General features: G+C 35.9%; 3 protein-coding genes and 2 long non-coding RNA genes across 16 annotated transcripts; 2 read left to right on the top strand and 3 right to left on the bottom strand.

Moving 5' to 3' along the window:
• The first annotated feature begins 2,072 nt into the window (after positions 1-2,072).
• LOC141689135 (uncharacterized) lies at positions 2,073-8,656 on the top strand. 7 transcript variants are annotated; one of them, XR_012562258.1, is made up of 6 exons: positions 2,074-2,413; positions 3,625-5,980; positions 6,525-6,605; positions 6,690-7,087; positions 7,831-8,028; positions 8,275-8,656. It is a non-coding gene; the product is annotated as an uncharacterized LOC141689135 (long non-coding RNA). The 7 variants fall into 7 exon arrangements; XR_012562259.1 differs by having other exon boundaries at positions 2,079-2,413; positions 3,625-3,844; positions 5,666-5,980; positions 6,690-8,028; XR_012562260.1 differs by having other exon boundaries at positions 2,079-2,413; positions 3,625-3,844; positions 5,680-5,980; positions 6,690-8,028.
• Positions 8,657-8,958: 302 nt separating this feature from the next.
• LOC141693744 (F-box/kelch-repeat protein At3g23880-like) lies at positions 8,959-10,430 on the bottom strand. The gene has a single exon (XM_074498905.1). The coding sequence runs from the start codon at positions 10,320-10,322 to the stop codon at positions 9,177-9,179; it is 1,146 nt and encodes a 381-aa protein (XP_074355006.1). The 5' UTR covers positions 10,323-10,430; the 3' UTR covers positions 8,959-9,176.
• A 9,899-nt stretch (positions 10,431-20,329) lies between these two features.
• Positions 20,330-21,647, bottom strand: LOC141691438 (uncharacterized). Its single transcript, XM_074496177.1, has 3 exons — positions 21,614-21,647; positions 20,785-21,509; positions 20,330-20,536 (listed from the first exon to the last, which is right to left on the bottom strand). Exons 1-3 carry the CDS (start codon positions 21,645-21,647, stop codon positions 20,330-20,332), a joined length of 966 nt encoding a protein of 321 aa, XP_074352278.1.
• A 500-nt stretch (positions 21,648-22,147) lies between these two features.
• LOC141691439 (uncharacterized) lies at positions 22,148-22,798 on the bottom strand. The gene has a single exon (XM_074496178.1). It carries the CDS (start codon positions 22,796-22,798, stop codon positions 22,148-22,150), a length of 651 nt encoding a protein of 216 aa, XP_074352279.1.
• A 40,529-nt stretch (positions 22,799-63,327) lies between these two features.
• Positions 63,328-72,047, top strand: LOC141692791 (uncharacterized). Of its 6 annotated transcripts, XR_012562914.1 has the most exons (7): positions 63,331-63,686; positions 65,143-65,362; positions 68,253-68,325; positions 68,908-69,448; positions 69,537-69,687; positions 71,274-71,510; positions 71,612-72,047. It is a non-coding gene; the product is annotated as an uncharacterized LOC141692791 (long non-coding RNA). The 6 variants fall into 6 exon arrangements; XR_012562911.1 differs by having other exon boundaries at positions 63,329-63,686; positions 68,210-68,325; positions 69,537-71,510; XR_012562910.1 differs by having other exon boundaries at positions 63,329-63,686; positions 69,537-71,510.
• Positions 72,048-72,089: the final 42 nt, after the last annotated feature.

Raw genomic sequence — 72,089 nt, forward strand, 5'->3', positions numbered from 1 at the left:
TGGGTTGGATGGTTGCGTAAGAGGCCGTGGCGGCGGTCCAGTGTGAGCTATGTGTTATACAGGATATAATACCTTGCTAGGCCGATATGTGCCTTGGGTACCTTTTTGTTTAGTTGGATATGCTTCGGCATACCGGTGTTGCTCCGCGGCTGATCACCGGCGGCAACACACCGTTGTTCGAGGATTCCAATCCCAAAATAAAATATATTGCAAATGTTATTTATTATCAAATGCATATCAGTTTTGATACTGTTCAAGTATTGTGGTTTGGTTTTGTTCATATGTTGGTTGCCCGCTTAATACATTATACAAGGACTTAGAAGAATTATTTGTTCAAGTAGCACTTTTTTAATTTAGAAGAATTAATTTTCCGCCTATGTAATGATTACATGCATATATATTTTTTTGTTTCAGATGACTTGGTTTTGTTTAAAACAAATGGCATGTATTATGTTTACGAGATTATATCATGTGCGATAAATGTGTCTATTAATAGTTTGTGCACCAAAAGATCCATCATATTCTTTAGTATATTATATTTTATTTTTGCTCATATTTTTTGATTTACCTGTTGCCACCGGGGTAGGAATTATTCTCGTTCATCTGATTTTTAAGAAGTCTATTATCAATTGAAGAGTTTGGTCTGAACCGATCTACATCTAACCAACTTTCCATGGCTACTTGAGAGAGGGATCGAATTAAGCTAATTAGATGTTCGGAAGGAGTACACGAGCCGACCATTGAATAAGGTAGAGTTTTCGTGCAAATTCATGGTTAAATATGTCCGAATTTGGAGGGTTGCATTTCACAGTAATTCTCCCAGATGAATTCACTCTTTATCTCTTACTGCACTTGCTGCCTATTATGCCAAATATATTCACTTCTTCCTGTTTCAATAAGGATCGACTTAATCCCCAAACTATCTTTGTTGTTTCTTGATGAACCAGCTTCTAGTCTCGATTTCACAATTGCTTTTAGTATTGTAGATAAAGTGAAGGACATTGCTAGAAGTGGTAGTATCGTCCTCATGACAATCCACCAACATTAAAGTTTGCTATTTGTTTTCAAAATTTAAATTAATAATTGATTTGATGCATGGGTTGTTGAAGAACTCGTGGATCAACCAGCAGTTAGTACGAATACACTATAATGCATAGATTAAAAAGTAATGATGTAGTTGGTACCGAACTTCATGGTCTAAGTTACTAATTGAAAGACAAATGAAAAAGTTAAAATATGTAGTCTGACGTACAACTTGACAGTATATTATTTTGAACATATTTATATGTACTATTATATTAGTTGGTAGATTAGTGTTATTATATGAAAATAGATTTTCTTAGAAAATTATTGGATGCTAATTAATCTTAAATATTCATGCTTGAAATATGGTACAAACATAATATATGAGATTAATTACATGTATGAGCTTATCCGAAAGATTATTATCCTGTTTTATATAGGTCAAAAAAGCAAAGTAGTTTAAATTTACTCATATTTCTATGTATGTTTGTTTAGATTTTTATACTATCGACAATCAAAACTTATTTTAAATTAGTTAGTAAAAAATAAGATTGAGCAGACAAGGTCTTAAAAATTCAGCAAAACAGAAAAGTGAAAGAGGTTGATTAAGGTTTTGAATTGATCATTAATTTCTCATATGCATCTGTTATCCCTTACATTAATTAATATGAATTTCATGTTTATTTTCTGAAAACCAGTTGCTGCGAGATTAGGCTCGACCCGTTTTAAAAAAATTGTCCCGAACGACAATGCTCTTTTTATTTTCAGGTAACATTTTATATTAATACTTTAAAATGATCTAATACAACATATAAGATTGCGAGATATTTAGAAATATCTAAATTTATTATGAGATTTAATGGGACATATTCCGATGAAATCTTAGAAATTAGTAGTTTTTTTAATACATTGTTTAAAAATTTTTTGGGTAGGCTATTGGTGTCTTTTCAATAACTTTTTAAAAATCAAATACTCAATTGTATCTGTGTGTCGTATAAAAAAATTAAGTCCGAGTGCTACGGGCTATTGCTTTTTTTAAATAATTAATCGCATACTCGGGTCATGTTAATATTTTCGGACCTGGTTTAACAATCATACCCGATACCGAATGGAATACTCCGTATAAGATTCCCCTTTTGTTCATCATCTAGGGTTTACATTATACAGCAATGGCGGACGATGACGACGAATCATCATCATCACCATCACTTCTTATCAGCTCCGTGATTTAAGCTCAATTGAGCTTCCTCCAACTTCAACGGAGTTAGATTTAACGTGTAATCGTCTCAAAACATTGGATCCTCGTATCGGCGATCTCGTCAAATTTCAAAAAGCTTTCTTTTCGACTGAACCTTCCGGATGATTCTGTAATTAAAGCTCGGAGCTCCAAGTACTCGTCTTTTCCCCATATCTTGTGTTTTTCGATTAGTAATATTTTTTGATGAATCTTTCGTTGTTAGAACAGTTTAATAGCTATGCTAATATATGTAATTTTCCTTTCGTAATGTGTATTGGAATTTTTAAAAATTATTACTATGCAAATTATGTGGACGTGTCTTGTTTTAATGTAAGATGCATGTACATAATTAAGAGGATTTCATGTATGATACTCCCTCCGTCCCAAAAAACGTTTCCCGTTTTGACTTTTTATACTATTCATGGTAAGCGTTTGACTACTAATTTACGTCTAATCTATAAGAACAAATATAGTCATGAGTGATCTTGTTGGATTCGTATTTATGAGTACTTCAGTACAATGAAGTTTTTATATTTAATAATAATACGAAATTAAAGATATTAACAATCAAAAGTGTGCATTGACAAACGTGTCCAACACATACGGGAAAAGTATTTAGGGACGGAGGGAGTAATATATATTGGATAATTGGTGTTTGTTTAGGCAGAGTACTTAAACATGTTTCGGCTAAGTTTTGCTGTAATGGTGCTAGCAAGACTTGAATACACGTGTCGCTGTGTAAAAATGGTTTTGTTATTGAAGCTATAGGATAATATTCCTGTTCTTGCAATTTTGAAAGAATGTTTTTGTCTGAATTTTGGCATTTCATCACTTTTTTACTGTAAACCCTTTCAGACTTGTGAGCTTATTTTTTGTTTACTGTTAAGCTAAGATAGTAGTGTGACAGTTTAACCCGGTCTTAGTAAATTATAAATCATTCCTGATGTAGGACTGACTTAACAAAGAAGTAACTACATAGTACATAAATTAAAATATTACTAAAGAAAGGGCACCCCTGTCCCTATGAACCCCAGTTAATTCATTTTTCTGTTGTGCCAAGCCAAATAGGATAATCAGATTGATATCAGAGATTCAATAATCTTACGATATGCAAACTGTTTGCAAAAATGAATAAAACAACCTAATCTGGTATTGTAGATAAATATATCTATATATATATGTATATACAAGTTTCTGTCTATGTTTGGTGAAGATACAATAATGTCGAAGTTCTGATTTCTGAAACTCTTGCAAGAGTAATTATCCATGGGCTATTGGTATTTTATATTTCTAATGCTGGCAGTGGCAGATATTTGCTATTGCCAGTCTAAGAACTCAGTTCCTCATACTTTACTCTATTTCAGCATGTACGTAGTCGACATATACGAAATTCTTCTGAAGATCATTTAAGATGTAAGCAACAATGGCACTTATAATTGCACTCCCATCCAATATAATTCGGAACTTCATGTCGGATGGAACCCCGGCAGTGGCAGCAAATGCAACAGAGGCACCAATTAAGAATTTTTGGAGTGTCTGGAAAGTTGTGTGTGCTTTTTTGCACGACTAAAATCGTTGATAAAAGTAAGATGATCACTATTAACGAACCAGTTAGGGTGTTGTTTTTATGCTATTATGAATTTATCCGTTATTAATATAACATAACTAATGCCGGATGACTGGACTTGTTATGGGTTTCGTAGTTGAACCACAGGACCTTGCAGTTGACCTGTACTTGATACAATCTATGTTCCCGACTCTGTATTTAATATTTAGTACTACAGTCAGAAAATAATGCTGAGTCTGACACTTAGATTGTTGTGAACTTCCAGCCCAGTCGGGGTAACTTATGCAATCTTTACCTGAAACTAGACTTGTATTGTCTATAGGAATGGTGATTTAATTAAATTTATACATCTTGGGAAAATGCTCGTGTTCTGACATTTTTAAGTCAGGTATATTTATAATGGCAACTGTATCATGTTGTTCCACAACTATCATTTGTGCCAATGAAGGTGCTAAGTGAAATTTATAAATTATGATGACCATGAACCAGTTAAGGTGTATGTTGTTTCCACTTGGTGAATTTATAAGTTAAAATTATCTAATGCCCACAGGGTCAGACTTCTTACAGGTTTTCTACTTGAACAATATAAGACCCCTGTGTTGCTCTTGAACTTTAGACAAATACACATTCCTAGAAGGATTTCAAATTTATATAGCCCCCGACCTCACCCGCACCCCAAAAACAGTGTAGTATGCAGTAATTAGCTATCTTTTTACATTTTGGCACATGGTGTTTTGACATTCTTGGAGTCAGTTGAGTTCTATATAGAAAGGGTAAAATTATTTGGTTTATGTTTTCATTTAGTGTAATAACTGTAACGGATAATGGAGGAGAAAGTCATTATTAGTTTATAAAATTTAGATTTCCTGAATATGGATCTGAAATGAGACACGAGGGTGTGGACTTCGCATATAAGTTTAATGCAAGTGAAAGTTATATATTTTTAATTCATTACGATTTTAAAATAGTGTTTTCAAGCAATCAAACACATACATTTAATCTATGTCGAATTCATAGCATATTAACAAAAAAGATACTTTAGAACAAGTTCTCCATGAATTCAATGGAGGAGCTAGGAAGAGAATCTAGTGGGGGCAAATTTTTTTTACCGCTCTGTTCTAATATGGGATGACCAAGGAAACTTATACACCTTTGAATGGGATATTATATCTAACGTGCAAAACAAAATTAGAAATATAGCTATGGCAGTAAGTCAATCATATGAAATTTTTAAATGGAAAAGAGTAAAAAATAAGCATATCATTGACAGAAAACATGACAATGAGAGATAGTAAAGGGCTCTAATATAGAGAAGTAAAAAGCTAGTGTAATCACCCCTCTGCATTCATTATGTGTATTGGTTGAAGGATGTATTTTTATTACTACCACGCACACACAGGGGTTTTCTGGAGGAACTTTCAATACTTCCCTTCTCTGCAATACAGTTGTACAGTACACAAGAATGTAATGAAAATATTTAAATGCTAGTAGGCTCTGGTGACCTCACTATACCCCTTTAAATCCATTGCTGTCCATGGAAATTAATTTTGATATAAACAAGTTTCTGTGAGGCCTTGTATTATGTGTATCATTTTTAACTAGATAACTAGATTTTTGCTTAGGGAAGTGTCAAGCTTCAATGTGATAGAGCTGACTCAGAGTCCATACTCAAACTTAGGTCACAGTTACACTCATGTCGTGTCTGCTCTATATTAATGTGAAGACCAAATTGGATCATCCGAAATTTACTAATAACTTGGGAAAAGAGTACACCCACACTCATTATATAGCATTGGTGTTTGTGTCTTGCATTAAAATGTTGTTGATATTTTTTTAAGGAACTATTCTTCAGAAACTAGGAAACATGGACACAGTCGACAAGGCTGAGCACGTGTCCGATACGTCACACCATGATTATCAAGTTCGTCGAGTCGCCCTCTGAAAATAAGTCGACACGCGCCTAATTTTTAAGTCGTTTGTGGATTTTACCCGACCCGACCCGGCCCAGATCTGAAAAAATAGGGTTTTTAAGTCAAACTTACCTGATTTTACTTTCTAAAGAGAGGCTGAGGGCTTCTAAAGAAAGAAAAGCGGCTACAAGAGGAAAAGAGCGCTCTCATCTTCTCCAATCATCTTCTCCAATTAACAAATCTGTAAGCACTTCTTCTCTCCTCTTCTATCTGACTTCTTCTCTCTTCTTCTCTCTCTGACTTCTTCTCTCTTTCTTCTAATCTCTTACTTTTTTCTTTTCTTCTGGTCTCTTTCATCTCTCCGTTCCTGTGTCTATATATACACGCGTGTGTGTATATATTCACTTTTTTCTTTCCAGTTTTAGTAAAAAAATTTTTTTTTAATTATTTTTCTTACTTTTTTTTCTTTTATTTACTTTCAATATTTATCCACACATAAAAATCAATTTTTATTATTTCTTTATTTTAATACTTCTTTGCTATAATCAATTTTTATTTGGTTTCTTTCGTTTGAAATTGATTTCATCAGTTTTAAACTGAAATTAACATATATTATTACATGTTTTGATATTTCTTTTTTGCCTCTGTTTGATACATGTTTGATTTCTGAACTTTACAAATTTATCTTCACATTCAATCTTTGCCTCTGTATTATTTTACAAACTTTCAATCTTTAACCATTGCCACCTGTAGCACTGCTTCGTTTTTTATACTGTTCTTCTTGTAGTGGTCTTCTCTGTCTCTGCTTATCGTGGGTTTATGTTGTTCATCTTCCGGTTGTGAACGGAATTGGAGTATATTTGAATTTGTAAGAGCTTATTATTTCTTAAAGTATTATCACCAAATTGCAACTATTTATAGTTAATGCCTGATTATTTGTTTTTTAATTTAGATACATACAAAGAGAAGGAATAGGTTGGAACATCAACGTTTAAATGACTTGGAGTGCAGTGGATATAGCTTCTGGTGCATCAGAAGCACTTGAAGGACGCAATCTTCCATGGAGAGCTAGAGGAGGTTCGACTAATGATGTGCTTATTTATACTCGACGCAACTCTAGTTCGACTTCACATGAAAATGAAGATGAAGATGAAGACAATATTATTATCGATGATGAGGATGTGGAAGATGATCATGGTTTACCACCCGAATCACCTGTGGAGAACACTTGTTCTCAAGGAGATGGAGACTTTCATGATGATTTCATGATGGATGACTATGTTTGATTAGTTGATTTCACTCATTGCTTATGTTTTTAATTGTCGAGACCTTAGAAATGCTTGATATTTGGTATTTGAACTTATTATCTACTACTTTTGCTTTGAACTATGAGTTTGATATGTGTTTACCTATAGTGTATGTATAAATATTCTAAAAATAGATATATGAACGACTTGTCGACTTTTTTCGACTAGTCGGGCGACTTGTCGACTAGGCGATTCCAAGGTACCCAGGCGCCGAGTCTCGACTTGGCGCCGTGATAACCTTGCGTCACACAGAGAAACGGCAGGGGATACGGCGGCATACACGCGACCTGACACGAACCAGGACTTGGCCCACCCAAAAAAAGCCTAATACCAACTGATTTTACCCTAATTTTGTGACATTCACTTATTTTATATGCCCATATCTGTTTTCATCGTTTTTCATCACAAGTGGGAGGTTTTTCTGCTTCCTGAGTATAAGTCTTAACTTATATATTGCCACAGTATCGGATTTTATATCTACGTTTCGTACTTGAACCTTGAAACCCTACAATCCTAACAAGGAACTAGATTTAAATAAGCCAAAATTAGTGCAGTTAAGCAGCACATTAAGCAGGTTTATTTTTACATCCTGAAGCTTTGCTTGTGTTTGACAATTAAGTTATCTTTAATCAGAAATGCTAAATTTAAAGCCTGAGTTCATTGTAAATTTTGTAGTGAATGTTGGGAGGAAATCCTTAATGTTTAAATAAGGAAAATTTTACTCCTCCCTTTCAAATTTCTGCTATCAGTCCGTGTCTTGCTAAAATTTGGTTGATGTTTCTGCAGGAACTAGTGCTCAGAGATAATCAGCTTAAGAAACTCCCTGATGTCAGCATATTAAAAAGTCTCTTGGTTTTCAATATTTCTTTCAATGAGATTTCTTCACTGAGTGGACTGTCAAAGTTCACTACTACTCTCAAAGAACTATATGTGTCCAAGAACGAAGTTCCTGAAATGGAGGAGATTGAACATTTTCACGTACGGGTAGGTTCGTGGTCCCTAGGAATTAATAGCTATACAACTGTAAAACTTCCTTTAACACCCAATGGATGAAATTCTATGATCACTTTGGTCATCTGTGCATGGGTCTCATCTTAGTGAGTCAAAACGTGAAAAATTACTACCTCCTGATGGGGTTCAGAATTTAAGTTTATGTAGAAGTAGAAGATGAGCGGTGTTGCACTAGGTTATGTGCTGGCTAAGACATAGAGAATTAATTTTCTATTTCAGGTTATGGAAAATTTGCAGAATCTAACACAATTGCAAGAGTTATAGCTGGGAAGGAACCGTATTAAAGCTATCAACTTATGTTGGCTGAAATGCATCAAGAGGCTAAGCCTGCAGAGCAACAGATTGACTTCTATGTCAGGTTTAAAGGTATCCTGTTGATCATTGTGGTACCTATATCAACTCTCAAGACAATATCACCACGGCGAGGAAGATATTTGAAAACAATCAACAAATAGATTCAACAATGTTCTCCTAGGAATGTGATTGCTCAACATTTTTTTTGTTTGGCGTCTTGATATTATTATGTGTATTTTAAATCATACCTGTGAAGTTCTGATCTAAGAGTGTAGTGTTAAGCTGTAACCGAAAATTTGTCTTTTCCCATTCTTGCCCATGCATTTTCCTTTCCTTTGTTCGTTCCGTTAACTTTAAAATAGAAGTAGAGCTGGTTTTATTGGGGTACATTGAAAAGAAATTATACAAAATGCTACAAAAGGATTTTTTTTTAGTGAACGTGTAATAATACTAATATAGGTACTTTTCCATTCAGATGCTTTGATAACTGCCAAAAAATAACTAGCTAGGACATGTATGAATATAAAAATGATATTTGATCTACCAAAAACTATTTGAAGTTATCTGATCATAGACCCTTGTGACACACACATCAGATTCCATGAAAATACAGGCAAGTAAGCAGGGGGCTTCAAGCTTTTCTGAGTAAGAAAATTCCAACATCCTCTTCTTTCTCTTTGAAGGGCTCCATTCCTTTAATAAAAACTGGACTCTCCGAGTACGTGCAGCCGTAGATAATGCTGCATGACTTCTCATCCTTTCCCAGACTCTTGATTGCATGAGTTTGGAGAATGACACAACATAAATAGATAAATAAGATCTAGGGCTTATGCTTTCTTGAGGAAAAAGATACCAACTTCATCTTCTTTTTCATCGAAGTGCTTCATTCCTTGTATGAATATTAGGCTCTCCGAGAAAGCGCAGCAAGAGACAATACTACATGATTTTCCCTCCTTTCCCATACTCTTGATTGCATGACTTTGGAGATTGGCAGAGCATAGCTCGTTACTAGAACTCACAAATAAAACATCATCATTCTTAAAACACTGAAACAGTCTTTGTCCCCGCCAGATGGAAGTTGCTTCTTTAACAATTATTGGTCCAATGGAAAACTTGGTCCAACCACAGTGTCTATCATTCAGAACATATACATCAACTGATGCTGACAAGAACAATACATAATCATAGACCAGGACAGCAATAGAATCCTTGAAATTGATCACATTACTCGTTTTTCCTTGTTTTTTGTCCACTGAACCAACTTCAGGCAACATCTGAAAAATCTCGTTATGAATATCAAACCAGATTACAATCAGACTTGAATTCTTACCATTAGGTTGGGTATATAACCAATAAGGGGAACCACGGAAAATAACAGGCGGTAATAAGATAGGCCCAGAACCACGGAAAAGGAATTTGGAGGGGGTGATCTTTCTCCAACAACGATATTGGTTGCATGAATAAATTTGACCTACTAATGGCTGGTCTTCGATGGTAACGACGTATATGACTTTAAAATCATTGGCAACCGAATCGAAACCAAATCCAAAACAGTCATCACGCTCTAACTCTCTGTCCTCGTATCTATCAGGGAGATTTGGGATGTTGGTCAAGCACTGTTTAGTGGCAGGATTCCATATTGCAATTTCAAATCCTTCATATTCAAAGTGCCAATTATAAAAACAGACCAAACCATTAACGGAACCAATAATATCCGTGTAGCACTGGAGTAGAGAATCATTACAATGGAAATACTTCTTCTTGTCACCAGTCTTAAGAACGAGAGAGTCGTTGTTAGGGTTAAGATGAAGATGAGACTTGATGAAATCAGGGTTGCTCGAGATAAGAAAATTCCAGGATTTACAAACTGATTTAAATCTTAAAACTGATTTTACAGGAAGTCTAGGCAGTATCTCCGACTCAATAAGTTCTGACGGAAGGAAAGAAAGATTGCGACATCTCTTGACAGCCATGTCGATACAATATATTAGTACTTGTATATTTTAATAACGACTAAACATGAACACCGCTGAATATATATAGGGCTGTGGAGAAGTTTACACACGCGTTGATAAATAAGTTAGTTCTATTTGCTCTATGTTTTGTTATCCGAGGGCAAGGGGATATCTATCTTCCACCACAATGACATAGTCACATAGGATAAAACGAACGTCTATCACGTGATAGAAAATCTGATACTTGTTGTCGTGGTTTCAGATTTTACAAGTTAAGCCATTATTACACCAGTAACTTTACTTTTTAATTTGGAAGTAACTTTTCATTATGGATCGAAATTTCTACTTTAGGGATGTGCAGTAAAATTTGGTTGACTACATTTTAATTTCTTTTAAAAACTATTTATTTAATATAGTTCATTCTTATTTATTGTGTTTAGATATTATTACTATATTGTATATATTGCATAATATTATAATACATATATATAATATTATAATATATATATTTAGTGGTTAACTATTTGATTAAGATAACTAAATAACTATTTTTCATAGGTACACGTATATACACGTTTATCAACTTTAACAATATTTATATTCTACAGTTTATTGTTATTTAACTAACTTTATGTTCTTCTGCAATTTTGACATCTTGTTGTGTAAGTGTGTGTTTTTTTAAGTATTTTATATTGTAGTGTTCTTTATTTTTTTTGCATCTAGTAAGTATGTGTTCTATAATTATTTTTATGTTTAATTATTATTTTTATAGGATTTATTATTTACCAGTGTTCATTATTTTTAATTAATGTTATATAATTTGTATGTGTTTTGTATTTTTAACTAATGTTATGTAATTTTTGTATATTCTCTTTTTTAGTTAATATTATTTTTAACTAATATCGGTGAAAGTTTAACATGTTCTATAATTATGTTCTGTACTGGATATTTTTCTTCAGTGTTCTATATTTTTTAACATTGTTGTGTTTTATAGTAATTGTCTGTTCTTTAAAATTTGGATCTCGAGAACTATTTTTCTAGAGTTTTATTTGTTTGTTTTATGTTATTTTTAGGTTTTCTAATTTTAAAATACTATTTGTTAAAAACAAGGGATAGAAAATATGTAAAAAGAGAATATTGACAAAATTAAAAATTTTATATGACACATCAACATTGAACATGCCTTTTTTTATTTTTCATCTTAAAATGTAATTTGTTGTGTTGCAATTAAAAACACATGTAACATATTAAGATTACAAAATTAAGTTTTAACGTATTTTATAAAATTAAACAAATTAAGGTGTTTAAAAGTGCAAGTTAATTAGGTTTTTAAACATCTGTTAACGTGTTAATGTCTTGTAGTTAGTTATTTATTATGTTTTTCAAATCATCTAGACCGTTTATACAAAATCCATCTAATGGCTCAAATTTAGTTACTAAGTTACTGATCAAATTGAGTTACCATTTGATCTTCCCTCTATATATATATAATAAAATTAGAGTTAATAATTTATACCTAATTTTTCAGGATTATATTCTTTTTACTAAATTAAATATCTTTTAATTTGTATACAAAAATGAACAATTAGTTAAGTACTTACAATATTTATTTTTCAAATATTATTACTTTTATTTTGTAAATACATATCTATTATTATTATTTTGTAAAAATACGCTTTTTTAAAAATTTTAAAAAAGATTCGACTTCGAACCCAAATCTCTATACTATATATTATAACTATCTCTATAGGCCGTGTAATGCACGAGCAAACTCTAAATTGCACAAATATGTTATTTTAGTTACAGTTGTTGACCGTATATTCATTTTGTCTTCATATAAATAATAGATGGCGTATTTGTTTGTTTATATAATGAGTAGTTTTTAGGGTATGATGACATCAGTGTATAATATGTTCTCCGACATTTGATATTAAACTGAAACTACACTTGCAATGTATTACTTATTATCTACTGGGTGATTTATATGGATTATTGTTACGGAAATATACGTGATTGTTTAAACTACCGCAAAATATTAAATTTAAGTCTTCTTGAATTTTTATTTTTGACTTTAATAAATCTCCCCATTTCTTATTCAATATTAACAAATACACAACTCTATACATGTTAAGCGACTCATGGTTGCATTTGATACAGAAATCTTATTGTAATTATTCATTTTAATCAATGTAGGACAAGAAGAGAGCAAACCGAAAAGAACTTGAGAGAATGAAGGAGTCGTGGCGTGAATTAACACTGCCCTAAAGTTGAATTTGCCCCGCTACGTACACACGGCCTCTTGGCAATCAACCTCCAAGGTTACACGACTTCTATTTCTTTGGTGTAGTACAAAGAAATAGATTGAAAACACTCTTGATCATTGCCCAAAAATATACTTATATCTATATGAGAGGAAAATTGTTTTGTGTGTGCAAACATGAGGGGGAGACCTCCTTTTATAAGAGCTCAAACTTGTAACTCCAAGAATGGCCAAAAGACACCATTAATACAAGGAGGTAAAAAGGCTCCAAAGTGAAAAGTCACAAACTGAAAAGTCTTGAAGATTTTTCTAGATTTTTCTTTTAAAGCAAACTATAGAAATAATATTTATATTAATATTAATTCTAACATTCCCCCACATGCTGCAAAAGAAAAATAATTTAAGTAATTTAATGGGCAATGGATAGTCGGTTTCTTAAGCACCAATGTCTTGTGGACTTGAATTGATACCGGTGCATACAAACATGCCTCAAAACCATGTGAGGTAGAAAAATCCTTGAACCTCTCACGGAAGTTAGTGAAAACATATTTGCGCACTTTAACCTTTCTCAAATCAAGAAGTGATTTCGCAAATTATATTTTTATATAAGTGCCCCCACATTGTACCTGGATTTTCGTGAACGCTCTAGAGGTCCTTCGCCAAAGGACTCTCATAAGGGGTTGGGCAATAGCCCCACATTCACATAGGTAAGTTCATCAAGTTTGTATTATCGCAAACCACCTCTTACGAGACTATGAACTTATTAAGAGCATTAGCTCATCCTAACACATGTGACAATAATAAAAATACTACATCACTTTATTAATAGGAATGGTAGTAGTATATAAACATGAGTTCTTTTATGATTTCGTTTGACCCATTGAACTTAAACAAGTTTAAGATGGGTGTCCATCACAATTCACTCCACAATAGGCTTTAAACCTATTCCTTGTGCTGACTCCAACACTAATTTTCTACAAAGGCCTTTGGTGAGAGGATCTGCAATATTCCTCTCTGATTTTACATACTCGAGTGATATCACATTATTTCTGATCAGACTTCGAATTATAGCATGCCTCAAGCGAATATGTCTTTTCTTCCCATTGTAGAGTTGATTATTCGCTAGTCCCATTGCAGCTTGTGAGTCACAATGCATTGAAACTGATGAAGAAGATCCAGATGCTAAACATGATTGCACATTAGCTTTCATAGGAAAAATATGCTCAAAAAATTCAACGTCTCTTGACTCTTTAAATGGACCAAAACCATATGCATCTTTAAGAATAAGTCTATATGCACCACCATTAAAACCAACAAAAATACCATCAACAGTCTTGGGACCAATTTTACTTCTTTGAAAATCTGGGAGCCCAATTTTTCCCAAACACCCCCACACTTTAAGGTAACTCAAGTTGGGCGCGAAACCCTTCCATAATTCATAAGGAGTTTTATCAGATTTTTTATGCGGCACACGATTAAGCACATAGCAAGCATATAAAATAGCTTCACCCCACATATTAGAAGGCATTGCTGAACTGATAAGCATAGCATTCATCATATCTTTAAGAGTTCTATTTTTTCGTTCAGCTACCCCATTTTGTTCAGGCGTATATGGTGCTGTAACCTCGTGAATAATCCCATTAAGTTCACAGAATTTCTTTAGAGTTGCTCCATCATATTCACCACCCCTATCTGTTCTTAACCTTTTAATATTTTTATTCAATTGTTTCTCAACTTCAGCCTTATAAATAAGAAATTTTTCTTCGGCCTCATCTTTCGAACTCAACAAGTAGAGCTTGGTGAATCGTGAAAAGTCATCCACAAAAGTAATATAATAACGTTTACCTCCTCTACTCATAGTGTTCTTAAAGTCACCTAAATCACTGTGAATTAATTCAAGCAATGTCGAAGACCGGTTTCCGATTTTATTAAAGGCCTTTTTAGGGTGCTTTGCTTCAACACATACTTCACATTTATCAAAAGATGTATTGCTGAATTCAGGGATTAGCCTAAGTTGTTTAAGCCTTTTCACAGAAGCAACATTTACGTGACCCAGTCTAGCATGCCATAAGGTAACAGATTCAGCAATATAAGCAGAAGCAGTAGCAATTTTATTATCAGTCAAAATATCAAGTACAAACAGCCCACCATTATAAAAGCCTTTGCCCACAAAATCACCATTTTTAGTAAGAACAAGTTTATCAGATTCAAAGGTTAATTTAATACCAGCTTTGTTCAATAAGGCTCCAGAAATCAGGTTTCTACGAATATCAGGGACATGCAAAACATTATGCAAAGCAATAGTTTTTCCAGAAGTAAGTTTAAGAGAAACCTTTCCCTTTCCAAGTATACTCACAGTGCTTGAGTTGCCCATGAAGACACATTCTCCATCAGATGCTTTATCATAGTCCTGGAACATATCCTTATTTGAACAAATATGACGAGTTGCACCGGTATCCACCACCCATTCAGAAATATTGCTCACCAAATTTACTTCAGATACAACAGCAGCTATGATTTCTTCAGTGAGATTGGCCTGAGTCTGAGATTTGTCTTCCTTTGTTTTTGAACCAGGTCCCTTTCCTTGCCTACACTCCTTTGCGGCATGCCCGAATTTTCCACAAAGGAAGCAATTTCCTTTAAACTGCCTTCTCCCTTTGAAGTTCTTATTTTTCATTTTAGTGCCATGGAACTGATTTGGACCTTTACCTTTTGGTCCTTTCGTATGACCTGCATCTTTTGACTCAACAAGATTAGCAGTAAATGAAGAATGACCAAGTGTTGTTTCATTTGTTTGAATTCGATTTTGTTCCTCAATCTTGATGTGAGACACTAACTCTTGCAGAGTGAAGTCCTTCTGTTTGTGCTTCATAGAATGAACATATGTTTGCCAAGATGGTGGTAATTATTCAAGAAGACAATTAGCTTGAAACATTTCACAAATTTTCATTCCTTCAGCAATAATATCAGCACATAAATATTCATACTCATGAACTTGTTGAAGAACAGGCTTATCATCAGACATACGAAAATTTAGCCAACGACTACATGCATATTTCTTAGTCCCATAATCATCAGAACCATACTTGGTTTTTAAAGCATCCCAAATTTCTTTGGCCTTTAAGGACTTGCTATAGATTAAATATAAAGCAGATGTCATATAATGCAATAACATTCCACGACAAGTCTTATTATCCTTCTCGAAATCTTTTCCAGAATTTTCAGGGGCTGAGTCTTTAGTGAGACAATAATCTACTCCAATTTGACTCAAGAAAAACTCCATCTTATCGGACCACATTTTATAATTTTTCCCATCAAAAGGGTCTAATTTAGACATATCAGGAATAAAAGTATTGGAATTCATGGTGGCAGATAAGATATATGCTAACACAAAATTCAACTTTAGTATGTAGGACAAGAAGAGAGCAAACCGAAAAGAACTTGAGAGAATGAAGGAGTCGTGGCGTGAATTAACACTGCCCTAAAGTTGAATTTGCCCCGCTACGTACACACGGCCTCTTGGCAATCAACCTCCAAGGTTACACGACTTCTATTTCTTTGGTGTAGTACAAAGAAATAGATTGAAAACACTCTTGATCATTGCCCAAAAATATACTTATATCTATATGAGAGGAAAATTGTTTTGTGTGTGCAAACATAAGGGGAGACCTCCTTTTATAAGAGCTCAAACTTGTAACTCCAAGAATGGCCAAAAGACACCATTAATACAAGGAGGTAAAAAGGCTCCAAAGTGAAAAGTCACAAACTGAAAAGTCTTGAAGATTTTTCTAGATTTTTCTTTTAAAGCAAACTATAGAAATAATATTTATATTAATATTAATTCTAACAATCAATACCATTGGTTCACGTTGCGGCATGTACGGACGCATCCAAACACCAATATAAACCAATATAAACACCATATATAGATACACACCCACACACCCACACACCCACACACAATCATGCTTAATACTTATCTTTTTCAGTTGATATTTTAATAATTAGTGGATCTAAATATTAGTATTAATGTGACATACGATATATGTCATCAAATCGTGTGATAAATTATCATAGAAAGGGTATGACGAAAATTATTAAAATTTATGACAAACAATTATATTTTTGTAATTATAAACTCTATAATCACTTAAATGTATTGCCGCTTATTTATAAAATAAGAAAAAATAGCCAATATTCTCCTTTTTTTGGTATAATTTGACCCAATATACATGTTGCCGGTTTGATGGTCATAAATACCCAATATTCTCCTTTCCTGGAAGTTTGAGTCCCCAAACTTTACTCCAAAAACTTCTATCAGGACATTCATTCTCCCCCTTGATTTTACGATAGCAGCTCCTTACCGTAAATCTTCCCGTGTCATCCAATAACCAATACCATGAATCATTTCGTTTACGCATGGGGACATGAAGTTGTTTTATCAATTTCTTATCCCTTTCATTGCATAAGTCGTCCAAAATATCTTCATCCCACCCCTCCTGATTCTCGTCCATCAAATTTGCTACTGTAATTTGTTCTAACCGAGGGTACCTTTTAGTCGTCATGAAACCATTGTCAACGCAGGGCAGCCATGGCTCCTGCCACACTAACGTGCTGTTTCCATCTCCTATTTTCTTTCTCGCACCCATTCGTACCACATTCTGGGCGTCAAGAATACTACGCCATATGTAGCTTGGGTTGTTTCCAAGTTCAGCATTTAAAAAATCCGAGTGTGGATAATACCTGGCTTTCATCAAAGATGTAACTACAGGGTTACAGTTGTTTATCAAGCGCCATGCCTGCTTTTCCAGCATTGCAATATTGAACTCTCGTAGCTTTTTAAATCCAAGACCCCTAGCCTCCTTTACTCCACATAATCTATCCCATGAAAGCCATCTTATTCCTCCACCTGAACTGGTCTTCCCCCACCAAAAGGCATTGAATTTCTTCTCAATTCCATCACAAACTTTTAACGGAATTAACATCAAGCTCATCCAGAAATTTGGAACTGTTTGAGATGACGTTTTCAGTAAAAGTACTTTTCCAGCTTTAGACAGTGTTTTATTCCCCCATGTCTGCAATTTTTGGTCTACCCGATCAAGTAAAAAAGAGAAGGATGCAACTCTATTTCTACTAATAATCATGGGCATTCCCAGATAATTCCCTGGTTTATCTATTTCAGTAACTCCCAACTTATCACAGACCTTTGCTCTATCATCCACCCTTGTGTTAGGGGAGAAAACCACTGTAGACTTCCCAAAATTAATACGCTGCCCTGAGATCAGCTCATACCTGTTTAGAATCCGTTTCATATTGTCAGCTTCCACCTCTGTAGCTTTGAAAAACAGGTAACAGTCATCTGCAAAAAGTAAGTGCGAAATATTTGGTGCGTTCTTAGCCACTGTACACCCATGAATGAGCCCATCATCGACATTTCTTCGCAGCATTGCACTTAAACCTTCTGCACACATGATGTATATATATGGAGAAATTGGGTCTCCTTGACGTACCCCCCGTGTTGGAATTACTCGTCCAATCTGTGCTCCATTGTGTAGAAATCCATATGACACTGTCGATATAAATGTCATAATCCTATCAATCCATATCTCATGAAACCCAAATCTCATCATCATATTTTTAATAAACCCCCACTCCAATCTATCATAAGCTTTCGAAATATCTATTTTTAATCCCGCCAAACCCCTGCTTCCTTGCGTACGTCTCCTCATATAGTGGTTTACTTCAAATGCAATCATTGCGTTATCCATTAATAACCGCCCTTCCAAAAAAGCGCTCTGCACTTCAGATATCACAGAACCTAGGCATGGTTTTAGTCTGTTTACCTGTACCTTAGACAGTATTCTGACTAGCACATTACACAGAGAAATCAGACGCAACTCGGTCATATTTTGTGGCTCCTTTGTCTTAGGGATCAATCGTACTACAGCATGGTTCACTTCATTCGGCAGTTCACCTGATTGCAGGAATTTTTTACAAAATAAAACCATCCTTTCCTACTATATTCCAGTAAACTTGAAAAAACCCGGGTTTAGGCCATCTGGCCCTGGTGCCTTATCCGGGTGCATAGAAAAGGTGTTGGATTTTTAACGCAGCGGGGGCATGACAAAACACTTTTACACATACAAAATCCAAATAAAAGCATATAAATCGTGAATAAAAATTCGAGGGATCGAATCTAACCTTTTAAAATAATTCGGAGACAACGATCAGAGATCCTTAGCAGTTGCTCCTCAAGTGTGAAGCACTCCATCGGTATCCACCAAGAAAACGATGTTAAGGAGGAGGAAGGAGGTGGAGAGAATTGGGTTTTCCAAACTTTTTGGGTTTTGTGGTTGATGTGGGTTAGAATAAAATTAGGGTCTATAATAGTGTATTTATAGGCAAAATTTTCAGCTGAAATTTTCCCATAAATATTATTATTATTATCTCATTTATTATTCTCATTAATAATTAAAACACCTTTTAATCATTAATCCTTTTTCTAAACACTTTAGAAATAATTCTCTCTCTTGATTTAATTTCCAAAAATTAAATCCTTTAATTAATAATATTAAGAACTTTTCTTAATTAATTTATAATCAATTAAATCTCATTTAATCAATTATTAAATTTGCCAATTAATTATTTATTTCATAAATAAATAATTATTAGCCATTATTAATTAATTCCCCCACCATTAAATCATTCTCTTTTTATGGTGTGACCCTGTAGGTTCAATATTAAGCCGGTAGTAGAAATAAATAATAATAAAACTATTTTATCATTATTTATATAAATTCTCTAATTTATTAAATATGATTAATTAATTAATCACATTTATTCTACATCGTGAGGGATACTTCTCAGCATATCGCGACTATCCGGATAATATGAATTCACTGCTTAGAATACCAAGAACCTATTCAGTGAATAGTTACCGTACAATAAACTCCTTCTACCCTACAATGTCCCGATTAAATACAAGGCATGGATCTCGTGTCAAGCCTATCTAATTCAATCACTTGCTTACCATTTACTATGCGTAGTTCTATGCAAATTAGAAACTCCTTTCTAATTTCATTTACTCTGGCCAGAGATTCCTGAACTAGCATAAGTGGATCAGCCTTGAACATTCGCTTCCTTCACTGGAAGGGGTAGATCCTTTATTGATCATACACTATCTTCGTGTACAAATTCCTATACCCAGAAGAACCCTAATAATTGTCCCTGGAGACTAAGAACTAAACCAAAGCATAGTTCAGTGTACACAAGATGACTATGATGACCTCAAGTCTAAGGATACTTGTACAACTATCACTATATGAACAACGGCTGACACGTGAGTGAACTCCATCAGTTGTTCAGCTGTGCGAGTCATGTTCAGTGAACTTATTCTATAATAAGCACCTACATACTAGTTATAGTGTCACCACACAAATGTCTATGAGAACAGACATCCTTCATAATGAAGCAAGCATAGTATGTACCGATCTTTACGGATTATTAATTACCAGTTAGTAATCCTATGACCAGGAACTATTTAAGTTTAGAGTTATCATCTTTTTAGGTCTCACTATTATGATCTCATCATAATCCATAAAAAGCTTTACTCTAAACTATGGTATATCTTATTTAAACACTTAAATAGATAAAGCCCGTAATAAAAACAAAACAAGTCTTTTATTAATATCAATGAAATCAAAACAGATTACATAAAAGTTATTCCTAAATCCTTATACATGATTGGACTTAGGACATATTCCTTTCAAAAGGCAGCTTCTTTAACTTCCTCAGGTGTAATTTCCGCCAACAAAGCTTCATTGTCACTTGCAGTCACCCTACTGACCCTCTCCCTATGACTCAATTTTCCATCCGTCGTCTGTGCTGTAAACAACTTCGAGAAATAATCCTCGATGACCTCCTGAATCTCCTCGGTAGTTTCCTTCCACTCTCCTTCATCGTTTTTAATTCGCTGCAATGTATTCATTCATTTTCTCCCAGAGGCATAATTGTGAAAGAAACTTGTATTCCTATCCCCACCTTGTAACCAGAACTGTTTAGCTCATTGTTTCCAATACGTTTCTTGTTTTTACAGCAATTTCATGTATTCCCATCTAACATCATTATACATTCGAATACCCGGCCCATCTCTCCTTGATCTCAACCTGCGCAGCCTTTCTCGACATTTACTTATCTCCTGTTTATACTTTCTACTTGCACCTCCCCCCACTCCTGTAATCTATTACAGCACATGATGATCTTCGTCATTAGGTCCTGACTATCGTTCCCCCGCCAACTCTGCTTCACAATTTCTCTACAGTCTTTTTCTTTAACCCAACTATTTTCAAAGCGAAACCTCCTTTCTTTGACCTCAAAGACCTGTCTCTGCAAATTTAAAAACAATGGTAGGTGATCAGATGTAGCCACTTCCAATACTTGAACCTCCGCCATAGGAAACATACTTCTCCATAAATTATTTGCCCAACCACGGTCTAATCTCTCCTGGACCCACCCATGATTTCCTCGAGATTTTTCCCAAGTGAACTTTTCCCCTTTAAATCCCAAATCTGTCAAGCCACATGAAGCAATCGTATCCCCAAATCCCACTAATAAGCTTCTTGGATGAACACGACCCCCTTTTTTCTCATCTGCGAACAACATATCGTTAAAGTCTCCTATAATGCACCAAGGAAGTGCTGACTGACCCGCTAGATTTTGAATAATATCCCAAGACTCTCGTCTTCTCTCCCTTTCAGGGCACCCGTAAAAGCCCGTATACCTCCATCTTCTAACCTGATTGTTTTCCACCTCAAAGTCGATATAGTGCTTACTCCCATCCAAAATCGTACAACCCCCTTCGTTTTTCCATAACAAGGCCAAGCCACCACTATGTCCCTGAGCTTCTATTCCCCACCATCCAGCAAAATGCAAGGCTTTACACACTTCTTCAATTTTTTTTTTAATTTTGATAATGTTTCAGACAAGAAAATAATACTAGGTTTAAGCTGTTGGGTAATTTCTTTTAAAAACCGAACTGCCCGTGGATTACCTAGCCCACGGCAATTCCAAGCTAGAAGACTCATTGTTGAAGGCGGGCCTGGACCACAGGACCCGCCTCTTTCCCGTTTTTTGGCCCAACTAAAGCTGTTGAGTCAGTTATGTTATTCAGCCCATCTACTACTATATTTGTTCCCTTATCCACTCGTTTTCTTTTACTATCCAATATTGTCATATCATTTTCAAATTCCTTTTCCCTCCCAATATCCCTACTATCATGCCCCTGATTTATCGTAATATTCTCTCCCACATCCACCGTTCTGTTAGCCAAGCAAATCCCCCCTTTATCTCCTAAATTTTCGCCAACTTTTCCATCTATCTCCATGAAATTCGCCACCACCCTGTTTTGTGCTTGCACTGTTGTTGATTCTGTTTTCCGATCATCCATGTTGCTCATCTCCCCCGTGTTTCTCAGCCATTTAGCTCATAAATTCTGTTGTTTGCCACCCTTCATCGGAGCTCTGAGCCAAGTACCATAAGCCTTCTCTATCATCTTATCCGGGTTTGCATATACAACTGCACAATCTCATTCTGAATGTCCCAAAACTCCACACACGAAACAAAATAAACTCAGTCGTTCATATTTAAAATTCACCCAGTTCCACTCTCCACCCTCTCGTTTAATTTTCATCCTCCTCTTAATGGGTTTTTCTACATTCAACGTGATTCGAATACGCATAAACATCTTCCATACCCCATTAATATTAGTCGGATCAGATTTGACGAACGTACCCACAAAATCTCCAATATTCTGCAGGAGCTTCTCAGAAATCAGCCCTTTTGGCACGTCATATACTTGCATCCATATATCCATATTGTTTAGAGGAACCGTATATGGGTTCTCATTCTCCCCTAGGACATGATATAGCAGCAAACTTTGTTCGAACGTCCACGGGCCGCCTTCAACAACCTTCTGCAAATCCAGTTTATGAAAAAACATAAATGAGAATCGGTGGTCTCCCAAATCATGAATTTCCATACCTTCTTTTGGTCTCCATAATGATGCCATCACATTCTGTATTGCATTAAAATTGATGTTCTTTTCTGTTAAAAATCGGCCCACCAATACAAAAGATTGTTCCTTGACCGGAAGTTCCTCATTTGTTATGATTACTCCCTCCTCATCCTCATCTTCCAAGATCATATTGTTATACATATCTTCCAGATTAGTCGTCATATTTGCCTTGACAAAACTATTTGATATTATGAACGTAATACCACAACTTTCAGAAAGAAAAACTTGTTATAAAACAAGACAGAGGAACTTGCAATATTGCAAGACAAATAACCTTGACAGAGGAACTTGCAATATTGCAAGACAAATAACCTTGTTTGTTGTACTACTCAATTTGCACGTACTGTTTTATTCAAGTGTTTCCTCCATTTCTTTGTAATGCCGTGTAATCAAACCCTAAAAATAAATATCACATTTCATATGGTTTGGAAACCTAAAAATTGATTTGTTAAATTATAAATGATTAAAAAAGGTGTTTTAATCCAATGACGTTATCTATAATCGCTAGTTATATTTAATAAAATAATATTTTAATATAATTTTCTATTATATATTAATTTTAACTTTTTTACATCTAAATTACAAGAAGCAGCAAGATTATTTAGAGCTTGTTTGATTCGTTACATTCTGGAATCAGGTATAAGTTTTTAGCCATTGCAACCCCATTCCTGACGTTTGGTTAAAAAAAAAAAATTATGAATATCAACTTTTATTTCATTACTTTAATTTTTATTTAAGTAATAAATATAAATATTGTGTACTAAAAGAAATATATGAACCTAAAAATAATTAAAATAATATTAAAAATGATATATTTAATTAAATTAAAATTATTGACTTAAAATATTTTAAAATTAAAAATATTTATTACAACACTCAACCAAACACATGATAATAGATATGATAACTGATCCTCATTCCGCTCTAACCCGATTCCCAATTTCAATCCGATACCACATTTTAAACCAAACGACCCCCATGTATATAAGCAAATTATGAAGACGAAGCCAAAATGTATTATTTAATTGAAACATCAATTAATCATTCAAAAAAACTAATAATTATAATGTAACAAAGGAATGAACAAACTAAAATTAAAAAAATCTAAGAGTAATGATAAAAATCTTTCCTTTAACTAAATAATACATCAATATGAGTATAAAATTAGTGAGACATTTAATTCAGTTGAAATGACTCATTTGCCCCTATATCTAAAATTTAGTTCAAAATGTGTTGTTGGTTAAAATCAAACTCGAGCCTATACATTTAGAAATAGATGTTGTGAGTCATAGATAATAGAACATTTTATTTTTCACTTCAAACAAATTAGTAGATAATTTAAATGATTAATTTAAATAAATAAATAAATTTATCTATCAATCATCTATCTATCTTCATACATCCACTAGGTATCAACGTGTTAGACACTTTTAGAAGGCCAGACCAATAAATAATGTATATCAAAATTATTGGCTTGATTTGTTATAATTTATCATGGACTTGAACCAATTTTCGGAAAGCACTCAGTATCTATTTCAGATTATCGCACGATCGGTTGAAGCTATGGGCTTTATACTCAACCAACTTTTTTTACAAATTCCATTTTGTTAAAATAATATGTACATTAATATTAAAAATTAAACTATCTGTATGTGACTTTTTTAATAATGATGAATTCTTAAAGATCAAATTTTAAATTTTAAATTCTAATTTATATTTCATACAAGATCAGAATATTACTTTTACAATTCTATATAAAAAAATCTAGTAGTTAATGTAATTTGGAAAATGTATTGACTTAAACGATTTTTAACAATACTTTATTTACAAAGAATGTAAATTATACATTGTTTCATATAATTTAAATTGCATATATTTAAAAGTATTTGAATAAAACAAGGTACTTCTTGTAATTGTTTATTTGGTACGAAAGATGTTAGGTCACACACACACTGTAGAGGGGGTGAATACAGTGTATAGTACACTCAAATCGAACTTTAAGAACTTAAGTAACAGAAAATAAACTTTATTGAAACAATAAACTCTGTTACAGTATGGAACTGTTACCTCTCAGTGATGAATAAATATCATGAGAGCTGCTAGGGTTACAATGAATAATCTTCTCTAATAATGATAACACTTTTAGTGTAAACCCTATGTCTGTGTTTATATACTACACAGTTACAAGATAATCGCTAATTGATATGGAATATAATTCTGCTTCCTAAAATATATCAATCAGATATCTTTTCTTCCAAGTATTCCATTCTTTACAGAATTCCTTCTTCATGCATATCTCTTCTTATGTTTATCTTGATCTTCTTTCCTTTAATCAGCTACTGTCCTTATCTGATTGTCCTTCAGCACTTAAGTTCTGATATTTATCTTCTGATGATTATCTCCTGATAATATAAGTACTGATATCCTTAAGTCTTGACTTCCAGTATAAGTACTGATCAACAGTTAAGTACTGATTTATCCAGTTCAAGTAAGATCTGAAAGATAAACATAAAACATATTAGCCATGACATTATCAAATATATCTAACAATCTCCCCCAACTTGTAAATTAACATAATATACAAGTTTAACAGATATTTGATGATGTCAAAAACATTAAGTACAAATGCATGAAAATTAGACTAGATAACTACAACTTACAGTCCTTAAAGCTTTTACCAATTTCAACTTCTGATAACAACTTTGTTATGGATAAGAAATCAAGGTTATTACTTGCTGTATTTAATACTAAGATTCGGGACCTCAAGGCCTTTAATGGCTGCTCTCGTGTTTCGTGACTCAATCTGCCTTTACGAGATGCCTACGTATCTCTGTGAATTAGAGAATCAAGCCAAAAAACGTAGTTCTGATTTGTGGGGTGAGGCCCCTTATATAGATGTGGGAGTCCTTGAATTGGACTTGGTATAGGAGACTTGGTGGACAAGCCTCTGAATTAGGATAGACTTAGGAGTCCTAGGAAGTAGGAAGCTGATCCCTTATCCTTTTAGGTCCCCTTGAGGCTAATCTATAAGGATTTATATCCTTATCGGGACTCTTCTCAATAGATGATTTTTTCCTTATTAATTAATTACGAAATTAATTAATAATCAGGGCTTTTGGGCCTTTTTTATTCCACCAGGCCTGATCTGGTCCATCAGGCTTAACCTTTCTGGTCTGAATATTATACATCTTATTATTGGGTCCAGCAGCCCATTATTAATAAAATCAGGACTTATTTATCCCTATCATTTGCCCCCCAACTTTTGGGAAACATTGATTAGGTTTCACAGAAGTTAAATCTATTCGTTCCCTTACAGGGTTTCGTTTTTCCGTAAAGTGTGGAGCGATCTACACATTTACAGTGAATTTTCCTTTTATTCAGGAATTACCTTAATTTCCAGGAATTTTTCCCTTATTTCCGGGATTTTTCCCCAATTTTCTGGGATTTTCCCCTAATTTTCTAGGATTTTCCCTTAACTTCTGGGATTTATCCGTAATTTTCTGGATTTATCCGCAATTTTCTGGATTTATCCGCAATTTCTGGTTTAAAATGCATACAAAATTGATTAGGATGCAGAAGAAATTGATCAGGATTCAGCCAAATCGATCAGAATTCCTGCTCGATTTCGATCAGGATCCTGATCGAATTAACTCAGGATCTTACACTCTGGTCGACAGGATTCCTGATCGATTTCGATCAGGGCTCTGATCGAATTGATCTTCAAAGTGACACCCTAGTCGACTGTTACACGTGCTTAATCGATCAGGATTCCTGATCGATTTCGATCAGGACTCTGATCGAATTAAGTGATTTTCTATCATTCTGATCGAATGGAATATCGATCAGGATTTTCTTCTGTGTCGATCAGGACTCTGATCGATCTTAGGGGATTTCTTCCCTCCTGTTCGAATAATATATCGACCAGGATTCTCTTTGGTATCGATCAGGACTCTGATCGATCTTAGGGGATTTCTTCCCTTCTGTTCGAATAATATATCGACCAGGATTCTCTTTTGTATCGATCAGGACTCTGATCGATCTTAGGGGATTTCTTCCCTTCTGTTCGAATAATATATCGACCAGGATTCTCTTTTGTATCGATCAGGACTCTGATCGGATTTAGGGGATTTCTTCCCTTCTGTTCGAATAATATATCGATCAGGATTCTCTTTTGTATCGATCAGGACTCCGATCGATCCAGTTTAAAACTCTGGTCGATTTTTGACCATTCATTTTCCATATGAGCTTCTAGATTATTCCTGATATTTCTAGTAGACGGGCTTTTAGGTTGGGCCTGGCTAAATGGGCCTAGAAATGCCTCGTATTCCGAGCTTTTCGCCTATATAAGTGTAGTGTGAAGTGAGAATCCTCACTTCACTTCTCATTTCTCATTTTCTTCTACAAACTTCTCTAGAGTTCTCCCTTTGAGTAGGCGATTTCCGGCGAGCACACAGCCACCGTAGCTCCACCATTCTCAAGTATTTCTGGGTTTCAAGCTTTTAAACGAAGTATATCAATGGCGGACCGCGACTTGGCTCGTTTGCAGAAGATGAATGTCTCTAAGAGAGGTACAAACATTCAAATTCAATCTCCATATACTTCTCTCATTGACATGATTAACTCGAGAGGTGATGAATATCCTTCTCTATCTGAGTTAGATTCGTATAATCATGGTAACACTTTTCATGAGTTAGATGGTAGAATAGAGTCTATGAACACCCTGTACAGACTTCCACCCCACCTTAGGATCACTCCAGCCGCCCCTGGGGATAGGACTTGTAATTGGGAGGGGGATACCCTGTTCATTTATCGAGGAGCCCTGACCGCAGGTCTTAGGTTCCCATTCCACGAATTTATTCCTCGTTTATTAGCCGATGTACAAATCAACCCTTGTCAACTCCCTCCCAACGCCTGGAGGAATATTATCTGTTTTATGGTCCTTTGTCTCAGGAATAACTTCCCTCTTTCCGTAGCTGTCTTTAGGAAAGTTTTCCAATTCTATAATAGCTCCATGAGTCAACCGGGATGGGTTTTAATTCGCCAACGACCCAAAGTTCCCCATATCTTTGATAGTAACTCTATAGTCGAGAACAACCCTAAATGGAGGGATGAGTTTGTGAGGCTGACCTGGGCTGGGGGTGATTGGGCCACACTCTTCCGTAGGCCATTTTGCAAGGTATCAGATGGTAGTCCTGGTAGTATCAGATTGACTGATGAGGAGGAGGTGGCCTACCAGGCCTTAATTTCAGATGATGGGAAAACGGATACCTGGACCCTTTTAGAGGAGTTTTCCTTGAAGAAAGTTGGTCTCTCCCAGGCCAGTGATAAGGGTAAATTTATACCTGCGTAATTATTTTTCCTTCTCTTTAATCGCACTTTTTCTTTTTTTTTCTGGATTTTAATGTTCCTTCTACTTTTCCTTTCAGCTTGCGAGGCCATCAATAATGTTAACAGGCCTAAGGAGGGGGAGTCAGGCCGTCAGAAAAGGGCCAAGCTAAACAGGGACCCTAGGAGCAAACCTGACGGTCCTTCTTTTCTTAAGCCCCACGTCCCGGTGGTCGAGCTGGGGGACGATGTGGATCCTCCACTTAAGGCACATTCCTTCAGGCCTAACTGGGGCTTCAGGAGGAGCGATACGGTGGTTGGATCCACCAAACACGCTAAAGATTGGTCTTATCACTCCGTCACTCCCCATGACTTTACTGACATTGTTACGGGGAGTGATATTGAGACTATTGAGCTTCTGGGTTCTCAAGCCCAAGCTGCGGTAATTTTCTTTCTCTCCTTCTTTGAATCCCAACTTTCTTGTATTCCAACGAACTTGTGCTAACTCATACATATTTCTTTGCAGAGTAATACCTACTTCCAGGCGGCCCTCCATCAGGCTAGGTCCTGGAAGGGTAACTCAGATGGGTTTGAGAAAGAGATGAAGAAATGGGAGGAGAGAGCCAAGGTCCTGGAGAAGAAGCTGGACACGAAGAAAGAGGAGCTGGCTCAGGCTCATTCCGAGCTGGTGAAACTTAGGAGCGATAAGGATAAGCTCATCGATGACTACATGGATTCTGACAAGTTTAAGAATCTCATGGAGAATCATGATGAGGGTCTTTATTCCCTACAGTTTACTCAGGGATGGGACGCGGCCGTGAAGGCGGTTTCTGAGAAGTACCCGGGCTTAGTCGACCCTAAGGACTTTATAAGTCCTGAGCAGGCTGAGTCGGAGGACAGCATAGATGCCCTCTTTAACTCCCCTCAGCCAGATGATCGCATCTTGGATCCTAACACTGCTTCTCCTCCCGCTTCTCCTGCGAAGGACGCTGAAGGCGCTGATAAGGAGGAAGAGAATGAAGGCTCCCACATGGAGGAGTAGTTTTTCTATTCTGTAATTTGATCCTTAATTTATGTCTGGACTTTTGTTTGTATCAGATCTTATTACCCTCCGGGGTTATTTTATATGCTTCTTTCCTTATTCGCATTTTTCTCCTTTATCTTTCTGATACTTTAATATGCATTCAAGCTTGAACTAATTGGCCACACCAGTGTTATCACAACTCAAACATCCATAGGTTGAAATAATTTCGATTTCTTCAGTTTGAAGTCTGGTTTTTCAAAACCTTACATAGCATGGGTTCGACCCTAATCAATAATAACTAGACAATGTAAATTCTACTGGAATATAAAATCCTATGCAAGCAAAGCTTCCAGGTGCTTTTAAACCTACTTGTCACAATGACAAGTGAGAATCGTACTTCGCCTATCTTACACGTAGTAAACCTTCAGGTTTTGTGCGTGCCAGGTCCTCGGGACTTCAAAACCATCCATAGTCTCGAGCTTGTAGGTTCCTCTACCTTGAACACTCTTGACTCTGTACGGCCCTTCCCAATTTGGGGCAAGCTTCCCTTTTTGTCCTACACCAGATGCTTCTATCTTCCTCAAGACTAGATCGCCTTGTTTAAAAAACCTTTCTTTAACCCTTAAGTTGTAGTAGAATGAAGCTTTTTCCTGATATTCTACTATCTTTGCATGTGCTTTATCTCGCACTTCATCAATTAAATCCAGGGCTAATCTCTGCCCTTCCTCATTTTCTTTCTCATCGAAAGCCTGAATCCTTGGAGAGGAATGTGATATCTCCACAGGAACTACTGCTTCCGCCCCATATGCCAACATGAAAGGAGTTGCATCTGTCGTGACTCTACAGGTAGTCCTATAAGCCCATAATATGGGAAGTATCTCATCTACCCAATTATTTCTCGACTTTTCGATCCTCTTCTTTAGTCCATCCAGGATTATCCGATTTGCTACTTCCGCTTGCCCATTGGCTTGCGGGTGAGCCACAGAGGTGAATCGTAACTCAATTTCATTTTCTTCACAATACTTCTTGAATTCCTCATTGTTGAATTGCGTTCCATTGTCAGTGACGAGGATACGGGGAATTCCATATCGGCACATAATGTTTTCCCACAGGAATTGTGCAACCTGCTTAGTTGTGATTTTGGCCAAAGGTTTGGCTTCGATCCACTTGGTGAAATAATCAATGGCTACAATCAGAAACTTCCTTTGTGCTGTGGCCATAGGAAAAGGCCCTAGAATATCCATCCCCCACATAGCAAAGGGAATAGGTGAGTTGATAGAGGTCAGCATCTCGGGGGGTTGTCTGGCGACTGGTGCATGCTTCTGACAACGATCACACTTCTTTACATATTCTTTGGCATCAGCCATCATTTCTGGCCAATAGAAGCCTAAACGAGTTATCTTATGAGCCAAGGCCCTGCCCCCCAAGTGTTGCCCACAAATGCCTTCATGCACTTCCTCAAGAGCCAAGCGTGCCTCATCGGGCCTGAGACACCTCAAGTAAGGAACCACGAAAGATCTTTTATATAGAATCCCATCTATCAAAGAGTACCTTAGTGCTCGAACAGTTAACTTTCGTGCCTCAATTGTATCGCTTGGCAACCAACCGGTCTGAATGTGAGCCTTGATGGGATCAATCCATGACGTCCCCAAGCCTACGGGAGCCACAAGCTTAACATCTATGCTTCGTGTCTTCAAAACACGGAAGTACACACTTCCTGAACTTTCTTCAATCTCAGATGAAGCAAACTTTGATAGCGCATCTGCTTTAGCATTTTCTTCCCTTGGAATGTGTTCAACATGGCATTCATTAAATTGGGTCATCACAGCCCTTACTAGGCGAACATACTTTGCCATCGTATCATCCCTTGCTTCAAATTCTCCCTTTACCTGGGATATGATCAACTTCGAGTCTCCACGGACCTTTAAGTTTTTGACTCTAAGTGTCCCAGCTAGACCAAGGCCAGCAATCAGGGCTTCATACTCTGCCTCATTGTTTGTGGTTGGGAAGTCTAGCTTCATGGCATACTCAATTAAGAATCCATCAGGGCTTTGCAAAACCAACCCTGCTCCACTGGAATTTGTTTTTGATGCTCCATCAAAATAGAGAACCCAATATTTTTTCTCCTTGTCCCCATTGTCGACTCCCTTGTCTTGAGGTGTGGTATCTTCCTGCCCCCCGACTTCTTGGTTGGGTATGGTACATTCCACCACGAAGTCAGCTAGTGCATGGGCTTTTATGGCCATACGTGGCTTATACTTGAGATCGAACTCTCCCAACTCTATTGCCCACTTAATTAGTCTCCCACTTGCCTTGGGACTGTGAATGATATTTCTCAGTGGCTGATTTGTTAGCACTTCAATTTGGTGAGCTTGAAAATAAGGACGCAGCTTTCTTGAAGCCATCACCAAGGCTAAAGCGAATTTCTCAATGGCTGAATAATTCAACTCAGCACCATGCAAAATTTTGCTGACATAGTATACGGGTTTCTGGACTTTCAGTTCCTCCTTAACCAACACCGCGCTCAAGGCGCTTTCTGAAACAGCCAAGTACAAGAATAAAACTTCACCCAGAACTGGCTTGGCCAACAACGGGGCCTGGCCCATATACTTCTTTAACTCTTCAAATGCCTTCTGATTTTCCTCACTCCATACAAAGTCTTTAATGTTCTTTAATGACTTGAAGAATGACAAGCACTTGTCTCCTGACTTGGAGATGAATCGTCCTAGCGCAGCAACCCTTCCTGTGAGTTTCTGAACATCCTTGACAGTTTTTGGGGGTTCCATGTCCAGGATTGCCTTTATTTTATCGGGGTTAGCCTCAATTCCCCTCTTTGAGACCATCAATCCCAAGAATTTTCCAGATCCTACTCCGAAAGCACACTTCGTGGGATTCAACATCATCTTGTGGTACCTCAGGACCTCAAAAGCTTCCCTCAAATGGGTTATATGATCAGTCTTTACTAGACTCTTAACTAGCATGTCATCAACATAGACTTCCATAGTCTTCCCAATAAGATCCTTAAAAATTTTATTCACCAACCTTTGATAGGTGGCTCCTGCATTCTTGAGACCAAACGCCATAATAAGATAACAATAAACACCAAAGTCAGTGATAAATGATACCTTTGGAATGTCATTCTTATGCATTTTGATCTGGTTGTATCCGCTAAACCCATCCATGAAACTCAGCATCTCATGTCCAGCGGTGGCATCAATCAAAGTATCAATTCTAGGCAGCGGAAAACAGTCTTTGGGGCATGCATCATTCAGATCGGTGAAGTCTATACACATCCTCCACTTTCCATTAGCCTTCTTCACCATTACAGGGTTTGCTACCCACTCCGGAAATTGAATCTCCTCAATGAAACCAGCCTCTAAGAGCTTTTCCACTTCCTGCTTTATAGCCTCTTGTCTTTCCGGGGCAAAATTTCTTTTCTTTTGTTTCACTGTCTTCCGACTTGGATCCACGTTTAGCTTGTGAGTAATTAACTCCGGGTCTATGCCTGGCATATCAGCTGCTGACCATGCAAACACATCACTATTTTCTTGCAAAAATTTCACTAACTTCCCTCTAAGGGGCTCCTCTAATGTGGCTCCAATGAAAGTCATCCTCTCAGGATTCTTGGGATCTAAAGGAACCGAAACCAATTCTTCTGCTGGCCTTCCTCTATTCTCATCATTTTCTCGAACATCCATATCTTCAATAGGAAGAACCTGCCCCCCGACTCCATCTGCCCTCAAAGAGGCCACATAACAGCTTCTAGCCATTTTTTGATCTCCTCTCTCTTCTCCAATCCCGTTTCGGGTGGGAAACTTCATGACTGAATGGTAGGAAGAGGGGACTGCCTTGAAGGCATGTATCCCTGTTCTCCCCATGATAGCATTATAAGTTGAACTAGCCTTTACCACTACGAAATCCAGCATCTGCGTTGCTTGCCTTGGCTCCGTACCTATGGTGGTTGGCAACTTGATTATCCCTTCCACAGGACATTCTACTCCAGCAAATCCATATATCGGCATGTCGGTTGGTGTTAACTGGGAGTCGTTATACCCCATCCTTAGAAAGGTGTCGTGGAGCAAGATATCCACAGAAGCACCATTATCCACAAGGACCCTCTTAACCGGGCTATTTCCTATTATTGGTGTTATGACCAGCGGGTCGTCATGGGGAAACTTCACACCCTCTAGGTCGGAATCATCAAAAGCCAATGTTACTTCTGTCCTGGCCCTCTTCGGGGCTTCTCCAACAATATGCATAACCTCTCTAGTATATGTCTTTCTGGAATTTTTGGACAATCCAGCAGCAGTTGGACCTCCAAAGATCGTGTTTATCACAGGCCCTTGAGGTCTCGGCCCTCCATAAATGGTGTTTATAACTGGTCCTCTAGGTTGGGGATTCCGCCCCTGATCATCTTGGTCCCTCCTACGATCTTCAAAGTTCTTCCTTCCATTATTATTTCTGTCCCCTCCATCTCCAGTATACTTATTCAATCTTCCTTTTCGAATCAAAAACTCAATTTCATCTTTCAATTGCCTACACTCATCGGTGTCATGGCCAACATCTTTGTGAAACCTGCAATACTTGCCCCTATCTAGCTTGGCGGGATCAGCCTTCAAGGGCTTAGGCCAGCGAATATCTCTGTCTTTCTCAATCTCCATCAAAATCTGACTTCTGGGAGCATTCAGCTTAGCGTATTCAGTGAACTTTTGCCCAGGTCCTCCCTTCTTGGGGGTTGAATCAGGGTTTTGTTCGGTTCTAGGATATTTGTCCTTAGCGATATACTCCAAATCAGTTTTTCGTTTCTTGCCTCCAGTGGGCTCATTACTTACTACGGTCTTCCTCATACTTTCTTCAACCTTGATATACTTCCCTGCCCTCTCTTGGAGCTGCAACATGCTCTCAGGGGGTCGTTTGGCCAAAGACATCTTAAAAAACTCATCCCTAGTTCCTTGTTGCAATGCTATCATGGCTACCTTATCATCAAGATCTGGGACTTTTAAAGCCTCCTTTGTAAAACGATTCAGGTAATCTCTTAAGGATTCCTTAGCTCCTTGCACAAGACTCATAAGAGATGCTGAACTTTTCTCATGGACTCTTCCACTGATGAATTGCTTAATAAAAGCCTGACTTAGTTCTCTGAATGATCCAATAGAATTTGGGGGTAGGCGACTGTACCATCTTTGAGCCATACCCGACAGGGTTTGAGGGAAGGCCCGACATTTTATAGCATCATTCACGGGTTGCAGCAGCAGTGCATTAGAGAATGTCCTAACATGATTAGCGGGGTCTCCCGTGCCATCATAGGCTTTGATAGTGGGCATCTTGAATTTTCTTGAGATATGGGCATTCATTATCTCTTCTGTGAAGGGTGGAGTTGGATCATCAGGATCTCCAAGGGGAAGGAGATTGCTTGGATCAGTTCTTGGGACAGCAGCCCTTCTTCTTACCGGACCATCCAGGTCTATGATAGGAGGAGGATTTCTCCCCCTAGGAGGTATGTGGGATCTGGTGGCTTGGTGAGCCTCCAAATCACGTCTCAGCCTTTGGATTTCAGCCTCATGAGCCCTGATCTTTTCCTGCACTTCTTGGGGATTCGCCCCTGGGGTGCTTTGGGGGCGTTGCCTTCCATTGGCCATTGGCTCTTTTCCAGGACGCCTCCTTCTCGGGGCCACTTCGTCATCCGAAGATTCGGAGTCTCTCTCAGTGTATGGACCAGAAAATTCCCGATCCTCAGGGATAGGATCCAAACCTCGTATATAGGGGGGCGACCGCCCTCGTGCTTCGCTTCGCCCAGCATATCCACTTCCTCCAACCTCAGGGTGAAGGGGCATCCCATAAGGGGGGTTAGTAGTAATAATAGTTGAATATTCATACCCGACGGGTCGAGAATTCACAGGTATATGTATTTGTTGAACTTGAGGATTCGTACCTTGAATAATCGGGGGAGTTGTCCCTTGTGGCTGAGGATGAGTTGCCCCTGTCTGGGCTTCCCCCTGAGTAGATGCATAAGTTGAATGGGGAGGAACCTCCACGGTTGATGAAATCACCTGGGTTGTCCCTGATGGTGTTCCCTCCTCCAGAGTGCTGGTTGTTCTCCGTGTTCTCGCCATGGTTGTTGTTGCGTTTTTCCCACAGACGGCGCCAAATGTTATGGATAAGAAATCAAGGTTATTACTTGCTGTATTTAATACTAAGATTCGGGAGCTCAAGGCCTTTAATGGCTGCTCTCGTGTTTCGTGACTCAATCTGCCTTTACGAGATGCCTACGTATCTCTGTGAATTAGAGAATCAAGCCAAAAAACGTAGTTCTGATTTGTGGGGTGAGGCCCCTTATATAGATGTGGGAGTCCTTGAATTGGACTTGGTATAGGAGACTTGGTGGACAAGCCTCTGAATTAGGATAGACTTAGGAGTCCTAGGAAGTAGGAAGCTGATCCCTTATCCTTTTAGGTCCCCTTGAGGCTAATCTATAAGGATTTATATCCTTATCGGGACTCTTCTCAATAGCTGATTTTTCCCTTATTAATTAATTACGAAATTAATTAATAATCAGGGCTTTTGGGCCTTTTTTATTCCACCAGGCCTGATCTGGTCCATCAGGCTTAACCTTTCTGGTCTGAATATTATACATCTTATTATTGGGTCCAGCAGCCCATTATTAATAAAATCAGGACTTATTTATCCCTATCAAACTTCAGTCTGTATAAATATCAGAATTTAAGCAGTTGTAGATCTTCAACTTGGCTTCATCATTTTCTGATCTCTCTGATGTCAGGAGTTGTTCTGAGATAGTTCTTCAACAAACATTTCTCAGCATATCTTAGTTCATCAATCATTCTCCTTTTGACATCTTTAAGCTCTGCAGTATCTTCACCAGTTTGAAAGATTGCAGCTCTGAGATCATTGATCTTTGTTTTTCTCAACTCCTGATCTAGTCTTATGACATAAGCTTTGTCAGACTCCAGATTGAATTCAAGTCTCTTAATACCAAGATATGTTCTGATCTGTGCAGTATTAGGCTTCATATCAACAATATCACCATTGTGATCTCTGTACTTTGGAACATATATGCTGTCAGACTTAACAGAATAAAGCCTTTTCTGTCTCTGAATCTGTTCTTTTAAGTAGTTTGCAGCAGTCTCTGTTATTCTGTCATCCACTTGAAGTAAGAAAAGTACATGCTCCAATTCTTTAAAATACTTCAATGGAATGGCGTTTTGTCTTATATGATAAACCCTATCATCTGTCATGAAATACAACATGATGTATTCTTTCAAGTAGGTATGGTAAACCATCTGTACAGATTCCAGTTGATTCAATCTCTCAGGAGTTGCTCCAATACCTGGTTCACTCAAGGAAGTTGGATCATTGGTAGTGTTGTGTACTCTTCTTTCATCAGCACTTCCCAATCCAGTTTTATCTCTAGCTTCCTTTCCAGTAACTACTCTTGCTTCAAAACCACTTGTAGTAGTCTTCAAAGATTGAGTCTGTTTTGCTTTAGTGAATCCTGGTAGGAGTGTCTTTGATCTATTGTCTGATATCAAGTTAACTTGAGCTCTGTCAGAGGTTACTTGCTTCTTCTGAATATCAGAACTTACAATTTCTTGACTCTGAGCAACTTGAGCCATGTCAGAGGTTGTTTTAAGAACTTTTCTTGAAGTCAGAGCAAGATCATCCTTTTCATCAGTAATTTCTTCTTCCTCAGGAGGTACATAAACCTTGATAGGTTCACCAACCTTTTCTTTACCCTTGGATCTTGGATCTATCTGTGGTTGTGATCTAGCCAACGTTGCTTCAGTATGTGTCCTTTCTTTGATCACAATGCCTTTGAGTTTTGGAAGTGAATGTTTACCAGAAGCTTCAGATTTAGATGTGACTTTCTCTGATTTAAGTCTAGCTTCTTCTTCCTTTAAACTTTCCAAGTCCATTCCTGGATTTTATTGAAGAAATAACTGTCTTGACATTTCCTCATCAAGATCTAGAAGTTCATCAGAACTTATCCTTTTACCAGCAGAAGAACTTATCCTTTTACCAGCAGCAGAACTTATTCTTTTCCCAGTATCAGAACTTGTCCTGTGACTAGCTTGTCTTGATGTAAACCTTCTACCTTGACTATGACCGCTACCCATTCCAAAGTATCCTTGATCATCATTTCCATCATCCTTTCCTTATAGTGTCTTGTTAGTGTTGCATTTGGACTTAATTACCTTCTCCCCCTTTTTGGCATCAGCAGGTAGTAAAAGAGAGATAAGTAATTCTACTGAGGATTGGATTTCAGTAAGTTGCGATTGCTGAGAAGCTTGATTTGTCAGAATTTCATCAATCTGAGCTTGTTGTTTCTCTTGAGTTTTCTCAATATAAGCAATATTGTCAATGGTAGGTTGAAAGAACTTTTTCTTATCAATTTTCCAAACTTGTTCTTGTTTGATAAAGTTCTCCTGAATCTTGTGTAGCTCTGCATGAGTAGTTGAATGAAGACCTTGTAGATGTTTAGTACTCAATGCAGTGACTCTAAGCTGGGTTTTTAAATCATCAGAATTTAACATTTCATCAGCTTTAGTCAAGTGCTCAGCAAGATGTATTGCAGTTGGAACACATGAAACTGAGTTCCATTCCTTAGTCCACTCCTGACCTGCAGGAGTTTCACTCCAAGGTACTGGTGCATCCCCGATAATAAACTTCTTTACCAGTTCAGACTTAGGAAGAGTCTGTTGAGGAGTATGTCCGGAAGGACCTGCTTCATCAGTTTCTACTGTTAGAGCAGCATCACCAGTATCTCCAGCATTTGCAGCATCAGAACTTAAAGAATCAGTATCTTCTGATAAGACAACAGTGTGAGTAGCAATGGAGGCTTCAGCATCCTCTAATTGCTGATCTGATACTAAGTTCTGATCAACAACCATATCCTGATGCTCACCTAAAGTCTGATCATCAGCATCTTGATGCAGAGAAGGTGTTGTTGATAACTCTGGAGTTTGAACAGCATCAGTAACAGGTGTTGTGGAAGGATTATTTGTTGTTGGAGCTTCTAAGAGAAATACTTCAGACACAACCAAGTGTTGAACATCAATATCAGCACTTGTGCCTGGATCAACAAGAGACACAGATGGTGAGTTAGCCTTGTCAGATACAGCTTTCTGAGATGGAGTTGAAGGAGAAGAAGTGACTGGAGCAAATTCCTTGTCTTGTGAGATCAGAGATTCCTGATCCCCTTCCTTAGCTGCTTCCTCTTCATCATCTGAAACTGGCCTTTGTGCCCTCTGTTTCTTGTACTTCCTTGTTGATTTGGATTCCTTGGGAGTTTCAGGAACTGTCATTCGTCTAAGCCTCTTAAGAAGCCTAGAACCCCCAATTTCAGAATCCTTCCGAGAAATCTCTTTCTCAGCTTCAGATACAACAGGTTCTCTAGCAGGAACCGGTTCCTCAGAATCAGATTCATCGCTCAATACAATCCTCCTTCTCTTTTGAGATGTTTGAGGAACATTCTTTGTCCTCGTTGACTTGGAAGATGAAGATTTCACAGTAGGTGCTGAAGATGAAGGTCGAGCAGTCTGTAAAGTGGAGAGATAGAATTTGAGATATGTTCTGAGGGTAGGTTGAGTAGAATGAGAGGTAGGTACTGAGGTTGATGGATTTTGGGTGTTTGGAGTTGGTTGGACATCAGAGTAAACAGATCTATAAGTATCAGGATCAACATTTACCAGGATCTGTTTTACAGACTTAGGAATCTGTAATGGTCTAACCACTTTTTTCTTAATATCAGCATTTACCAGGTCATTAAAGTATCGTTTTGCAACCTTAAAAGGTGGGGTTTGAGTGCTGACTAAATGAGGTTTATCAGTACAATAAGTGTAAATAAGTTGACAGAATCTAGCAAAATAAACAACATCTCGATCCTCTGTCATCCTATCCCCAATAAAACCAATTAAAGCAGTTGTAAAATCAAAATGAGTTTGATTGATAATTGCATACCCGATGTGCTGACTCATAATTGGAATAGCATCAAAATTCGAACATTTGTTCCCAAAAGCTTTGGTGATGCAATCAAAGAAGAAACTCCATTCTCTTCTGATATTAGCCCGTTTCAACTGTCCAAGTTTCGTCAGACTCTTTTCATATCCCAATTCAGCCATTAACTCCCGGAGGGCTGAGTCCTCTGGAATTGAGAAAGTACAATCTTCTGGAAGATGTAAAGCCCTGCGTACTGTACCAGGAGTGACTACAAAGGATGAATCACCCACTTGGAAGATAATACTGGGAGTTCCACGTTGACCACCATCATCAAAAAGTCCAGTCCTCCAAAACCTCAGAACTTGTTGGCTTGAAAAGAATTCAGGCTGTGTTAATGCATACCCAACCTCACTATGTGCAAGAAGATCTTGCACAAAGTGCAATTCAGATGGAGCTTCAGTGTGATCAAGAACTGCAGCATAGTTGTTGGGGACAAACTTAGCTCCATCAATGATTAAATCTTTTGGTGCCATGTGAAAAAAAATGAGATTCAAGTATGCCTGTTAGGTGTTTGAGATAATATCTGTATGAAAAACCAACGTGAGAAATAAAGAGAAAGAGAGTAAAAGTAAGGAGAGAGATAAAATATGAAGAAAATAAAATATTAAAGAAATCTTCTCTCTGTTGTACTTATACTTTGAACAAAAATGTTACCGTTGGACACCTGTCAGACATGCAGTAATAACGGACAGTTACTGGGCTCGAGAAAACAGGAATCATTACTTACCCATTTGCCTAGTTTCAAGGAAAAACCGTTCCATTTATCAAGAAAAACAGTTTTTAATTCAAAATTTAAACCGTTAGCACTGATTGAATTATTTTTCACTGCATCATTAATATTCTGAAAATACATCACATGAAAATGACCAAGATAAATTAGATAAGTAAGTGCTGAAAATGAATCAGAATTTAATATAAAACAAAATTTATATGGTCATCAGAATATCAATCAGGATTTATCAACACAAGATAAAATAACTCAGAGACAAAATCTTGAAGTAAAAACAACTTTCATTAATATATCAAGACAATACATTAATGAAATGGAAATTACATCAATACTTATACAAGATTTTCCCTAAGCTTCTAAACCTAACATCAACAGCCTTAGTCCTAGCTAAGAAGCCTGACAAAGCTGATGATGAAGAAAAACAGGAAGAAGATGAGATTAAGTCATCTTCTTCTTCCTACTCTCGACAAACAGAATGGCGAGTCTGATGATTCGCTCTTGCTGGCGGAGAGCTTCCAGCCTTTCCTCCTCCAATCGCTCCAGATGGCGATGGTAGTCCATATAGAAGAACAGAAGGTGTGTCAGTACCTCCTGTGGGACAGAGTCCCAGATCTCCTCAGGAATGGCTGTGACATGCCATTCCTACTGCCACTCGGCACAGCTTAACTCCATATTGAAGTTTTGGTAGCTCAAAAACATGTTGTATCTGACCATTGTGTTTTTGAAAGAAGAAGTATGAAGATAAGTGTGTGAGAAGAATTTGATGGAAAGACTGATGTGAAGTGGCTGCTTATATAGGCAAGAGAATGCCAGGAGACGCAAAGAAATTGAATGCTGACAGGTAGAATTAATTCTACCTCGTCTCCCTAGACTTTGAAAAAGAATAACATTCATTGGAAAGAGGAATCATGGTTTAAAATGCACAAGAAACAAGAAACAGTGGACTGTTCAAGTACGAATACCATTAATCCTAATCATAGTGACTATTAATCTTCCACTTCAACATATTCTAGTTCGAACTGAGACCGTTATCAAATTTTATTCACAGATAAGCCAAGTAAAGGATTAGACTGAGAAATCAGAACTTAGACCTATACCAGAACTTAACAGTCATCAGAACATAATTTCTTAACTCGAAAAAGGAATGCCCATCTTAGTAAATCCTCATACAAGTTCTGAGTTATAGACTTCAGAACTTAATCATCAGAACGTGTAACTAGAACTTGTCCTCAGAATTTGTGCAATAATGACACAATGACTGTTTATCTAAAATAACATAGACCACCACAGAAATTTTCATCATTCAGATGGAGTGATTAGTGTGTGCATTAAGCTAAATAACAGACAAAGAGTAAAGTTTGATTCACTTCAGTACATCTTAGAAATAAAGCATAACTAAAATTTTGCTAAAGAGCTGTCATTGTCCTGAAACCTACTGATGAATGAGTTCATGCTTGAGTCCACCTCAACTGTTTTGTGCTAATTTTATGCATCTTTTGAAATTCTATTTTACAGTGGCTTCTCAGTGTAAGTGAGTCACGACTGTTTATCAGAATTTATGCTATTATCAGAGTATTTCTCCAGTAATCATAGAGTGTGAAAAGTCACCAAGAAAATATTTTACTTTTCTAATGCATATCTACTTAATACCAGCAATGCACTTGGGTCGTCCCTTCCACATTTTTACTCTAGATCTCAAAGGAGTACCTGATTTTATTCTTTGATCTTTTTGCTTTTTCTTTTGATAAGTGAGGTTTATCAGCACTTAGTACATTCAGCAGTTTTACTAGTATCAGAACTTAACAGATTAGTAGTATTATTCTAATTTGTGACTTAGTAATAAGATATACAAAGTAAACTTAACTAAGTTCAATTATCAGAATTTGCTAGTGTCATAGGGTTTCCACTGAAATAATTACTTCTTACATGGAATCATTTGTTTATTGAAGACTACTAGGTCAGTATCTAGCACAGTTATCCTCATAGGATTGAATAGGTACTTGAACAGACATATCACTTATCAGAGCTTAGAAACATATATCAGACAACAGTCAGTACTTAAAGACATTTATCAATTAAGCACAGAATACACAATAAGATTAATTCTGTAAATACTGAGCATAAAGTCTGATAACACAGAACAAGACTAAGCAGATTTAGAGAAAGAACCTGAAACCATTCCAAGTTCATTTACCAATCTTGTAAAAGTAGCTTCACACAGTGGTTTTGTGAAGATATCTGCTAGTTGTTGATCTGTGGGAACAAAATGCAATTCCACTGTACCTTCATCCACATATTCCCTGATGAAGTGGTACCTGATGCTGATGTGCTTTGTCATAGAGTGTTGAACTGGATTACCTGTCATAGCAATAGCACTTTGATTATCAATGTAAATAGGGATTTTGAAATATGTTAACCCATAATCCAGTAACTGATTCTTCATCCAAAGAATCTGTGCACAACAACTTCCTGCAGTAATATACTCTGCTCCTGCAGTTGATGTGGAAATTGACTTTTGTTTCTTGCTGTACCAAGAAACCAATCTGCCTCCAAGAAATTGGCAGCTTCCACTTGTGCTTTTCCTGTCAATTTTGCAACCTGCAAAATCTGCATCTGAGTAACCTATTAGTTTAAAATCTGATTCTCTAGGATACCATAATCCCAGAGCAGCTGTTCCTTTAAGATACTTAAAGATTCTTTTTACAGCTGTTAAGTGAGGTTATCTTGGATCTGCTTGAAATCTTGCACAAAGACAGGTAGCATACATGATATCAGGTCTACTAGCAGTTAGATAGAGTAGCGAGCCAATCATACCTATGTAGTTAGTAATATCTACTGATTTACCGGTATCCTTATCCAGTTTTGTCAAAGTGGCCATTGGAGTGGATGCACTTGAACAATCTTGCATTCCAAATTTCTTCAGCAAGTTTCTGGTGTACTTGGTTTGACAAATAAAAGTGCCTTCCTCATTCTGCTTGACTTGAAGGCCCAGAAAATAGCTAAGTTCCCCCATCATACTCATCTGATATCTTGACTGCATTAGTTTGGCAAACTTTTTGCAAAGTTTGTCATTTGTAGATCCAAAAATGATATCATCAACATAAATCTGGACCAGAAGTAAGTCCTTTCCATGGTTGAGGTAGAACAGTGTTTTGTCTATTGTCCCTCTGTTGAATCCACTTTCCAGAAGAAACTGAGCTAAAGTCTCATACCATGCTCTAGGAGCTTGCTTAAGTCCATAAAGTGCTTTATCAAGCCTGTAGACATAATCTGGATGTTTGGTATCTACAAAACCTGGAGGTTGTTCAACATATACCTCCTCCTCCAATTCTCCATTGAGGAAAGCACTTTTCACATCCATTTGAAAGACAGTAAACTTTTTGTGAGCAGCATAAGCCAAGAATATCCTTATGGCTTCTAACCTAGCAACTGGTGCAAATGTTTCATCATAATCAATTCCCTCCTGTTGAGAATATCCTTTTGCAACCAGCCTTGCCTTATTCCTTGTAATTATGCCATCACTGTCAGTTTTGTTTCTGAATACCCACTTTGTACCAACAACAGATCTATTCTTTGGTCTTGGCACTAGGGTCCAGACTTTGTTTCTTTCAAATTCATTCAACTCTTCCTGCATTGCTTGCACCCAATCAGCATCTTGAAGAGCTTCTTCCACTTTCTTTGGCTCAGTCTGAGAGAGAAAAGAATTGTAAAGACATTCATTTGAAGTACCTGTTCTAGTTCTGACACCTGCATCAGGATTTCCAATTATCAAATCAGGTGTATGTGATTTTGTCCACTTCCTTGCAGATAGAAGGTTTTCTCTAGAACTGGATGCTCCCCCATGATCCATGCTATTTTCATTTTTATTTTCTGATGCTCCCCCTGAAACTATGCTCTCTGAGTTGGATTCTTCAGTATTTAGATTTTCAGCACTATCAGAACTTGGCTTATCAGAACTTGACGAATCAGAACTTGAATAGCCAGATGCATGTTCTGATGTTTCTTGAGATGTGGTAGGATCTTGAGTATGCTCCCCCTGTATAGGTGCATCTTCATTTGACGTAGTCTCCACAGTTTCAATAACATCAGAGTTTAATCCATCAGAGTTTACAGTATCAGGACTTAGACTGTCAGGATTTTCTGTATCAGAATTTGAGTCTTCAATTTCAAATCTCAGCTGATCATGGTCAATGAAATCTTCAAGACCAGTAATCTTTTTGTCATCAAAAGAGACATTGATAGATTCCATGACCACTTTTGTTCTCAAATTATAGACTCTGAAGGCTTTTGTGGAAAGTGGATATCCAACAAAGATTCCTTCATCAGCTTTTAGATCAAACTTTGATAGCTGTTCAGGATGAGTCTTGAGAACAAAACACTTGCATCCAAATACATGAAAATATTTCAGATTTGGCTTCTTTTTCTTCACCATCTCATATGGTGTTTTTCCATGCTTGTTAATGAGTGTTGCTTTTTGAGTAAAACAAGCAGTCTGCACAGCTTCAGCCCAGAAATAGGTTGGAAGCTTTGCTTCTTCAAGCATTGTACGTGCAGCTTCAATGAGAGTTCTATTCTTCCTTTCAACAACTCCATTTTGCTGTGGAGTTCCAGGAGCAGAAAATTCCTGCTTTATTCCATGGCTTTTACAGAACTCTTCCATTATCAAATTCTTGAACTCAGTGCCATTATCACTCCTTAAAACTTTCACAGAATCTTTGACCATTTTATCCAGATGTTTGATATGATCAATCAAGGTTGATGCAGTTTCACTTTTTGTATGCAAGAAATACACCCATGTGTATCTGGTGAACTCATCCACTATGACCAACGCATACTTCTTCTTTGTAATAGACATGACATTTACTGGACCAAATAGATCAACATGTAGTAGATGATAAGGCTCAAGAATTGATGATTCAGTCTTGCTCTTGAATGAAGATTTTCTTTGTTTGGCTTTCTGACATGAATCACAAAGACCATCAGGAGCAAATACTGTGTTTGGCAATCCTCTCACAAGATCTTTCTTGACCAGTTCATTTATATTGTTGAAATTTATATGAGAGAGTTTCTTATGCCAATTCCAGCTTTCTTCAATTGATGCTCTACTCATCAGACAGATTGCAGAACCATCAGTACTTGTTGAAAACTTAGCTTCATAAATGTTACCACGCCTGTATCCTTTCAGAACAACTTTGCCTTTAGATTTACTCACAATTTCACAGTGTTCTTCAAAGAAATCAACATGATAACCTCTGTCACAGATTTGACTTATACTCAGTAGGTTGTGTTTAAGTCCTGAGACTAGAGCTACTTGTTTAATTATGACATTTCCAAGATTGATATTGCCATATCCCAATGTTTTTCCAATGTTGCCATCTCCATAAGAAATACTTGGGCCAGCTTTCTCCACAAAGTCTGATAGCAGGGCCTTATTTCCAGTCATATGTCCTGAACATCCACTGTCCAGAACTAGAATATTTTTCCTGTTGCCCTGCAATCACAAAGACCACTAATTATTAATTTTAAGGACCCAGACTTGCTTGGATCCTTTGGCCTTATTAAGTTTATTAACATATGCAGCGGATTTAGCATCAGAGTTTATGTTAACAATTTTCTTATCAGAAATTACACTATCAGACTTTGAATCAGAATTTACACTAGAAGGAACAATGAAAACTTTCTTCAAAGAAGGTTTTATTTGATAATAATCATAGTACAAGCTATGATATTCCTTACAAGTATAAATGGAATGCCATAAACTACCATAATGAAAACAAGGATTTTGTGGTTTGTATCTAACAGACTGACTCTTAACTCCTGACTTTGAAGGTAAGGAGTTAATATTCTTATTCTTCCTGCAAAAAGAAGCCAGATGGTTAGAACTTCCACAGTTATGACATGTTTTCCTAGAAGCATCAGGAACAGGTTTATAATTATTGCTTTTATTCACACCTTCCTTTCCATTCCTATTTTTCCTAGGTGATTTTACCTTGTTTGCATTCTTGATATCTTTCAGCTTATGCTTAAGCTGCTTCTTTGTCATTAAGCCTATGTTCACTTCAGCTGTCTTTTCCTTTATTTCAGCAGCTTCAGAACTGCTCTCAGCACTTTCTTTATCAGCATTTGCCATCAATGCATAGTTTTCCTCACTTTCAGAGTCTGAGGTGTCTGTCCAGCTTTTCTGCTTTGTGACAAGAGCCTTGCCTTTGTCACCCTTTACCTTCTTGCAGTCAGGAGATATGTGGCCTTTCTCACCACAGTTATAGCATTTAACATTGGTATAATCTCCTCTGTCAGACTTTCCTCCTCTGCCTTCATATTTTCTGAAATTCTTCTTATCAGAACTTATGCCTTTCCTGGAAAACTTCTTTCCCTTCCTGAACTTCCTGTATGCAATCTTTGTGATTCCTTTCACCATAAGAGCACACAGCTTCATCATCTCCTCATCAGCATCAGTCTCAGGCAAGCTTTCAGAATCTGAGTCATCATCACTCTCAGAACTTGATGACTCAGTATCAAACTTTATGAAAAGAGCTTTACCCTTGTCTTTCTTTGAGGAAGCTGCTTTGGGGAATTCTTCTTCAGCCTTAAGAGCAACTGTCCTTGACTTTCCTCCTTTCCTCTTGCTTCTTTGTTCCATCTCCAGCTCATGAGTCTTGAGCATTCCATAGATTTCGTCAAGAGTTGTTTCATCAAGATTGTAGTTATCTCTTATTGTCATTGCCTTCAAATCCCAGCATTCAGGAAGAGCTAACAGGAACTTAAGGTTTGAATCTTCAAGATAATACTCTTTATCAACCAATGACAAATCATTCAAAAGTTTGACAAATCTATCATATAAATCATTCAATGACTCATTAGTCTTTGAGTCAAAGTGTTCATACTCTTGAGTGAGTATTGTCTTCCTGTTCTTCTTAATTATGTCAGTTCCCTGACACCTTGTTTCCAGAGCATCCCATATTTCCTTAGCAGTCTTGCAGTTGATTACCCTGTTTGACATTACATTATCAATGGCACTATGCAGTAAGTGTCGTACCTTAGCATCCTTAGCAATTGATGCTATGTCTTCAGCAGTATAATCACTCTTCTCTTTTGGTACGGTCTTTGCTGCTTCACCTGCAACTGCAACAGCGAGCTTGGTTGGTTTGTGAGGGCCTTCCTTGATTCTATCAAGGTATTCTGGATCTGTTGCTTCCAGGAACATGGTCATCCTTACCTTCCATATGGGATATTTAGATGGTCTCAGTATGGGAACTCTGATGATCTCATACCGACTCTGAATTTGTGTCTTTGGTGATTCCTCAGTTTTGGTAGGCTTAGTTGGAGTTTCTGTGTCCGACATGATTGTGTTTGGATCTTTAACTGTATGTATGTTAACAGATAGGCTCTGATACCAATTGTTAGGTCACACACACACTGTAGAGGGGGTGAATATAGTGTATAGTACACTCAAATCGAACTTTAAGAACTTAAGTAACAGAAAACAAACTTTATTGAAACAATAAACTCTGTTACAATATGGAACTGTTACCTCTCAGTGATGAACAAATATCACGAGAGCTGCTAGGGTTACAATGAATAATCTTCTCTAATAATGATAACACTTTTAGTGTAAACCCTATGTCTGTGTTTATATACTACACAGTTACAAGATAATCGCTAAATGATATGGAATATAATTCTGCTTCCTAAAATATATCAATCAGTTATCTTTTCTTCCAAGTATTCCATTCTTTACAGAATTCCTTCTTCATGTATATCTCTTCTTATGTTTATCTTGATCTTCTTTCCTTTAATCAGCTACTGTCCTTATCTAATTGTCCCTCAGCACTTAAGTTCTGATATTTATCTTCTGATGATTATCTCCTAATAACATAAGTACTGATATCCTTAAGTCATGACTTCCAGTATAAGTACTGATCAACAGTTAAGTACTGATTTATCCTGTTCAAGTAAGATCTGAAAGCTAAACATAAAACATATTAGCCATGACATTATCAAATATATCTAACAAAAGAGTTTAATTTTATTATAGAATTATTAATATATGAATAACACTTATGCACACACTGAAAATATGATTTTATTCGATCTATTATAAGTTAAAAATGAAAAATAATTATATTTATCAAAAAATTATCATTCTATTTTTTTATAATAACATTGAAATATTAGATTTTTTTCTTTTTATCGTAGTGAACCACTATAATATCCGGGAAAATTATGTGAATATTATGTGTTAAATAAATAAATATTATGTGTTTTATAAATTTAGAGTAATTATTGCCATGATATTAGATGTTATAGCTGTTATGTGCGTTTTCGTGCGGGTCAGAAATTTTTTCGATTGAGTAATATACGTTTAAACTGCAATTATATGACTTTATCCGTAATCGGGACGCGTATTTATTAGCATCTTTATTAAGGTACTCGTTTTATTTCATTTTACGTGTTTTTTATGCATTTTATGTGTTATCGGGTTTTTCTGGTAATTTAGGAATCGTTCCTGTTCTTCAAAAATCATCGGACCGGGATCCCACCGGGACGTCAAACCCCACAAAATCCGTGTTTTTATCTTTATAAAATTATTTATATTTCAAATACCCTTTATTTTTGTATTTTCGAATTATTCGCAATTTTTGGGGAATTTTGACATTAATTTTGTATTTTATCATTTTTAAAATTATTCCCCGTAATTATTATTTTGGGGCTTAATTATTGTAATTTAGGGGATAAAACACCCTTAATTTATTTTGGGGTATTAATTTATGTATATATATAAATAGCTGAACTGGTTTTATTTATTTATTTATATTTTATTAAAAATCAGAAAATTCAGAAAAACCAAGAACAGTAGTGGGGTTAAAAATCTGGGCAGCAACTTCAATCGTGATTTTTGATCGATTTAGGGAACCAAATCAGGCATTCTAGTAGTCAAAATCATCCTCTCGACGAGAGCTTTCTATTGGTATCAACATCTTGATCTGAGGTACAGTAAATCGAAAAGTCGATTTTTATATTTTTTATTCTTGAAAATCGTTTTTGTTTTTGGATGATTCTGGGTTGATTTTGATGTTACCAGTAGCTTTAGAATGATGTTTAGGATCGATTTATGTATTTAGTTGCATCGTTTTAGTCCCGGATTATTGGAACCGTGTTCTTGAGTTTTGGGTTTTTTTTTTATTCGATTTTTCTGATTGTTTTTGAATCCGGGATAGTATTTGATGATGTAGTTATGTTACAAATGATCCCAGCTTTATTTTGATGCTTGTAACGTTGTTTTTGGTGGTGATTTGATCGAATTCGGATTTTTCCGAATTGGTTCGCCGGAGGGGGATCGATTTTGATCGGAAATAAGGTTTGGGTTGATGTTGAAGGTGGCTGTTGTTAGAACCGAGTTACTGGAAGGATTTGGAGTCCATTAGAGGCAAAAATAACATCGTTTGGAATGGTTTTGAGGGCAGCCGGAATCGGTTTCCGGTGACCGGAACCGGCACCGTGTTCTGGGTTTTCCAGAATCCGGTGGCTGTGTTCTTGGTCCACCGGTCACCGGCCCCTTCCCCTGCCGCCTTTGATCCGTTTTCCGACCATTCCCTTTTCTGGTTTATGTTTCTGGTTTTCTGTTTTAAATTTAAATCAAAATTTATTTTTCTGTTTAAAAATCATTTATTTTAATTTCAAAAATCAATTACTTAATATTTGTAATTCTAAAAATTATTTTCTTAATTATTTTAAATTCCTAAAATTATTTTCTTTAATTATTTTCAAAAATACCACTTGATTTAATTATTTATAATTAACTTTAGTTAATTATTTATGAATTTAATTAATTGATTAAAAATTAATTAATCAATTAATTTTATTTATAAATAGTTAAATAAATGTAAATTATTTATAATTAATTCAAATAATTCCTAAAAATTATTTTTAGGTTTTTAAAAACTATATTTTGGTTTTAATAATCAATTAATATTAATTTTAATTGATTTGATTCTATTTAATTCTTATTTTATTCATAATAATTAAACCGTTCGTCCGTTTAATACGAAACGAACGCGTACATACTCAGAAAAATATTACGCTTTCAATAAAAGTACTTTTAAGTCCTAATTTCTTTTGTATTGCAATGTCATTTGATTTGTGTATCACTTTGAGTCGGTATTTGATCGGTAAATATTATTATTGACCTGATTCTCATTCTGAACATACTGAAGCATATCTTTTAATGATTTGACTTATGTGTTACATGAATTATGTGATTACGTGTTATACGAATACCATGATTACGTGTAATGTGATATGCATGCTATTTGTTTACAGTTTAAAATGCCATGCTTAGTTATAAACGATCGGGTAGATGTCAAGACGTATAGTTACGTCGATTGAGTTTGGTTCTGTCAGTTAAGATAGTTCTTTTGTTTATAGAATCGGGTAGCAAGGAGTGTGGTCAAGTGTTAGACGAAGATAATAGCCAGCAACTATAAGCAGAATTATAGTAAGAGATTATCGAGCATACCAGGCAAGTACCCCTGACTTCACTTATCGTTCAAGTGACGTTTATTTCGAATCATATTATGCAAGTACCCTAACTTCACTTATCATTCAAGTGACGTTTATTTCGAATCTTATTATGCAAGTATTTATATCTTCACTTATCAATCAAGCGATATTGAATCTGAATTTATTCTTTCAATTTCTCTACTATTCTAAGTTCAGAATAGTTAAATGTTTTTACATTTCGCTATAAATTATTCTATATAGTGAAGCTTTGAATTGAGATTAGCGAATAACCAATTGTTCTGGTTATTTCGCCATTGGTTGTTGAGATAACTCCGGACCATGAGAAATGGGGAGTTATGTAATTAAGGATGTCATTTGATTCGACTCCTTTGACGGAAAATTGTTTTTATGGATTGGATGGTTGCGTAAGAGGCCGTGGCGGCGGTCCAGTATGAGCTATGTGTTATACAGGATAAAACACCTTGCTAGGCCGATATGTGCCTTGGGTACCTTTTTGTTTAGTTGGATATGCTTCGGCATACCGGTATTGCTCCACGGCTGATCACCGGCGGTAACATACCGTCGTTCGAGGATTCCAATCCCAAAACAAAATATATTGCAAATGTTATTTATTATCATATGCATATCAGTTTTGATACTGTTCAGGTATTGTGGTTTGGTTTTGTTTATCAGATATATTGTTGTTGTTGTTCAAAATCATAAGCTATTTACTGTTTGCTGAGCCTTTCTTTCGCTCATACTTGTTTCATATCCTGATTCTTTCAGCTAGGCCAGGGCAAGCTTGAGTTCTAGGTCTGACTGGAAGTTGTGTGCTTGTAAATAGTTTGGTGTATTTCCAGGTAGACAGTTTGGGACGCTTAACTAGTCTAGAGGTTTGTAATAAAATTTGAATAAGTTGTAAAACTAATTAGACTTATGGTTTGTAATAACATTTGGTTTGTATTAGTGCCTGTTCCATACTATAACCTGTGATCGATCCAGTACAGGTAAAGGGGTCATATTTATTATATTATTCCGCTGTGATTATTTTATTATAGTTTATTGGCTAGTGACCCCCAAATCTAGACCCCGGGTTTGGAGGGCGTCACAGGTTGGTATCAGAGCTACAGGTTATGGTCACTAAAACAGGCTTAGGATTGTCATAGGTGAGTCATAGGAAGATCACATAAGATAGGCGCGCGTAGTTTAGCTCTTATAGGATTAGATTTAGGTTATTGGGCTGGGTTATAGATAAGTTGTTCAGGTTCCCTATTTTGTGTTTAGCTCTTGGCTTTTGTGTTATTGCTTTGCTATTGTCTTGGTTTTGAGAATGGTAAGAAATGTTGGAAAAAAGTTTGGGAGGTTGTGTTGCAACCCTATCCATTGTTTGTGGGTTTATTTGAGATTTCGAGCATGGATTTAAAAGGTTTGGATAATTCTTAGTAAATTTTCTTTGTGTTATTATTCTCAAGATAATAAGCAGGATTATGTGATAATCATGTCGCTTGTGTTAATATGGTAGCAAGTTTATGATATTTTGGGAAGAGATAATGTTTGAGAATTTTGATATGCTAAGGAATTGCTACATATTTGACACAATGCTTGACAGATTATTATATAAGTTGCTTATTTTCTTACCAGAATAATGGCACCAAAGAGAAGGAATAATTCAGGAGAGGATCGTACAGAGGGTCGGACAGATCCAGTGATTGTCCAGATGTTGGGACTGATGCAGCAACAGATGTTACATCTTACGCAACAGCAACAGCAACAACAGCAGCAAGCAGCAGCACCACCTGTAGTGACTTTTAAGCAGTTTCAAGCTGTGGAGCCACCTGAGTTCAAGGGAAGTGCTGATCCCGTGGAAGCCAATGCATGGCTCAAGGAAATGGAAAAGGCTTTTGAATTAGTTGGAGCAGGGACTGAACAGAAAACCAAGTTTGCAAGCTACTTTCTGAAGGGAGAGGCAAACTATTGGTGGGAATCTACGCGAGCATTGGAAGGGGTGAGTTTATAACTTGGGAAAGGCTTACCGAGCTGTTCTGGAGAAGTATTTCCCGAGGTATATGAAGAATCAAATAGAGATCCAATTTCTGATCTGACCTAGGGAGATCTTACTATCGCTGAGTACGAAGCTAAGTTTACTGAGTTAGCGATGTTCGTGCCAGACCATGTTGACACAGATGAAAATAGAGCAAGAAGGTTTGAACATGGATTGAGATTTTGGATTCAGAATAGGGTGGCCATGTTTGAATTAATTTTATATGTGGAAGTGGTGCAGAAAGCAATGGTGATTGAAAGTAAGAGTGATATGTATCAGAAAGGAAAGGACAGGAAGAAAAGGAAAATAGAAACCTCAGGAGGAGGCCAACAACAAGGTAACTTCCAGGGCCGTTTCAATAAAAGGCCAGAGTTTCGGGATAACAAGAGTGTGGGACTCAAGAAACCACAGCCAGAAAATGGGAATCGTTTTCAGAATTCAAATCAGCAGAGGCCCAATCGTCCACAAGCTTCAGACTGCAAGTTTTGTGGTAGAAGGCACTTTGGGATTTGTAAGGCTAATGTGTTGTGTTATAAGTGCAATCAGAAGGGACACTATGCTAATGAGTGTCGAAGTCAGACTACAGCTCAGAAATCAGGGACAGTGTGTTTCAAATGTGAAAAAATGGGGCATATTGCCAGGGACTGTCAGATAACTGAACCAACAACTAATGTGGCAAGGATTAAAGGACCATCATCAAAGGACCAGCCAAAGGCCAGGACATTCAACATGACTATGAAGGATGCTGTTAAGAGTTCAGACGTGGTTGCAGGTACGCTTCTAGTCAAATCCGTAGATGCTAAAGTTTTATTTGATTCTGGAGCTACAAGGTCATTTATTTCTCAAAGTTTTATCGATAAGCTGTATTGCGAAGTTAAATTGTTAGAAAAAGCATTAATGATAGAGTTAGCTAATAAGAATCAAGTTTCCGTCGACCGAGTATGCCCGAGGTGTGATATTGAGATAGGAGGACATCATTTCTATGCCAACTTGATACCTTTTAAGTTGGGAGAATTTGATGTTATTTTAGGAATGGATTGGTTGTCCGAAAATAACGCTCAGATTGATTGTAAGAATAGGAAGGTAAGACTTCAGACATTGGGTTGTAAGAAGAAGGTGGTATTTCGAGGAAATAAGCAAGAGAAGAAGTTCTTAACGATAGCTCAAGTGAAGAAGTTATTGCGTCAGAATTGCGAAGCGTATTTGGCCCATGTGGTAGACACCAGTAAAGAAGTTCCAGCACTAGAAGCGATTCCAGTTGTTAACGAATTTCCAGATGTCTTTCCAGATGATCTTCCAGGATTACCTCCCGACAGAGAAATTGAGTTTGCAATTGACTTAGCACCCGGAACAGAACCAGTTTCTAAAGCTTCGTATCGGATGACACCAGTAGAGATGAAAGAATTGGCAACTCAGCTGCAAGATCTTTTGGAGAAAGGAGTTATAAGACCCAGTGTATCCCCATGGGGCGCACCGGTAGTGTTTGTCAAGAAGAAGGACGGGAGTATGCGACTGTGTATTGACTATCGAGAACTGAATAAGCTGACTATTAAGAACAAGTACCCGTTACCGAGGATCGATGCTTTGTTTGACCAATTGAGAGGCATTGTATGGTTTTCTAAGATAGATTTAAGATCCGGATATCATCAACTGAAGATCAAGATAGAAGACATTCCGAAGACCACATTCAGAACCAGATATGGGCATTATGAGTTTCTAGTGATGGCATTTGGATTAACCAACGCACCATCAGCTTTCATGGATCTAATGAATCGAGTATTCAAGAAGTATTTGGATAAATTCGTGATCGTGTTCATAGACGACATCTTGATCTATTCCAAAACAGAAGAGGAGCACACAGAGCACTTGAGGATAGTTCTGGAGATACTGCGACAGGAGAAATTGTACGCAAAATTTTCCAAGTGTGAATTTTGGTTAAAAGAAGTACGATTTCTTGGGCACGTGATTAGCAATAAAGGAGTGGAAGTGGAGCCATCAAAGATTGAAGCTATAATCAATTGGGAGAGGCCAAAAACACCAACAGAAGTAAGAAGTTTCATGGGACTGGCAGGTTACTACCGAAGATTCGTGCAACATTTTGCGAAGATAGCTACACCGTTGACAAAGCTCACCAGGAAGAACCAGAAATTTGAATGGGACGAGAAGTGCGAGGAGAGTTTTCAGAAATTAAAGAATATATTAGTATCTTCTCCAGTGCTAGTCTTACCAGATGAACAAGGAAATTTTGTGATCTACAGTGACGCGTCGTACAAAGGATTGGGATGTGTTTTGATGCAGCATGACAAGGTGATAGCCTACGCTTCAAGACAACTGAAACCACATAAAGAAAAGTATCCAATGCATGATCTTGAGTTGGCAGCTATAGTGTTTGCATTGAAGATATGGAGGCATTATTTGTATGGAGAAAAGTGCGAGATCTACACGGACCATAAGAGTTTGAAGTATATCTTCACCCAGAAGGAATTAAACATGAGGCAGAGAAGATGGTTAGAACTAATCAAGGATTACGACTGTACCATCAACTATCATCCAGGCAAAGAAAATGTGGTGGCCGACGCGCTGAGCAGAAAAGAAAGGTTGAATATGATAACTTCATCCGAGGAATTGATCAAAAAATTTGAGAAGCTGGAAATAGAGGTCAGTATCCCAAGTATGTCTACAGAGGTATTGTGTGCAATATCTTTTCAACCAGAATTATTAGAGAAAATAAGAAGATGTCAGGAAGAAGTAATGAGCCATGAACGAGACAGTTTGACAGGAGAAGAGATAGGGAGTCAAAAGGATGATAAAGGAATATTAAGAGTTTCTTCCAGAATATGGATACACAACGTAGCCGAGCGGAAAGATGAAATTCTTCGAGACGCTCACAACTCCAGATATTCAATTCATCCCGGAAGTACGAAGATGTACATAGACTTAAGAGAAAATTTTTGGTGGCCAAACATGAAGATGGAAATTGCAGAATGGGTAAGTAAGTGTTACACTTGCCAGCGAGTCAAAGCGGAACATCAAAGGCCCAGTGGACTGATACAACCATTGGACATTCCAGAATGGAAGTGGGAACATATCACAATGGATTTTGTAGTTGGATTACCGAGGACCAGGGCAAATCATGATGCTATTTGGATTATTATCGACAGATTGACGAAGTCAGCGCATTTTCTTCCTATCAACGAGAGATTTTTAATGGATAAATTGGTTCGGTTATATCTTAAGGAAATTGTGACCCGACATGGAGTTCCAGTATCCATAGTTTCAGACAGAGATCCTTGATTTAATTCAAGATTTTGGAGAAGTTTTCAAGATTGTCTTGGAACGAAGCTGAACATGAGTACATCGCATCATCCATAGACAGACGGTCAAAGTGAAATGACGATTTAGACTATAGAGGATATGCTAAGGGTATGTGCACTAGATTTTGACGGGAGTTGGGATGAACATTTGCCATTGGTTGAATGCTCCTACAACAACAGTTATCATGCCAACATTGGAATGCCGCCTTACGAAGCTTTGTACGGGAGAAGATGCAGATCTCCAATATGTTGGGAAGAAGTTGGTGAGAGGAAGATTTTGGGTCCAGAATTGATCCAGCAGACGAAGGAGAAAATAGAACTCATTCGGAAAAGATTAATAGCAGCTCAAGATCGTCAACGCAAATATGCCGATCCTACCAGAAAGGATATGGAATTTGAAGTTGGTGAAGCAGTGCTATTGAAGGTTTCACCTTGGAAAGGTTTATCAAGATTTGGGAAGAAAGGAAAGCTGAGTCCGCGTTATGTCGGCCCTTTTGAGATTTTGAGGCATGTGGGAAAGGTTGCTTACGAGTTAGCGTTACCACCTCACATGCAGCATATTCACAATGTGTTCCATGTATCGATGTTGAAGCGTTATTTTCCTGATTCGAACCATGTGATAGAATATGAGCCAATCGAGATTCAGCCAGAATTATCTTTTGTTGAGCAACCAGTGCAGATTTTAGATAAGAAAGAGAGAGTGCTTAGGAATAAGTATGTGTCTTTAGTGCAAGTCTTGTGGAGGAATCCCAAGGTTGAAGAGTCGACCTGGGAGTTGGAAAGCGAAATGTGATCCAAGTATCCTCATTTGTTTTCCTAGGCTGATTCTGAGGACAGAATCCTGTTAAGGAGGGAAGGATGTAATATCCGGGAAAATTATGTGTTAAATAAATAAATTTTATGTGTTTTATAAATTTAGAGTAATTATTGCCATGATATTAGATGTTATAGCTGTTGAGTGTGTTTTCGTGCGGGTCAGAAAATTTTTCGATTGAGTAATATACGTTTAAACTGCAATTGTATGACTTTATCCGTAATCGGGACGCGTATTTATTAGCGTATTTATTAAGGCACTCATTTTATTTCATTTTACGTGTGTTTCAATGTATTTTATGTGTTATCAGGTTTTTCTGATAATTATTAGAGAAAATAAAAAAGATGTCAGGAAGAAGTAATGAGCCATGAACAAGACAATTTGACAGGAGAAGAGATAGGGAGTCAAAAGGATGATAAAGGAATATTAAGATTTTCTTCCAGAATATGGATACCCAACGTAGCCGAACGGAAAGTTGAAATTCTTCGAGACGCTCACAACTCCAGATATTCAATTCAGCCCGGAAGTACGAAGATGTACAAAGACTTAAGAGAAAATTTTTGGTGGCCAAACATGAAGAAGGAAATTGCAGAATGGGTAAGTAAGTGTTACACTTGCCAGCAAGTCAAAGTGGAACATCAAAGGCCCAGTGGACTGATACAACCATTGGACATTCCAGAATGGAAGTGGGAACATATCGCAATGGATTTTGTAGTTGGATTACCGAGGACCAGGGCAAATCATGATGCTATTTGGATTATTATCGACAGATTGACGAAGTCAGCACATTTTCTTCCTATCAACGAGAGATTTTCAATGGATAAATTGGTTCGGTTATATCTTAAGGAAATTGTCACCCGACATGGAGTTCTAGTATCCATAGTTTCAGACAGAGATCCTTGATTTAATTCAAGATTTTGGAGAAGTTTTCAAGATTGTCTTGGAACGAAGCTGAACACGAGTACATCGCATCATCCATAGACAGACGGTTAAAGTGAAAGGACGATTCAGATTATAGAGGATATGCTAAGGGTATGTGCACTAGATTATGACGGGAGTTGGGACAAACATTTGCCATTGGTTGAATTCTCCTACAACAACAGTTATCATGCCAACATTGGAATGCCGCCTTACGAAGTTTTGTACGGGAGAAGATGCAGATCTCCAATATGTTAGGAAGAAGTTGGTGAGAGGAAGATTTTGGGTCCAGAATTGATCCAGCAGACGAAGGAGAAAATAGAACTCATTCGGAAAAGATTAATAGCAGCTCAAGATCGTCAACGCAAATATGCTGATCCTACCAGAAAGGATATGTAATTTGAAGTTGGTGAAGCAGTGCTATTGAAGGTTTCACCTTGGAAAGGTTTATCAAGATTTGGGAAGAAAGGAAAGCTGAGTCCACGTTATGTCGGCCCTTTTGAGATTTTGAGGCATGTGGGAAAGGTTGCTTACGAGGTAGCGTTACCACCTCACATGCAGCATATTCACAATGTGTTCCATGTATCGATGTTGAAGCGTTATTTTCCTGATTCGAACCATGTGATAGAATATGAGCCAATCGAGATTCAGCCAGAATTATCTTTTATTGAGCAACCAGTGCAGATTTTAGATAAGAAAGAGAGAGTGCTTAGGAATAAGTATGTGTCTTTAGTGCAAGTCTTGTGGAGGAATCCCAAGGTTGAAGAGTCGACCTGGGAGTTGGAAAGCGAAAAGCGATCCAAGTATCCTCATTTGTTTTCCTAGGCTGATCCTGAGGACAAAATCCTGTTAAGGAGGGAAGGATGTAATATCCGGGAAAATTATGTGAATATTATGTGTTAAATAAATAAATATTATGTGTTTTATAAATTTTGAGTAATTATTTCCATGATATTAGATGTTATAGCTGTTGAGTGTGTTTTCGTGCGGGTCAGAAATTTTTTCGATTGAGTAATATACGTTTAAACTGAATTTATATGACTTTATCCGTAATCGGGACGCATATTTATTAGCGTTTTTATTAAGGCACTCATTTTATTTCATTTTACGTGTGTTTCAATGCATTTTATGTGTTATCAGGTTTTTCTGGTAATTTAAGAATCGTTCCTGTTTTTCAAAAATCATCGGACCGGGACCCCAACCGGGACTTCAAACCCCACAAAATCCGTGTTTTTATTTTTATAAAATTATTTGAATTTAAAATACCCTTTATTTTTGTATTTTCGAATTATTCATAATTTTTGGGAAATTTTGACATTAATTTTGTATTTTATCATTTTTAAAATTATTACTCGTAATTTATTATTTTGGGGCTTAATTATTGTAATTTAGGGGATAAAAATACCCTTAATTTATTTTGGGGTATTAATTTATGTATATATATAAATAGCTGAACTGGTTTTATTTATTTATTTTTATTTTATTAAAAATCAGAAAATTCAGAAAAACCAAGAACAGTAGTGGGGGTAAAAATCTGGGCAGCAACTTCAATCGTGATTTTTGATCGATTTAGGGAACCAAATCAGACGTTCTAGTAGTCAAAATCATCCTCTTGACGAGAGCTTTCTATTGGTATCAACATCTTGCTCTGAGGTAAAGTAAATCGAAAAGTCGATTTTTATTTTTTTTATTCTTGAAAATCGTTTTTCTTTTAGGATGATTCTGGGTTGATTTTGATGTTACCAGTAGCTTTAGAATGATGTTTAGGATCGATTTATGTATTTAGTTGCATCGTTTTAGTCCCGGATTATTGAAACCGTGTTCTTGAGTTTTGGGTTTTTTTTTAATTTGATTTTTCTGATTGTTCTTGAATCCGGGTTAGTGTTTGATGATGTAGTTAGGTTACAAATGATCCCAACTTTATTTCGATGCTTGTAACGTTGTTTTTGGTGGTGATTTGATCGAATTCGGATTTTTCCGAATTGGTTCGCCGGAGGCGGATCGATTTTGATCGGAAATAAGGTTTGGGTTGATGTTGAAGGGGCTGTTGTTAGAACCGAGTTACTGAAAGGATTTGGAGTCGATTAGAGGCAAAAATAGCAGCGTTTGGAATGGTTTTGAGGGCAGTCGGTTTCCGGTGACCGGAACCGGCATTGGTGTTCTGGGTTTTCCAGAATCCGGTGGCCGTGTTCTTGGTCCACCGGTCACCAGCCCCTTCCCCTGCTGCCTTTGATCCGTTTTCCGGCTATTCCCTTTTCTGGTTTATGTTTCTGGTTTTCTGTTTTAAATTTAAATCAAAATTCATTTTTCTGTTTTAAAAATCATTTATTTTAATTTCAAAAATCAGTTACTTAAAATTTGTAATTATAAAAATTATTTTCTTAATTATTTTAAATTTCTAAAATTATTTTCTTTAATTATTTTCAAAAATACCATTTGATTTAATTATTTATAATTCATTTTAGTTAATTATTTATGAATTTAATTAATTGATTAAAAATTAATTAATCAATTAATTTTATTTATAAATAGTTAAATAAATATAAATTATTTATAATTAATTCAAATAATTCCTAAAAATTATTTTTAGGTTTTTAAAAAATATATTTTGGTTTTAATAGTCAATTAATATTATTATTAATTGATTTAATTCTATTGAATTCTTATTTTATTCATAATAATTAAACCGTTCGTCCGTTTAATACGAAACGAACGCGTACAGACTTAGAAAAATATGAAAGAATACCTAAAATACACCACTTTTCACATTCAACTGCCCAAAATGCCCAGATGCGCGCGAACCGCCCAAAATACCCACGAAATACGCATTTCAGGGATGCGTAGTCAACCTTTCAAATTTGAATAAAGAGTACGCATGTTCCACATGCGTATTCACTTTTTGATTTAAGAAGAACACGCATGTGCAACATGCGTATTCACTAAAATACAAAAATTGAATCCGCATGTTCCACTTGCGTAGTCTTTATAAAAAATTGAAATGATGAATACGCATCCCTCACATGCGTATTCAGCAGGTATTTTGGGCGTACAGTCCCGCCAATTGGCATTTTGGACATTTTTTTCCAAATGGTGGGTATTTTGGTTTTTCACCCGAAAAATATTACGCTTTCAATAAAAATACTTTTAAGTCCTAATTTCTTTTGTATTGCAATGTCATTTGATTTGTGTATCAGTTTGAGTTGGTATTTGATCAGTAAATATTATTATTGACCTGATTCTCATTCTGAACGTACTGAATCATATCTTTTAATGATTTGACTTATGTGTTACATGAATTATGTGACTACGTGTTATACGAATACCATGATTACGTGCTATATGATATGCATGCTATATGTTTACAGTTTAAAATGCCATGCTTAGTTATAAATGATCGGGTAGATGTCAAGACGTATAGTTACGTCGATTGAGTTTGGTTCTGTCAGTTAAGATAGTTCTTTTGTTTATAGAATCGGGTAGCAAGGAGTGTGGTCAAATGTTAGACGGAGATAATAGCCAGCAGCTATAAGCAGAGATATAGTAAGAGATTATCGAGCATACCAGACAAGTACCCCTGACTTCACTTATCGTTCAAGTGACGTTTATTTCGAATCATAATATGCAAGTACCCTAACTTCACTTATCATTCAAGTGACGTTTATTTCGAATCTTATTATGCAAGTATTTATATCTTCACTTATCAATCAAACGATATTGACTCTGAATTTATTCTTTCAATTTCTCTACTATTCTAAGTTCAGAATAGTTAAATGTTTTTATATTTCGCTATAAATTATTCAATACAGTGAAGCTTTGAATTGAGATTAGTGAATAACCAATTGTTCTGGTTATTTTGCCATTGGTTGTTAAGATAACTTCGGACCATGAGAAATGGGGAGTTATGTAATTAAGGATGTCATTTGATTCGACTCCTTTGACGGAAAATTATTTTTATGGGTTGGATGGTTGCTTAAGAGGCCGTGGCGGTGGTCCAGTGTGAGCTATGTCTTATACAGGATATAACACCTTGCTAGGCCGATATGTGCCTTGGGTACCTTTTTGTTTAGTTGGATATGCTTCGGCATACCGGTGTTGCTCCGCGGCTGATCACTGGCGGCAACACACCGTTGTTCGAGGATTCCAATCCCAAAACAAAATATATTGCAAATGTTATTTATTATCAAATGCATATCAGTTTTGATACTGTTCAGGTATTGTGGTTTGGTTTTGTTCATATGTTGGTTGCCCGCTTAATATATTATACAAGGATTTAGAAGAATTATTTGTTCAAGTAGCACTTTTTTAATTTAGAAGAATTAATTTTCCGCCTATGTAATGATTACATGCATATATATTTTTTTGTTTCAGATGACTTGGTTTTGTTTAAAACAAATGGCATGTATTATGTTTACGAGATTATATCATGTGCGATAAATGTGTCTATTACTAGTTTGTGCACCAAAAGATCCAACATCATATTCTTTAGTATATTATATTTTATTTTTGCTCACATTTTTTGATTTACCTGTTGCCACCGGGGTAGGAATTATTCTCGTTCATCTGATTTTTAAGAAGTCTATTATCAATTGAAGAGTTTGGTCTGAACCGAACTACATCTAACCAACTTTCCATGGCTACTTGAGAGAGGGATCGAATTAAGCTAATTAGATGTTCGGAAGGAGTACACAAGCCGACCATTGAATAAGGTAGAGTTTTCGTGCAAATTCATAGTTAAATATGTCCGAATTTGGAGGGTTGCATTTCACAGTAATTCTCCCAGATGAATTCACTCTTTATCTCTTACTGCACTTGTTGCCTATTATGCCAAATATATTCATTTCTTCCTGTTTCAATAAGGATCGACTTAATCCCCAAACTATCTTTGTTGTTTCTTGATGAACCAGCTTCTAGTCTCGATTTCACAATTGCTTTTAGTATTGTAGATAAAGTGAAGGACATTGCTAGAAGTGGTAGTATCGTCCTCATGACAATCCACCAACATTAAAGTTTGCTATTTGTTTTCAAAATTTAAATTAATAATTGATTTGATGCATGGGTTGTTGAAGAACTCGTGGATCAACCAGCAGTTAGTACGAATACACTATAATGCATAGATCAAAAAGTAATGATGTAGTTTGTACCGAACTTCATGTTTTAAGTTACTAATTGAAAGACAAATGAAAAAGTTAAAATATGTAGTCTGACGTACAACTTGACAGTATATTATTTTGAACACATTTATATGTACTATTATATTAGTTGGTAGATTAGTGTTATTATATGAAAATAGATTTTCTTAGAAAATTATTGGATGCTAATTAATCTTAAACATTCATGCTTGAAATATGGTACAAACATAACCTATGAGATTAATTACATGTATGAGCTTATCCGAAAGATTATTATCCTGTTTTATATAGGTCAAAAAAGCAAAGTAGTTTAAATTTACTCATATTTCTATGTATGTTTGTTTAGATTTTTATACTATCGACAATCGAAACTTATTTTAAATTAGTTAGTAAAAAATGAGATTGAGCAGACAAGGTCTTAAAAATTCAGCAAAACAGAAAAGTGAAAGAGGTTGATTAAGGTTTTGAATTGATCATTAATTTCTCATATGCATCTGTTATCCCTTACATTAATTAATATGAATTTCATGTTTATTTTGTGAAAACCAGTTGCTGCGAGATTAGGCTCGACCAGTTTTAAAAAAATTGTCCCGAACGATAATGCTCTTTTTATTTTCAGGTAACATTTTATATTAATATTTTAAAATGATCTAATACAACATATAAGATTGCGAGATATTTAGAAATATTTAAATTTATTATGAGATTTAATGGGACATATTCCGATGAAATCTTAGATATTAGTAGTTTTTTTAATACATTGTTTAAAATTTTTTTGGGTAGGCTATTGGTGTCTTTTCAATAACTTTTTCAAAATCAAATACTCAATTGTATTTGTGTGTCGTATAAAAAAATTAAGTCCGAGTGCTACGGGCTACTGCTTTTTTTAAATAATTAATCGCATACTCGGGTCATGTTAATATTTTCGGACCTGGTTTAACAATCATACCCGATACCGAATGGAATACTCCGTATAAGATTCCCCTTTTGTTCATCATCTAGGGTTTACATTACACAGCAATGGCGGACGATGACGACGAATCATCATCATCACCATCACTTCTTATCAGCTCCATGATTTAAGCTCAATTGAGCTTCCTCCAACTTCAACGGAGTTAGATTTAACGTGTAATCGTCTCAAAACATTGGATCCTCGTATCGGCGATCTCGTCAAATTTCAAAAAGCTTTCTTTTCGACTGAACCTTCTGGATGATTCTGTAACTGAAGCTCGGAGCTCCAAGTACTCGTCTTTTCCCCATATCTTGTGTTTTTCGATTGTTTTTATTAATCTCGTGAAATGAATATTCGAAGAATGAATGATATCGATAAATTAATAAATTTGTCTAGTCTTGAAGTCATTCTTTTATCGAGATCTATTTTCTGTGCTTTCTGTTTAATTTTATAAAACTTTGATTACATTTACATGTGTAGTTACAGTTACTCGTTTGTGCTCGTTTATAAATGCTAAGTTGTGGATATTGGTTTGTTTCTGAGTGCCGTTTGTGTTGTTTCTGTTATGATTAGTAATATTTTTTGATGAATCTTTCGTTGTTAGAACAGTTTAATAGCTATGCTAATATATGTAATTTTCCTTTCGTAATGTGTATTGGAATTTTTAAAAATTATTACTATGTAAATTATGTGGACGTGTCTTGTGTTAATGTAAGATGCATGTACATAATTAAGAGGATTTCATGTATGATACTCCCTCCGTCCCAAAAAACGTTTCCCGTTTTGACTTTTTATACTATTCATGGTAAGCGTTTGACTACTAATTTACGTCTAATCTATAAGATCAAATATAGTCATGAGTGATCTTGTTAGATTCGTATTTATGAGTACTTTAATACAATGAAGTTTTTATATTTAACAATAATACGAAATTAAAGATATTAATAATCAAAAGTGTGCATTGACAAACGTGTCCCACACATACGGGAAAAGTATTTAGGGACGGAGGGAGTAATATATATTGGATAATTGGTGTTTGTTTAGGCAGAGTACTTAAACATGTTTCGGCTAATTTTTGCTGTAATGGTGCTAGCAAGACTTGAATACACGTGTCGCTGTGTAAAAATGGTTTTGGTATTGAAGGTATAGGATAATATTCCTGTTCTTGCAATTTTGAAAGAATGTTTTTGTCTGAATTTTGGCATTTCATCGCTTTTTTACTGTAAACCCTTTCAGACTTGTGAGCTTATTTTTTGTTTACTGTTAAGGTAAGATAGTAGTGTGACAGTTTAACCCGGTCTTAGTAAATTATAAATCATTCCTGATGTAGGACAGACTTAATAAAGAAGTAACTACATAGTACATAAATTAAAATATTACTAAAGAAAGGGCACCCCTGTCCCTATGAACCCCAGTTAATTCATTTTTCTGTTGTGCCAAGCCAAATAGGATAATCAGATTGATATCAGAGATTCAATGATCTTACGATATGCAAACTGTTTGCAAAAATGAATAAAACAACCTAATCTGGTATTGTCGATAAATATATCTATATATATATGTATATACAAGTTTCTGTCTATGTTTGGTGAAGATACAATAATGTCGAAGTTCTGATTTCTGAAACTCTTGTAAGAGTAATTATCCATGTGCTATTGGTATTCTATATTTCTAATGCTGGCAGTGGCAGATATTTGCTATTGCCAGTCTAAGAACTCAGTTCCTCATACTTTACTCTATTTCAGCATGTACGTAGTCGACATATACGAAATTCTTCTGAAGATCATTTAAGATGTAAGCAACAATGGCACTTATAATTGCACTCCCATCCAATATAATTCGGAACTTCATGTCGGATGGAACCCCGGCAGTGGCAGCAAATGCAACAGAGGCACCAATTAAGAATTTTTGGAGTGTCTGGAAAGTTGTGTGTGCTTTTTTGCACGACTAAAATCGTTGATAAAAGTAAGATGATCACTATTAACGAACCAGTTAGGGTGTTGTTTTTATGCTATTATGAATTTATCCGTTATTAATATAACATAACTAATGCCGGATGACTGGACTTGTTATGGGTTTCGTAGTTGAACCACAGGACCTTGCAGTTGACCTGTACTTGATACAATCTATGTCCCCGACTCTGTATTTAATATTTAGTACTACAGTCAGAAAATAATGCTGAGTCTGACACTTGGATTGTTGTGAACTTCCAGCCCAGTCGGGGTAACTTATGCAATCTTTACATGAAACTAGACTTGTATTATCTGTAGGAATGGTGATTCAATTAAATTTATACATCTTGGGAAAATGCTCGTGTTCTGACATTTTTAAGTCAGGTATATTTATAATGGCAACTGTATCATGTTATTCCACAACTATCATTTGTGCCAATGAAGCTGCTAAGTGAAATTTATAAATTATGATGACCATGAACCAATTAAGGTGTTGTAGTTATATGTTGTTTCCACTTGGTGAATTTATGAGTTAAAATTATCTAATGCCCACAGGGTCAGACTTCTTACAGGTTTTCTACTTGAACAATATAAGACCCCTGTGTTGCTCTTGAACTTTAGACAAATACACATTCCTAGAAGGATTTCAAATTTATATAGCCCCCGACCTCACCCGCACCCCAAAAACAGTGTAGTATGCAGTAATTAGCTATCATTTTACATTTTGGCACATGGTGTTTTGACATTCTTGGAGTCAGTTGAGTTCTATATAGAAAGGGTAAAATTATTTGGTTTATGTTTTCATTTAGTGTAATAACTGTAACGGATAATGGAGGAGAAAGTCATTATTAGTTTATGAAATTTAGATTTCCTGAATATGGATCTGAAATGAGACACGAGGGTGGGGACTTCGCATATAAGTTTAATGCAAGTGAAAGTTATATATTTTTAATTCATTACGATTTTAAAATAGTGTTTTCAAGCAATCAAACACATACATTTAATCTATGTCGAATTCATAGCATATTAACAAAAAAGATACTTTAGAACAAGTTCTCCATGATCACCCCTGATTCAGCAATTTGGACAGCTTTTTTTAATATTATTATTTTAGTTATATAGGGACACCACTTATAAAATATCATGATTTATAATCAAGTTTCCCACACATAATTATTGTATATTATTATTATTATTATTATTATTATTATTATAGACCTAATATTCAAATATTAATATTTATTTATACTTTTTATTTATAATTCACTTAATTATATTATTAATTTGATAATTAATAATGTATGAACTCATGTTCAGAATTTAAATTAAGGTTAAAGATAAATATAATTTTATTTAATACCATTAAAAAATTATTACCTAAAATGTTATTATATTTGTATGCATATATGTATGTATGTATATATGTATGTATATATATGTATGTATGTATAAGTATGCATGTACTTATAAATGTATGCATGTTTGTATTTTTAATCACTATATAATATGAGTTATGGATAAATATTCATATTAATTATGCAACAATAAATAGATTTTTATTAAATGAATGATGAGATGAAATAAATATTAATGCAATATTAAAGATTTACACTAATATATATATATATATATATTTTTTTTTGATCAAATATATAATAATAATCACTACGCCATAGATTACATACTGCAATCCTTCATCCTAGGGTTGCAAAGAAAAGTGTAATAGTAGCGTTCTAAATAATTGTCTATCGCAACCCCTCTTTTTTTAATGCTGCGGTATAGTTATAATGTGTTACCAAAATAACACATATATATATATATAAAGATGATTTTCTTTTTAATTTACCTAATTAATAATTATTTAGAAATAAATGAAATAATAATTGAAATATATATTATATTTATTTTTAAAAGTTAATAATATTAGTGTAGTGATTTACAATATTATATTGATAAATTGAACGCTTTATAAAACTTAAAAAGCTATTAATATTTAGTTGATATATATATTGATCATTTTAAAATATTTACATATTGTTTAATTTGTTTGTTTCTTGTAATTAAATGTTAAACTAATATTTATTAAAAAAAAATTAATGATTAATATTGTAATATAGTTAATAGGGTATTAATAGAGATATTTATGATATTTTTATAATATAATAATTTTTAATTATTTGAAAAGGATTAAAATATTGAAAAAGTAACATATACTTTCTATAAAGGAAACAATTAATTTTGATTTCTAAAATTTAGCTATTTGTTAAATGAGTGATTTATGATATTATTTCTAAAATATTTTGTAATTTAAAATTAAAACTTAAATGATAAAATTTATAAAAATAATTAATAAATTTAATACCAAAATATATTTTTATCGAAAAAAATGCCAAAAAGACTTCAGAGGTGCTAAACTTGCCGCGTTGTAACTTTTACAACATAACATTGAGAAGAATAATACTTTTGTTTTGATTTCCCATTTTCCTAACCCGACTCAAACTCTAATTTTTAATCAAAAATTCAGGTCAAATCCTTGTTTGTTGATACAAATCGATCATGAATTCTTATTATCCTGCTTTTCTCTCTCGATTCATATATATAACTTAATATTTCTAGTTTGGAATCACTTTATCTCTCAAACCCTAATTTGTTCTTCATATATGCTCTCTCTCTCTCATTATTCAATCAAATCTATGTGTCTTCTCAGTGATATAGTGTTAAACACGATGTTAAAACACTTATTATTTCACTAGTCCGAACTTCAAGTCAATCATTTGGTCATTGTTTCGAAGCTCTTAAGTTCATCAATGGTGATTTTGCATCTCTGGTGACGATTCTTTTTTCTAATTGGAGTATACAGATTGAGCTCAACATGGTTTATGGGTTTTTGTTCTCTTCTGCAGAATGTTGGATTTATTTGGGCTTTTAGCTAATTCATCTCCTCTCTCTCCTTCTCTCCCCCCTCTCTCTCTTAAGGTAAAGTTTGCTGCTTTTTTCAATCTTGTTCTTGATTTTTACTAAAGTTTGATTCTTTATTACTGTTTAGATCATTTTGTGTCTGTGATTGAAGTTATTAGGGAAGTTATGGTAGTGGTGGTAGTAGTTGCAAGAGTCGGGGAAAGAGTTCTTGGCTTGTCAGAACTCGTTGTATAACCTTACGCTTGATGAGGTTCAGCCATCTCTTTCTCTGGGTTCAAATCCAATTTTGGATGCATATAATGAGGACTCAAATGACTATTTCACCTTCCCCTTTAATGGGTACAGTTTCAGATACCCAAATACCTGGGAGGAAAAGTAATACTTCGGGGGATGTTGAGGAAAAGTACACTTTCAACTTTACATACCTTCTGTTTGGCCGAGAGTGCTTCTTTACAAGCTGTGTTGTACATGTTTATCATTTGCTTGAGCTCCAGCTTAAGTTTTCTCATCTCTGCTTCTAAATCATCCTGTAAATAATATATAACCAACATCAGTATTCAAACTTAATCATTATGGTTAAACATCTGTTACATTCATTCATTCGCAGACCGGAAATTAAGTCTGATTATTCGATAACAGGAAAAAGCTGGCAAGGAAGTTTAAGGGAAATGTCACAGCTGCAGGTTCCTACATAAAATTTATGATTGACTCTCATCGTTGGCGGAGATGAGGACAAAATATCACTTTCAGACGAGACAAAAGAGAGTTCAGTTGGTGTCATCGTGTCCCCTGATCTTCTTCCATTTTGATATGTATCAAAGCTTTAGAAATTGTCCAAGTCTAAGAAGTTTGAAAAGCTCGAAAGCCTTGGGGTTGAACTCGCATCAAAACTTTCAAAATACATGCGATCGGTGCTCGGTCTACTGGAACTGTTGAAGGATAAGTCGAGATCATCTGAATTTGCAGTTAGGGCTCTCCTATTAGCAAATGGTGATCTATTAGTGACAAAATAGATCATATGAATTTACAGTTTGAACGACTACAATAATTTTTAGGTCATCCCTTCTAATGTCTCGAAAGCTGAATAATCAGAACTTGCCTGCTAAACCCTGAATCACTTGGAAGGCTCTGAGAAGTTTGTTCCGATGGTGGCTTTGGAACTAATGAGAGAGAATGCCAGGTATTAAACAAACTTAATATGTGAAAGGAAATGGATATAGAAGTGTTGGATTAATATTGTCATAAAGAGATTACCTTTTGAACTGTAGGAATGAGGTGTTGATGTCTCTGATTCGGATTTAATGCTGGGCGCGAGCAGTACTTGGCTACGAAGGGGTGATATAAATGGCGCAGGCCTTGAAGCAGCTCGCGTGGTGGAAATTTTTCCTTTAGAGATGACGTAGATGGTACAAAAATCAGGTATACCTTTTGCTACACTTCCATGGATATCTTTTGATTTAAATCTACAGTCAAGAAATGTCAGAGAAATTATAGTATGAGCATTGTTTATGTACTGATACGCGATAAATAGCAGTCTAAATGCTGTAATTAAACTTTGAGGCCAAAGTAGTATGAATATTGATTATAGACTTGTACATAGAGAGATCAAAGCTCCAGAGATAGGACCAGACATTTAACTTAAAAAAAACTTCATAAAAAGCAATGTTGTTACATGACTGTGGATTTCAAATGTAATTTTCTGCATAGTCACCATGAGCCAAAAGATATTTACCAAAAATATTTAGTCTGCAGAGTTGCATTAGACATGGATTAAGAACTCAAAGCATGTAATGAATAAATTATAAAACACTGTTTCATTGGAATGTTCAGGACATTTGCGATTTTAGGAATGCATACCTTAAAAACTCTCCTTTCGAGCCAGCACCAATCACCAAAATCTCAATTGTTATTTCTGTAACATATTGGACTATTCCTCTGGCTACATCAGTGTCTTCTAGGACAATATCTTGATAATTGATCTGATAACATGGGTATTTATTAGGTGGAAGCAGAAAAATATGAAGAATGATCACGCCAAATATAAGAAAGTTATTCATTTCAATTTTCTTTTACTAGTGCAAATCAAGCCAACTCAGCTAATTTTAATACATTTTATCAATCAAATATTGACTGGTGTTGGCAACTCAGTTGATGCTTCTTTGTGTGTATTAATCCCGCAAACAGAATGTGGTTGGCAATTCAGTTGATGCCGATGTTAATATACAAAAAAGAGTGGAGATAGTTTGTCATGGTATGAGGCTCTTCCAAAACACCTAGTTCTTGGTACCTTGGTTATATTTAAGCAGCTAAAAAATGGAAACTTGTTGGTGAGGTATATAGGTTTTCTGTTTACTGTCATCTCTTATAATGGGTAATATCAATTCTGAGTAATTTAACTTTCAGAGAGCTTGAGGAAGTATCACTTACAATGACTCAATGCGCTATTCTTTTTTATAATTTGTCAGATCTGAAGAAATTTTAACAGTAGTGCTAATGAAGATAAATTTTCTTTTTTCATTTTTGTTATTTCTTCTTTATTTAAGCCAGAGGCTTGCTTGTTTGTAATTAAGCAGGGGACAGGTGGAGTCAAACATTCCTAGCAGTGTCACTATCAAATTTGCAGTTTATTATTATTAATTAGCTGATAATAGGCAGTACATACTAAGTCGAAAGGTTTTTTTACAACATTTACAGCATTAGTCCCAATTGACAAACTAGTTATTTATTGTCAGTCTGCATTATTTTTCAAATTACTTCGGCATGCTAGTACATATGAAACTGTCACAGGATTTAATAGATACAGGTTTACAAGATTGGTAACTATAGTTATCAATACATGAGAGTAGCAACAGACTATTTTGAAATCCAATGTCGAGCAACAGTATGTTATATTTTTCTTGTTTGCTGATGAGAGAAGAGACTTTACTTGAAATTGTGGCCAGATTTTACATTGCACAAAGTGTTTTGGCCATAGTGTCTATTCATAAGCACAACTATGTACACAGGTGAAATTTGTTTCTGTTAGTGTTTACTCAAATGAATTTTGGAGGTTTATTTGCATATTGCTCCATTGTGCCACATTGGTGGATTATCATCAGCCATGACCATGCTAATGGTAGGTGGTTGTCATATTTTAATGCCCAAGTTTGAAGCTAGGTTGGCTTTAGAAGCCATCGACCAACATGAAGTGACATCCCTATAACTGTTCCTGCAATGCTGGCTGATATGGTCTATGTAATCAGGTATGTAGAAAATAAGAAATTCAATTTAAAGCATTAATACTCTATTTTTATATCTTCTACTTTCTTCTTCTTCTAACTGGACAATTTCAATGTCTACACAGACCACACTTGTGTTGATTGTATTTATGGTCATATCGGTAACTTCTGGCAGGACAACAGAATCATTGGACAGGTTGTTAACTGTAAATAAAATCTTAAATGGAGGTGGGAGTCTTTCAGCTGAGCTACTCAAAGATGCAATTCAATTTTTTCCAAGATCAAAAATTATCTCTGCTTATGGTGGGTTTTCTTCCAGTTCTCCAGATTTTATATATCAATCTGATGTTCAGCTAAGGGAAATGGAAGAAAAGATGAAGTAGCAAAAAGAAGAAGTTGACGCAAAGATGAACAAGATGCAGGAGAACTTCAACTAGGCGCTGAGAAAACTAGGTGAAGCAAACCCTAGCCTCAATGTCAATATGGCGGAGCTATGCGCCACAATTTCAAGTGACCATGATGATGGCAGTCCTGTTACCATGGTCGCTCCTATTACTGAAGGTGGTTCTACCTAGTCAGAAGCGTTCTAGCAGCATTCTCATT

This window comes from Apium graveolens, chromosome 10 (genome assembly GCF_009905375.1).
Source record: "Apium graveolens cultivar Ventura chromosome 10, ASM990537v1, whole genome shotgun sequence".
Taxonomy (NCBI): domain Eukaryota; kingdom Viridiplantae; phylum Streptophyta; class Magnoliopsida; order Apiales; family Apiaceae; genus Apium; species Apium graveolens.

What these genes read in the sequence shown, in the direction of transcription:
- LOC141693744 (XM_074498905.1), bottom strand. Translation starts at nt 10,322, where the DNA reads ATGGCTGTCAAGAGATGTCGCAATCTTTCTTTCCTTCCGTCAGAACTT.
- LOC141691438 (XM_074496177.1), bottom strand. Translation starts at nt 21,647, where the DNA reads ATGAGTCTTCTAGCTTGGAATTGCCGTGGGCTAG. An exon ending in TTGGAATTGCCGTGGGCTAG is followed by an intron (nt 21,510 to 21,613) that starts GTAATCCACGGG and finishes AAAAAATTGAAG; the next exon opens with AAGTGTGTAAAGCCTTGCAT. An exon ending in GATTACAGGAGTGGGGGGAG is followed by an intron (nt 20,537 to 20,784) that starts GTGCAAGTAGAA and finishes AATACATTGCAG; the next exon opens with CGAATTAAAAACGATGAAGG.
- LOC141691439 (XM_074496178.1), bottom strand. Translation starts at nt 22,798, where the DNA reads ATGACGACTAATCTGGAAGATATGTATAACAATATGATCTTGGAAGAT.